Here is a 72,089-nt window from a genome sequence, read left to right as displayed (position 1 = left end):
AGGCCCAACCCAACAACCAAAGCTAACCACCAACTGTGCAACAAAGGTCACCTTAGACCATTCAGCCCATCCTGCTGGATGACTGCAGCTACACGTGTGATCCAGACAAAACCAGCAGAAAGAACTTCCACTGAGACTTGTGCAAAGTGATGTCCCATGGGTTTTTTTTTTTTTTTATTGAGACATAATTTGCAGGTAGCATTGTGCAAATTTAAGGTGATTTAATGCATTTATATTTTGCAATATGAGTACCACCGCAGCTTAAGTTAATATGTCTATAAATGTCACAAAATTACCACTTCTTTTTTTGTGGTGAGAACAACTTAAAAGTCTCTTTGAGCAATTTTGAAAGATATAACATCAGATTGTTGACTCTAGTCATTATTCTGTGCATCAGATCTCCAGAACTTACTCATTTTCTAACTGCAAGTTTGTGTCCTTTAACGACATCTCCCTAATTCCCCTATGCATGAGCCTCTGGTAACCACCATTCTACTCTGTTTCTATGAGTTTGGCTTTTTTAGATTCCACATATAGGAGATATTATACAATATTTGTCTTTGTCTGGCTTATTTTACTAAGCACAAAGTCCATCCATATTGTTGTAAGTGGCAGGATTTCCTTCTCCTCCATGGCTGAATAATATTCCATTGTATATGTATACGTCAACTTCTCTATCCATTACCTTTTGACAGACACTTAGATTGCTTCCATATTTTGGCTATTGTGAATAATGCTGCAATGAACATGGGAGTACAGATATCTTTTTAAAATGCTGTTTTCATTTCTCTTGGATATATATATCCAGAAGTGGGATTGCTGGATTATATGAAAGTGGTATTTTTAATTTTTTTAGGAAACTCCACACTGTTTTACATAGTGGTTACATCAGTTTACATTCCCACCAATGATCCATAGGGCTTCCTTTTCTCCATCCACATCACCACTTATTATCTCTTACCTTCTAGATGATAGCCATTCATTCTCACAGAAGTGTTGTGACACCTAATTGTGGTTTTATTTGCATTTCCCTGGTGACTAGTAATGTTGAGTATATTTTTATGTATGTGTTGGCCATTTGAATATCTTTTTTGGAAAAATGTCTATTTCTCTGACTATTTTTCATTGGTTTGTTTGGTTTTGTTGTTACATTATATGAGTTCTTTATATATTTTGGATATTAATCCCTTATGTATGTATCATTTGCAAATATTTTCTCCTGTTCCAAAGGTTAACTTTTCATCTTGTTGATTTTTTGTTTGTTTGTTTTTTCGCGGTGCAGAAAGTATTTTTAGTTTGATGTGGTCCTCCTTACTGATTTTTGCTTTAGTTGCTTGAGCTTTTGGTGTCATATCCGAAAAAATGTCAAGACCAATGTTAAGGAGCTTTTTCCCAATGTTTTCTTCTAGGAGTTTTAAAGCATATGGTCTTATGTTTAAGTCTTTAATCCTTTCAAGTTAATTGTTGTGAGTGATAGATAATAGGGATCCAATTTTATTTTTCTGCATGTTATTATCCAATTTTCTTAGCACCATTTGTTGAGGGGAATATCCTTTCCCCATTGAGTGTTCTTAGCTTCCATGTCAACACTTAGTTGACAGTATATGTTGGGGTTTATTTCTGGGCTCTCTATTTTTTTCCATTGGTCTATGTTTCTATTTTTATGCCAATATTATGCTGTTTTAATTACTAGAGCTTTGTAGTATAGTTTGAATTCAGGAAGTGTGATGACTTCAGCTTTGTTCTTCTTTCTCAAGATTCTTTGGCTATTTGAGTCTATTCTGGTTTAATACAAATTTTAGGATTGTTTTTCCTATTTCTGTGAAAAACGCCATTGCAATTTTGATAGGGATTGCACTGAATCTAAAGATGGCTTTGGGTAGTATAGACATTTTAACAATATTAATTCTTCTTATCCACAAACACAGATCATTCCATGTGTGTCTTCTTCAATTTCTTTCATCAAAGTTTTGTGTTTTCATTGTACAGATCTTTCACTTCCTTGGTTAAATTTATTTCTAAGTATTTTATTATTTTTGATGCTATTGTGAATGGGATAGTTTTCTTTATTTCTTTTTCAGACATTTTATTATTAGCATATAAAAACACAATTGATTTCTGTATGTTGATTTTATATCCTGAAACTTGATTGAATTCATTTATTAGTTCTGGCAGTTTTAGGTTGAGTTTTTAGGATTTCCTACACACAAGATTATATCATTTGCAAATCATGACAATTTTACTTCTTCCTTTCCTATTTGGATGTTTTTTGTCTCTATATCTTGCCTGATTACTCTAGGGAGGACTTCCAGTACGATTTTTAAATGGGAGTGGTGAGGGTGGGCATCCTGGTCTTATTCCTGATCTTAGAGAAAAAGCTTTCAATCTTCCACCATTGAGTATAATGTTGGCTGTGAGTTTGTCACATATGGCTTTTAAGATGTTAAAATGGATTTCATCTGTATCCGATTTGTTGAAAATTTTTGTCATGAAAAGATGTTGTATATTGTCAGAAGCTTTTCCTGCATCTATTGAATGATCACATAGCTTCTATCTTCTATCTTATTAATGCAGTGTGTCACATTTATTGATTTGTGTATGTTGAAACATCCTTGCATCCCAGGAATAAAACACTGAATGTATTGTTGAATTCAGTTTACTTGTATTTTGTTGAGTTTTTGCATTTAGATTCATTAGGGATATTGTTCTATAGGGTTTTGTTTTTGTTGTTGTTGTTTTTAGTATACTTATCTGGCTTTTGGTGTTAGAATAATGCTGGCCTCATAAAGTGAAGATGAATGAAAGAGTTCCCTCCTGTTCAATTTTTTGGAAGGGTTTGAAAAAGATTGTAGTTAATTATTCTTTTAAAATTTGGTAAAATTTACCAGTAAAGCTATCTGCTCTTGGGCTTTCCTGTGTTGGGAGGTTTTTGATTACTGATGCAATCTTCTTACTTATTGTTGGTCTATTAAGATTTTCTATTTCTCCCTGATTCAGTCTTGGTAGGTTGTATGTTTCTAGGAATTTATCCATTTCTTCTGATTTATCTAATTTTTTGGTCTATAATTACTCATAGTAGTCACTCATGATGCTATTTATTTCTGTAATACCAGTTATACTGTCGCCTGTTTCGTTTCTGATTTTATTTGAGTTTCCCTTTTTTTTTTTTACTTAGTTGGTCTAGCTAAAGGTTTCCCAATTTTGTTCATCTTTTTAAAAAACCAGATTAGTTTCATTGGTTTTTCTAGTGTTTTTCTGGTCTATATTTGTTTCTGCTCTAATCTTTGTTATCTTCCTTCTCTAACTTGGGCTTAGTTTGCTCTTTTTCTCGTTCCTGGAGGTATAAAGTTAGGTTGTTTGAGATCTTTCCATTTTCTTAGCATATGCATTTATTGCTATAAACTCTCGTCTCAGAACTGCTTGTGCAGTATCCCGTGTGTTTCCATTTTCATTTGTTTTGACATTTTTAGAATTTACTTTTTATTTCTTCTTTGACCCATGGATTGACCCATGGATTGTTGAGGAGTGTGGTCTTCAGTTTCCACATGCTTGGTAAATTTCCAACTTTCCTCTTGTTGTTGATTTCTAGTTATACTCTTGTGGTTGGAAAAGATACTTTCTTTGATTTCAATCTTCTTAATTTACTAAGACAGGATTTGCAGCCTACCATATGATCTATCCTGGAGAATGTTCTGTATGCACTTGAGAAGAATGTGTATTCTGCTGCTGATGGATAGAATGTATGTGTCTGTTAAGTCCATTTGGTCCAATACATGGTTCAAGTTCAAAATTTTCTTTTTGATATTCTCTCTGGATGGTCTATCCATACCTGAAAGTAGGGTATTGAAGTTCCCCTACTATTATTGTACTGTTGTCAACTTCTCCTTTCAGAATTGTTACTATTTATTTGCTTAATATATTTAGGTGGGCTGATGTTGTGTATATATTTATAACCATTCTATCTTCTTGATGAACTCACCCCTCAATAATATAGAATGTTTGATGAATTTGTATGTCATCCTTGTGCAACGGCCCTGCTAATCTTCTCTGTATTGTTCTGATTTTAGTTTATGTTTTGCTGAAGCAGACACAACCCATGGTATTATGAACATATAAAATTGTTGTTGTTTTAAAGCCACTAAATTTACAGTGGATCCTAAACAGCAATAAATAACTGATAAAGACTTAATCTGATTGATGAGTCTAGAAAGAGAGGTTGAGGATTCACAGTCCAACCTCTTTCTCTCATTCTTCTTTTGGGAGTAAGCAACCCACTGAGAATCCATGTTCTCTTTTTGTCATCCAGGCCATAAACCTTACAGGATTGAGATGCACTGATACATATTTTTTCCAAATGTTAACAAGCCAGGAGTTAAAGTCAGTATTTGGCTCAAATCAAGACCAAAACCAAATACTGCCATAAGAAAAAGAAGTAGAAATCAAGAAGACATCTAAAAATAATTTTAAAAATTAGCATAATATTTTAGCACTCACAAATTAGAAGATGATTAATGAAATAAAAATGTTTTAAGTATTTTTTCCTAACAATATTCCCCACTTTCCTTTCTTTTTACATTCTTTATTATGTCAAAATTAAAAGTAATTTATCAAGATTTTGAATTTTTTCATTCTCAGGAAATTTTAAGGTGACAAAAACTGTAATTTAATTCATTCTCACAAGATATGAAAAATTCCCAAATAAGACTTTTTATTGAAAACACATAATATCTTTGTATGGGTTTTGGCCTTGACACATTTCTGTTACTCATTTTTATGTGAATTTCATTTTCCTGATTATCAGAAGGATATTTGTTCTAACAACTCTGTGTTTCTGTGCAGTGTTAAATGTTTATTTTAATTTTTAAGACTTTATTTATTTATTTGACAGACAGAGAGAGAGCAAGAGAGGGAACACAAGTGGAGGAGTGGGAGAGGGAGAAACAGCCTTCCCGTTGAGCAGGGAGCTGGATGCAGGGCTCTATCCCAGGACCTTAGGATCATGACCTGAACTGAAGGCAGATGCTTAATGACTGAGCCACCCAGGTGCCCCCTTTTTAAAAAAAAAAAAATCTTTTTAAGGTGATTTTTCTGAGTAGTTTCTGGTTTTGGTTTTGTTATTTTTGTTTTTTATTTTGTTTTGTTTTGTTTGCTCTATTTATCTGCCCCACTTTCTTTAATCTATGTTGTTCCTTCCTAATATTGATTTAGCCTCCCCTATTTTGCCTGAGTGTGAGCTCCTTGGAGGTTGGAAAGGTGATGCTGCTAAGATGTCAGCTGGCTTACTGCAGGGCCCCTTGCCTCATCTGCTAATCTAGGGACAGATCACTCTCATTTCTGCTATTGCTCTCACTGGCCACCGTGCCTCCCCAGGAGTGGCCATTTTGGGGTCTCCTACTGTCAGGGTGTCAATCATTCCATGGCTTCTCTATGTTTTCTCCTAAACAGATACTGATTGTGTGTTGGTCTTGTGGCTCTTGCTGGTTTGCATTGTGGTGTTCCTGGAGTACCTTGTCACCTAGTTTTCTTGTAAATGCTGTCCATTTTTCTTTTTACTTTTTTTTTTCCATTTCATTGTATTTCTTATGTTGGAATTTAGGAAGATCTAAAAGCTACACCTCTTCCACCACTGCCATCTTCACAGAATTTGATAAAAAGAGTTTTATCACAAGTTCAATCTTGACTGCCCATAGTAGTAGGCATCTGTCCTTTGTATCTTCTGGCAAAATAACCAGGGTTAAGTTCAAACTTAGGTGCATCTCTGTATATCAGCGATGTATCTATGATCTGGCTACCCTGACCCCAGAAGGGTACGTTGAATCCTGGGCTGCACTATTAGGAAGCCCACATGCACATAGATAGAAACTGTGTTCTCTAGCCCTGCCCTTACCAGGTTTAAAAAAAAAAAAAAATTAAGGTTTACCTCCAAATGCTAACCAACTCCTTTATATCACTTCTTGATTACTTCAGAACTTGGACAGGAAGAGCTTGTCCCTTTATTATATGAAAAATAAACTAGGAGTAAAGTATTAGCACTTTAGCACATGTATCCTTAACATGGAGATTGAGACATCTGGCAGGGCTGCAGAGGGTAACTTTAAGTTTTGGTGGCTCTTACTAAGTGGTACAGGTTGAATTGTGTCCCCCCAAATAAGATAGGTTGAAGTTCTGACCCTCAGTACCTCAGAATGTGACCTTATTTGAAAATAGGATAGTTGTAGATGTAATTATTAACTCATTACATGAGGTTATACTTGAATTGAGTGGAGCCCTACTCCAGTGGGGGCTGATGTCCTTATGAGAACATGACTGAGAGAGAATGCCACGTGGCAACAAAAGTAGAGACTGGAGGTATGTAGTTCCAACACAAAAGATTGCCACCAGAAGCTAAAAAGAGGCAAAGGATTCCCTTACAGGTTTCAAAGGGAGTATAGGTGGGCTGACACTGATTTCAGACTTCTAGACTCCCCACTCTGAGGCAATAACTTTTGTTGTTTTAAACGATCCAGTTTATTGTGTTATGGTCTCCTAGGCAATGAATACTCGAAAGGCTAATGGGGGCTTCTTATCTTCAGACTCTTCAGCCTGTATCAAACAATGCTGGTTTTTAAACTAACATCTCTTCTTCTTTTTTTTTTTTAAGATTTTATTTATTTTTTGGCAGAGAGAGAGACAGTGAGGGAGGGAACACAAGCAGGGGAAGTGGGAGAAGGAGAAGCACCTTCTTGCCTAGGAGGGAGCCCAATGTGGGGCTCGATTCCAGGACCCTGGGATCATGACCTGAGCTGAGGGCAGATGTTTAATGATTGAGCCACCCAGGTGCCCCGTTGACTAACACCTCTTGAAGAAAATCTTTTTCCATTAATTGAATGTTTGCCTTAGTCACACCAACTAAGAAAAGGCTTGTGAAGCTCTAGTTCAGTGTCAAATTATAGTAGTTTATTACTTAGAGAATTACTTAGAGAATTTACTAAGTAATATGATGTAAATGAACTTGAGGACAATGTTGGGGAACTATAAATTTAAAAAATCTCCTACCAACCAAGAGCAATTCTCCACAAAAGTAGAAGGGAAAAACAGTTCTATTTTGAATAAGGGTTAAGCCAGAATGTCATGCGTATCTCAAGCAATCCACTGAAAGATTGCAAAAACAGAAAGAAATCTCACCTTTTTATATAGCCAGGCAGATACAATTCATTCCATAAAAGTTGCAGGATAAACAGTAACTAGTACTCAAATAAGAGGACTTGACAGTACTATTTGTCACACAGGGTTCACCGTAAGGTTAAATCTGGTAATTAGGGTGACCATCTATGTTAGTTAATTGGCTCTATCCAAAGAAAAACAAACTTGTCATATCTATGTGACAGGAGATCATTTTGTGATTTGGAACAAGGTGCCCACTCAATTTAAGCTCCTACTTTCCCAAAGAAACTGGGAAATAAGGTTTCTATCTTTTTTGACATTTACATCTCAAAGAGATGGCTTCCTAGTACTTAGGAAACATTAAACTTTCAAATAAATTATTGCAGTGGCTAGATTTAAATGAAATAGCATTAATTCTTCTTTGTATGCTTCTGGTTCCTGTAAGAATGACTTATTAAATCAGTTTGCCAGTCTGAGTTCTCAGACTCTGCCAATGAATTCCCTTGGACATTGATTCTTAGCAGTTGAGAAAATACTGTCAAAAGTAATAGGGGCACCTGGGTAGCTCAGCTAGTTAAGTGTCTGCCTTCAGCTCAGGTCATGATCCCAGGGTCCTGGGATTGAGCTCTATGGCTAGTCTCAGACTCCCTACTTAGGAGGCAGTCTGCTTCTCCCTTTCCCCCACCCTGCCCCCTCTAGTGCTCTCTCTTTTGCATTTTCTCTCAGTTAAATAAAATCTTTAGCAAAAGTAATTAATGTATATCAACACTTTCATAACTTTATCTTGTGAAATGCTCCATGAAATAAAAGAGTTTCATGGTTGTGGCAAAGATTCTTCATAGTCCTCTTCTCCTCTATCGCAAAAATAGAATTTTTAACCAGGCATGTGGCTACACAGAATGAATACTATATATTTTTAACCTTGTTTTTCAAGTAGGTGAGATCATAGAACTAAGTTCAGGCCAATAGGATATAATCAAAAGTCACGGGGCGCCTGGATGGCTCAGTGGGTTAAGCCTCTGCCTTCAGCTCAGGTCATGGTCTCAGGGTCCTGGGATTGAGCCCTACATTGGGCTCTCTGCTCAGCAGGAAGCCTGCTTCCTCCTCTCTCTGCCTACCTCTCTGCCTGCTTGTGATCTCTGTCTGTCAAATAAATAAATAAAATCTTAAAAAAAAAAGTCGCTTTGCCACTTTTAGGAAGTATCCTTAATAGGTTAGGGGATTCTCTTCTTTTCATTTCCTCCTTCCTGCTGGATGGATTGTGGATGCAGCTATGTGGAACCATGAAGTGATCTTAACAATTGAAGACTGAACCATGATACCCGAAAGAGCCAAAGTTGCTCCAGACTATGTATCTGTGGAATTTTACTTAAGAAAAAAAACAAAAAATAAAACAACTTTTATCTAGTTTAAGACATTGAGACACTTATATTTTAGATTTTTTTTTCTGTCACTCCTAGTTGAACTGAATCTTAATATAATAGTCAAATATATCTGGGAAATTCTGCATATCTTATCTCGCTCTATTAAGGGATATTGGCATATAAAGACTCCCAAAAGACCTGCAGCAAAATAATATTTTTAATTTTTTTTAAAGATTTTATTTATTTATTTGACAGACAGAGAACACAAGCAGACAGAGGCAGGCAGAGAGAGAGAGGAGGAAAGCAGACTTCCCGCTGAGCAGGGAGCCCGATGTGGGGCTTGATCCCAGGACCCTGAGATCATGACCTGAGCTGAAGGCAGCGGCTTTAACCCACTGAGCCACTCAGGCACCCCTAATATTTTTAATTTTGTTTAATACTCTATTCCCAGTGTTTTCTTTTTTTTACTAACACACTACAAGGAGAGTTAATTTCCATGTTATTAGTACATAATGGCCCTGCTACAAATACATTAGATTTTCTATAACAACACAACTTTGCTAGTTTTGTTGCCATATGAACAACTAGGATCTCCATACCCCTGAGATGTAGTCTAATGAATATTTAGCTCCATAGTTTGTTCAGAGTGATTTTTCAAATCTATATTTTATAACCTGAATCCTGTGAGCAAAGGTGGGTGGGCACTACTTCCAGAGTCTGAATTAAGTTGATGCTTATGTGGCTAAGTCGTCTATAGACATTTCAGGTCATGTACTTACTGAATTCTGTTAACACTGATGTCAAGAGTTTATAATGGAAAGTATTCATTCATTTCTTTAACAAGCAGTCTCACTGTCTAGGGTCTATTCTTCAGTCAGATTTGGTTCACTCAAGAGGAATCACTGGATGACTTGATCATGAGCTACAGCTATAAGTCAATTGTGTGACACGTCATCTAAGAGATACCTAAATTACAGTATTGAGACTTGACAGACTTGACCTCAGTTCTTCAACAAATACAGTTTTAAGTGTGGCTACTATCTGGTGTTACTGAGAAAAGTGTCTCTAATAGTTCTACAATTCATCAATATTACTATTAAACTAATATGAGGGTTCTTGGAGGGCCATGGATTATTTTTCTTTACAGCCCCTTTGGTGACAAGCACAGGGCATATGTCGGAACTGACGTTATTGCTGAGTGGGATGGAGTGGAATCACTAGGGTTAACTTGTTTTGCAGAAACTACATTTCAATACTTTGTTTTAACAGTGACACTTTTTCTTTGCTTCTCATGAAACAGTTAAGGGTTTGTTGATTGTTTTTTTAACAACTTAATAGAATCTATTTTGGTTTCCCAATATTTGAACTCGTCTTGATGCACATACTCAGACGTGAGAGGCAAGAAAGTTTTAAATTATGCTGAGGCCCAAGTCTTCTGTAATCTAATTAATTGGGTTATACTGATATTTTTAGAACCTTTTAGACATTCAGGGTGCTCCAGAGCTCAAATCTATCTGGCCCCAAAAGCCGTGGAGAGGCCCTGCGTCCCGCACACAGTTTGCCACCTTGCATTTTTCTGTAATGATAATGCTACTTTCTGTCACGAAAAATTTTGTTTGGCTTCTGCAGAATAGGTGAAACTTGAGCACCTTCCCTCTTAGAATTAGCATTTTAAGTTCTGAAACACCCAACCATCAAAATAATGTGTTCTTGTTGTTGTTGTTGTTAATTGCAAAAATGAACAGATACCCATTAGAGAAGGATTCAGACTTTAATTCTCCCCTCTGAAGAAGCGATTCTGCAGCTATCATTCAAAAATAGCATTGAGGGTAAATCTTTACCGTGCTTAGAGAACCACATGAAAACACTCTCTGGTAGATTCTTTAAATGAAATACAAGATAATTCTGCCAAAACTATACCCACATTTGAAGCCATTACACCAGAGATACAGGGTATAGTTTTCTACGAGCCATTACTGATTAAAATTTTAACTAGATCAGTGTTGTAGAGCTTTGCTTTCTTGTCTCATTTAATTCATGTTTTCCCTCCCTTTTTAAAAGTCTCAAAGTATTATTGTGAGTCTGGAACAATGATTTTCAAACCTGAGAGTATATGAGGCTCAAATTCACAGACTGATTCAGTACGACTGGGCTGAATTCAGTAAATCACATTAATAACAAGACCCAGGCATTTATTTCTTTTCTGTAACACACTGGGGCCTACATCAGGCCATTCCCTATCACTGCCTCTATCTCCTCTTTTTCCACAATCATCTGGGGACAAAAGCAAGCAAGCCCTCTATCTCTTGATTTCTGAACCTCATAAAGTAAAGTAAAACTCCATAAATTAAAACCATATTTGGCCAAGTCTTTTCCTTGATATGCTGAATGGGAAACTAAGCTGGTGGTTATGATTTTATTTCACACATTATAATTAATGAGGGAACCAGTAAGATAAAAACAAAACAAAACAAAACAAAAAATGGGTTCAAAAGCACACACACATGAACGTATACACGTCATTAAGAAAGCTGAAATAAATTTGCAAACAGAAAACTGGTCAATAATCCAAGGGCCATAATCAATTGTATTCCACATGAAAATATCCATTTGCATTTCTAGGAACAAGAATAATTTGCATTACTGTAAATTTTCTTAGACTTACCAGAATTATACAATAGCTCAAAGACTGGTCTCAGACCCCTGTAGAACTAGACAACCTAGAAGGGTGTGGAAGTGATTTTTTTCCCCATTTAAATGTCTTCCAATTTTTTTCTGACAGAGCCAGAGACCTAAACTTCTTTATCAGTAAAATGAGAGATTTGGACTAGTGAGTTTTTATTTTAGTACTTTAAAAAAAAAATTTTTTTTATGGACTAGTGACTTTTAAAAAAAAGATTTTATTTATTTATTTGAGAAAGTGAGTTAGAGTAGGATGGCAAGGAGATAGGACACAGAGGGAGAGGGAGAAACAGGTCCCCCACTGAGCACGGAGCCCAACATCGGGCTTGATCCCAGCACCTCAGAAACATGACCTGAGTCAAAGGCAGACACTTAACCAAATGAGCCACCCAGGCACCCCAGGACAAGTGACTTCTGAGATCCTTCAATTCCAACATCCTATTACTCTGATTTCTTAGCCATTATTTACGTGTGTGCATAAAACCCATGGAATATTTTTGTTGCTCTGTCAGAACTATTGCAGTCATTTTTATTAGTCAAATCAGCCATAGCTATGAGTGTATCCTCTTGCAGTCTCTGTCTAAAAATAAAATCAAATAAAATCAAACACAAATTCTGCCTTTCTCCCAATTACTGTTACGCCATGTGTTCATGTGTGTATGTATACTTACAAATGAAAGAAGAACCTGAGCCTAGGTATTCTACGCGTATTTGTTCATTGTCTTTACCAAATGCTACCTCTGGAAGAAACTGGTAACTTGGTTAATGTAACAAGTCAGGACTATATTGTGTAGATTTTGCAGATCTTTGAGAAGGAACAAATCAGGATTTTTTCAATTCTTGTAGACTTTCCTGTAGGGCAAATATAGCAAACCTTTTTAAGTTTGCTTTGTGATGGTGGAGGTGGTCATAGTAGTGTTAGAGGTGTCAAAAATAAGCAGTGTTGGTGGAGGCCAGTGTTATGCAGTAGAGAATTAGGAAGATACTAGGATGTGTGATTTTTGTATGTTTGTTCACTTCATTCCTCTTCTATTAGACAAAGTTTTAACTTTAAAGCAATGGCAAAGATGGACATCCTCTCCAGTTTTGTAATTTAACAAGTGTTTGTTGAAAGAATAATTGAACTACTTTCCTTTCTGGAAACAGAAAGCCCAGGTGTCATAAAATGCTCTCAGGCTATTGAGCTTATAATAATTCTACCATATTTGAAGGTAGAAAGCATACATTAATGATTACATGCAGCTGACATTTTTTGAGAATATTCTGCTTTGTAGATTTTATCAGGTAAAACCCCATTCAGTTTAGAAATCATCATCAAAACGTCTCTTTTATTTAAATTTGTTTATTCTCATTTGAATGGTCTCATTTTAACTAAAACAATATTCTTGATGGTAAAACATAAAAACAATCACATTTCTTTGTTTCAGTCTTTCTTTTCTTTCATCCTAGTCATTTCTGTAAAAACAGAGACCAAAATGACTGGGTAGCGTTATGGAGGATTTCTGGTAATAATACACCTACACAGTGTACTGCAGGAAGTAGGAAGTCCATACCTGATACCCTCAGTAACTTATGACTTGAATCATATAAAAACATAGGACAATAGCTACTGAATGTTGAAGATTTACATCCCAAATATATTTTTCTGCACCAATAACATAACATGGATTCAAGAGGCAAAAAATAGCAAAGCCTAAATCCTATACACACACATATACATTTATATCTGTCTACATAGATACACACATGCATGAAAGTGGTTGCAAGTAAGGTGCGGGAGATGGACACAGAGGACGGGATGATAAGAAAAACTAACTAAGAGTAATTAACACGTTTATATGGGAGCCAAATGACTCCCATATTCATTCATTAATTTTATCATCACAATAACCCTGAGAAACAGTTTTTAGTAACACCATTTTACAGATGAAGAAAATGAAACTCAATAGTAAGTAGCAGAGCCCAGATTTGAAACATTCTGCCTGATTCCAAAACTAATAGGACATATAGGAAGACTTTTCCTGTTGTCCTTGAATTGCATCTAGGGCTCCAAACTAAAGCCAAAAACCAGTGAGTATGTCTATATTTTAAAATTAGAGAGCTGCCAGCATCTAGAGCCAGCTGTATTCTCCCAGAGCGTCAACTGGCAGAACTGCTCCTGCCACCAATCCTAGCACCTTCCACCTCTTCTTCCCCCTCTGAAAGAACTTAGAGGGAAAGAGGTGTAGCTTTCCCTTCCCTACAGCTAATGGGAAGGAAAAGGGAGAAAAGAGAGAATTTTTTCTAAAGATTGGGGTACGTACAAGAAGTGGAGGACAACATTTTTATCCTCATGAGAGAATTTGGTTCAAGAGTGGACATGTTGCTTGGCTCCCATATGATGTGAATAGGGGCAGAGATTTGGAGAGAAGGGTCAAGGTGAGATCCAATGACCACTCTGCCTGTCCTTTCAGTTTCCATTAGAAGATGGATTCTATGTGCACCGGCTGAGCTCAGAGTGTGCTTAAACATGAGAACCAGGGTTATAGCTTTGGGCACTGGAAGAGGTACATGTGTTTGTGTGTTTGTGTGTGTGTATGAGTGTGTGTGTGTGTGTGTGTGTTTTGGGAAGCAGGATGATAGCAAACATGGTCCCCCTCCCCCACCATTAGTGAAGGATATTGGAGCCTCCTCATCAGTCTGTCTAGACCTTGCACACAAGTGCAGTCATGGTTAACCAAGAAGAGGTCTGCAACTCTGTCCCTGCCTGCCCACCCCACTTGAAATACAGTTGGAGGAGGGAGAAGGAGGTGGAGATGGATGCATCCATGATCCCTCTGGGCAGACATAGCCTGAGTTGAAGATAGGAGAAGATGAACTTTGAATCATGTTTGAAAATAAGACTGAATCTTAAATGCTAGAATTAGATTGTTCTAATAACAAAAATGGGCTGAAAATTTGTAAAGGCTGGCCAAGATGTTGTTGCAAAAACCAATACTAGAGGAAGAGTTTGGAGGGAGAGAGTTTTTAGCGTAACTGCCAGGGGAGTTATATTAAAATATAGAACATTTTTCTTTATATACCACCCCACCCCCTTAAAAAGTTAAGCATAGTCACCAAGCCAATTATTCTATCATTGTTTCCTCTATGTAATCCTGATATGGGTATTGAGCCAGAGGCATATCTCTAGCCCTTCAGGGCCCTTCTTAAGACTTCCCCAATTAACTGAGACTTCTCAAAGCTGGTAAAGGTCTTCCTATTTCCTATAGTTACTTTTCCCTCAGGTGTTCCTTCCTCTGTTGGGCATCCATCTCCCATCAATCTGATAGGAATGTTCTTGGCTGGTTCTATTCGTCCAGCTCTAAGATGGAGAAAGATGACTCCAACTTTCTGTGGAGGACCAGTGGATCAAATGCTTCAAAATATTCTCTAATTCAGAGTCTAAAATCTTTAAATGGAAGTTGTTTAAGCATTGGGACTTTAAAGGACATGCCACTCAAAACCTTGCCCTGCCCCCTTTCCCTGATCCCTAACTCCTTTGTACTCACAGGGATACAGAATATCTAACTTAAGTTTACTGAGCCAGTGATCACTGTGCTAGATTGCATCATTGGTTCCAATTCTCTGTCTTTGTCTGGTGTCCATGCCTTTGCAACTGACCTTGCAATCCTGCCCAGTAAAGGAGCCAAATATATTTCCCCAGCCCTTGACTTTGGCTTTAGCCATGTGACTTGCCTTGGGCAATAGAATGAAATAGAAATGACAATGTACCAGTTATGAGCTTAGGCCTTAAGGGGCCTTGCATTTTGCCTCTCATGGACATGTAAGTCCAAGCTTTTGTTTCATTCACTAAATTTTGGATGGACTTTATAATGCACTAAAAGCTAACTGATACAATTATTTTTCCACTACAGGGAATAAATATGATGGAATTTAAGCCAGAAAAAATGCTATTATTTTCAGAATAATTTCCCTTTTGATTGCATTTGCTAGCTTAATGAGTTATTACATTAATTCCTATTTGTATTATTTACTGAAATAAATGTATTTCCTGGCATAGTCTAAGAAGTAAACGTATCTATACCCTCATAGAACTCTATGAGGAATGTCCAGCATTGCTGACAAAGCATACTCCTAGATATATCATCATAGTATAGGATGCGTGTGCATTTCATTTGAAAAGCAGCTGAATCTGCTTGATGTGTTGCAGTCTAGAACTTCATTTATGAGTCACTTATTTATAATTCATAGAAACAATATTTCCCCATAGAAAAAATATTATAGTGTTCCAAAATGCCATTTAGCCCCTTAATAAAACTGAATGATATCAATAATGCCAAGGCACACAAAGGACACGTTTTCTCCCACTGCTCAGATTTCCTTCTCTCTTTGGCCCACCTTTCTCTTCATTTGCTCTTTCCAAAGGAAGAGGAGCAGCTGATTGGTTGAAGCCTACTGTTCATTGGGCCACATTTCCTAAGTGGGCAGGATCACTGTAGGGAAGGTGAGGAGGACCCTCACTATCTCAGGTCTGTCAACCTCCCACAGTTGTTTGGCTTCATGGTCTTGGAGTCTGCTCTACAGTCTCTCTCTCCCTCTCTCTCCCTCTCTCCCTCTCCCTGCCTTTCCCTCTCTCTTTCTTCTTCCCAGACATACCTGAGCCTACAGTTCCCACATTTCATATTTTCAAAGGCTGCAGGAAATTACAGTTTAGTCTCGGGCCTAAGATGGGTTTTCCATCACAGAATACTTCAAATTCTTTAATCAAGGAGTTTAAAAAATGTTTACTCAGATTAATACATCAGTGTTTAATTTCTTTTATTTGACTGGTGTTCCTTACTAAATACAGTAGTCAGAAAGCTGAAGGGCCAAGGATAGCTGGCATTTAGATGTCCCAATCCTTATGCTCCTTATTCTGGTGGAAAAATTCTTCCTATGTTCCAACTGAGGAAGCTGGGACATATCTCAAATGCAACCTCCTTTCATGTCCTGTGTGGGGGGACCACTCTACTTCACAATGACTCTTCTTTTGGAAGAATCTCCAGTTCTTTTGTGGAGAAGTAGTGGTCATGTTTTGTTAGAAGAGGGACATAAAAGTTGATTTTAGAGAAACTAAGAGAGGTAGTAGAAAGTATGTGTGTGTTCCATTTTTAAAAAATTGCATAAAAATGCATCAACTCATTCATATCTGTTCAGAATGCAGAGATTTAGCTGTTTCCTAACCTGGGCTTCAAGTGATACAAATTTATTCTAATATAAACTCCCAACATCATTTTTTCAGAGAACTCTGACATTCTTCAATAACATCACTATTTTAACTAACATTACTTTTTAATAAAGATTTTATTTACTTGAAAGAGAGAGAAAGTGAGAAAGAGAGAGAGAAGGAGCAGAAGGGAGGGGCAGAGGGAAAGGGAGAAGCAGACTTCCCACTGAACAGGGAGCCAGATATGGGGTTCAATCTCAGGACCCTGAGATCATGACCTGAGCTGAAGGCAGTCGCTTGGCTGACTGAACCACCCAGGCGTCCCATAGCATTACTTTTTCATTCAATTAAAACTTTATTATTAATTTTGTCTCATATTTTTTACGTATTTATTTATTTTTCTTCATCATAGCACATAACCTCCACATGTCCATCACCCAGCCACTCAATCCCTCCCACCCCCCTCCCCTCTAGAAACTCTCAGTTGTTCATATTTTTTTAAGAAAATCACACTATTTAGAATAGACATATATGACCTTTCTGTTTATAACCAGAATTTTCTCCTTAAATTCGTTCTGAAAGCCATTTCTCTCCATAATCTATAGTTCATAAGAGCCTCATGTACTGAAAAAGATAATTGAATTATTATTGAACTGTTTTCCTTATAAATTTTATAGCCAGTAAAACTTTACTGATAATCATATATTTTAGCTATAAAAATTTAATGACATTATTAAAACTTTGAGATCTTCCAGCCTTCATTTATTATAGCTGGTATTTAAAAATGAGCTTAAATCTATGTATCATGTCTTATATACAGTTCAAATACTTGTCAAGGCCATTGTAAGACTTCACCTCTAGATAAGAAGTGACTTGAGCCAAGGGCTTAAAGGTTATCTTGTGAATTAATTCTGAGTACCCAGCAAAAGCACTTTAAGAACTCTCTCTGGAGTGCCATATTCTTTCTGTTGAGTGGCCCACCCCAGCTGGACCAGTGGAATTTGCACCCCTAGCCAGATCAGTTGCACAGGTCCTGGCTTATCTCTGTGGCAGGTAGAGATGCAAGGCTTTGGTGCAATGGGTGGCTGACTTCTCCTGTGCAGAAGCAGCTCTTCTGTAGAAGAGCACGAACATTCTGAAAGAAGCAGGGAGAAGCAAGGGAAAGAGAGAGAGCTCTGGCAGGATTTGGTCCTGGCTCCATGTGCCCAAGCACCAGATACATCCCTGCGCCTTCCACAGTTACATGAGTGACTCAATACTCTTTCAAACAGATCAAAATACCCTTATCTTTGAGTAGCAGGATTAGAGACATGTCTAGAGCTTGGCACTACTTTTGGCCAGTCCACAAACCATGAGAAAGCTTATGAGGCCTCAGAGAGACCAAGGAGGAGGATGCAGGTTCCAGGCTTAGTTTTCCATTGGTAACATGGGTGTGAGCCACACCCTTTTGAGATGCCCTTCTTCCTAAGCTTTGGAGGAAGTAAGGGATAGCATCCCAGCCCTAGTACACAACAGCTTTCTCCTAAAATGTATAGAATGTTTCTTTCTTTTCTGCTTTTTAAGATTTTTTTAAATTTATTTATTTGACAGAGGGATAGACCACAAGTAGGCAGAGTGGCGGGCAGAGGGAGAGGGAGAAGCAGGCTCCCCCCCTGAGCAGGGAGTCTGATGTGGGGCTCCATCCCAGAACCCCGGGATCATGACCTGAGCCAAAGGCAGCTGCTTAACCGACTGAACCACCCACGCGTCCCAGAATGTTTCTTTCTTTTAGAAATCATAGCAAAACAACTACTAGTAGTAATTACAAGTCACTCCTACAAGAGATTTTTGTTTACAGAATCTCTCTTACTGATTATAGATTTGGGGGTACAGTATCGTATATATAAAGAAACCATCAACTAATCAGTATTTCAGTATAGAACTAGGACTTTATTGTTATTACTATCAACAATATTAATAAACAAAAGTAAAACATTTTACTCTTTGGGGATCCAAGGATAAAAAACATGCATCCAAGGAAGCAAAACAAAATCAAGAAACTGTAGATATGAATCACTTGTTTCATGTGTGTATATGCATAGATGTATATACATATAACATACATACACTAATCACAAATGTAAAATAAGGATTACATACATAGGATATACATAGGAATGTGTGTAACATAGGAATTATAAATATATAATTTCTTTTTAGTATTTAAGGACTTAAGAATGTTGTTTTTCCTGTTAACAACTTAATTGAGGGCAACTTGGGGAGAAATTTTACCTATTAACAGGTTTTATGCTTTTGGTCCATTTACACAGCTCTGTCTTTTCAGGACTTGTTTCATAACAAGTAATGGTAGAATTTACTCAGTGTTTCTTAAAAAAAACAAAAAACAAAACTATTATAAATTGTGAGAAATGAAATAAAAAAGTTGGTTAATGACCACTAAGAAGTAATAAATGGGAGCTAAAAACAGATGGAAGACACAGCTGTGTTGCAATAATTAAAAGGACTTTACTCTAACTGGATAACTGCCTTAATTCTCTCTCATTTTGACCATGATAAAGGAGTGGATGAATGGCATGAATTTTCAAGGATTACTCAGTGATTTCAAAAGAGGTGTCCCAATAATGATCATATTAATGACTCAAATGAATTTCTAGCTATAAAAATGGTGCTTACTTGCTCTAATTATGTATGTATATATTCAAGCTAGAAGATCCTTTTTATATAGAACAGCTCCAAAGGAGTAGAAATTAAGGTTGTGGCCATCAAGAGGCAAATGACCTGACATATAGAAATGTTCAGGTTTTCCTCTAAGGGTGCAACCACCTTTCCCTAAGTCTTTTCATGAGTATTATGTATATTGCTCAGCGGTGGGGCATAGACATATCCCTCCCTCCTTCCATAAAGAGAAGCATTATGGTGATTTCTTGATATTTCAGGTCTAAGTCAATGGTAGGTTATCCAAAAATGGTCTAATTTGAGTAGGAGAGAAATACTCTAAAAATTCAGAGTGTCTGAGATTAAATAATAATGATCTAAGGCAAGAGGAATTGTAAAGCTATTCACTATCCCATGTTGACAAACATTTTCCCCCACATAATGCAGGGAATGTGCATAGCACTAATTAGACAAGTATTTATTGGTTCATCACTCAGAGAGCTACATGTTTGTATAGGATTATTCATAAAGTGGTAGCATGTATTAATTTTTAAATGTTTTTTCTAGATTCTGCTGGGTTAGACAGGCATCATGTTATAGTGATAAGAATAAGGAATGGATAAACTGACAGACATGGAAAGAGGGACCAAGGGACGGTGAAGGGGAAATGGATTCATTATGACATGCAAATATAAAGTTCCCTAGCTAAGAACAATAAAGTACTGAAAAAAATACATATAAAGGTATTGTGGTACTTTTCCATTAATTTTTCAAAGGTCTTGACCTCCTAAAGAAAAATTTCTGACTAAAAGGGGTTTTCCTTGCCACCTAGTTACTTCTTCTGCTGGGTCCTACAGAGAAATAATGCTCCTATATTTGGCCCTTAATACAGTTGCCACGGAAATGAGAGCTGCAAACACTTTCAGCTTTCTGGCTTCACTGTGGGATCCAGTGTAACCGTGATTAAGCTGTCAGAGAACCTTCCTAAGTACAGTTTTACCTGATAAGTAAGAGTTTCCAGAAAAATGGTGACACATACAGGAAGGAAAATAGATTGTTTAACTCACTCTGAAAAATCCCTTTGATTCATAGACTGTCTACATGATTGAAACCATCTCTTTTTCTAAACAGACACTTCTCAGTTCACAGACAAGTACCTCAGGGGGCAAATAAAAGGCCCCTAGCTTTGCATGAGGAAGTATTACATTAACGAAAGGATTATAGGGTTTCCTGAGTGCTGAAGAAATAAGAAAGCAAAATGTTAAAATTGGGGGAGGCCAGAGTGAATGAGAGGGAGGGAATCAAATAACATTTAAACCATTTTGAACAACATTAAATACACTATTGGAAAAAAGAAAAATCACTGTGGATGTCAAAGGACACAGGCTTTTCACAACTGGAACCAGAGATGATTGGATATGGAGCAGCTCCACTGGAGTGGACTTGAAACTTTGATAGCTTTTGTTCCCAGCAAAGGAGACCTGGCTTCTCTGGGAAAGAACACTAGTTTTCACTTTGAATCCACTGAGTAGTTCTACTCCACATCATTGACCCCTAATGAAACTCTGTTGCTTCAGGTCAGTGTTTTTCATTAGTTTTGGGATTAGAGAACACACCACTGCATGTGGTGTCATGCCTAGGAATAAAAGAACTGTTTAGCAGAAGCCAATGTTTAGACAGCTACTTGGAACAAGACTTTCCAGATAATGGTGGAATAGGAAAATGAAGTTGCAAATTGAAAAGATTGTCCTATCTTACATTCAGAATTCATAAGTTCTTTTAGTTAAAAATACCCCCATCATCTATATGTTTGCTAGTGGGTGTCTAAATTATTGCAACCATTTTGGAGAGCAATTTGGAAATATCTAGAAAAGCTGAAGATGTAGATTCCATACAAACTACCAATTTTACTACAGGTGGATGCTATGGACTGCATTGTGTCCTCCCAAAATTCATAGGTAGAAACCCTGACCTCCCAGTGTGACCACACCTGGTGATTGGGTCTTTAGTAGGTAATTAAAGCTAATTAAGGTCTTATGGGTGCTGCCTTAACTAATAGCATAGCATAAGAAGAGGTAGCTCTCTCTCTCTCTCTCCATCTCTTATTCCCCCTCTTTCTGTCACGGGATGACACAGCTAGAAGATGATTATCTACAAGCCAAGGGAACGCTCTCACCAGAGCCCAACCATGCTGGTACCCTGATCCTGGACTGTGAGAAAATAAGTAACTGTTGTGTAAACCATCCAGTGTATGGCATTTGGTTATGGGAGCTAAGACAGTGGTTATCCTAGAAAATGTAAAGATGTTCATTACAGTATTGTTCCTAAAAGTACAAATATGGAAACAATCTAACTTCTTGTAGAAAAAATATATACCCCATCTGTGTATAAAAAAAAATAAATACACCATCTGTTCACGTAACAGAATTATACAGAGCAGTTGAAATGAATGAACAATAGTAACAAATATCTATGTAAATGAATCTCAAAAATATAAAGTCAATCAAAAAATCAAACTGTAAAGGATATTTACACATGCTATCATGTAAATTTTGAAATACCTAAAACAATAGTTTATGATTTTCAGGATATATACTTGTATAGTAAAAGTACCAACATCTGCCTAGAAGTCACACATACAAACTACTTTTGAGAAGAAAAGGAAAAATAACAGTGAAGGCAAGGGAGTGATTTTTGCTGTACATGTAATGTTTTATTTCTTTCTTTCTTTTCTTTTATTTGACAGACAGAAATCACAAGGAGGCAGAGAGGCAGGCAGAGAGAGAGGAGGAAGCAGACTCCCTGCTGAGCAGAGAGCCCAATGAGGGGCTCGATCCCAGGACCCTGGGATCATGACCCGAGCCGAAGGCAGAGGCTTTAACCCACTGAGCCACCCAGGCGCCCCTAATGTTTTATTTCTTAATAAGAAATTGGTCTTGGCCAGCCATAGGTAAGAAAATGGTCTCTACACTTGCTCAAATTAGATAGCTGGTTTTTTTTTTCCCATGATCTACATTCTGCTGATTTTTTTAGTGTGTCCCAAAGTGTTCTCCTCATTTGTTTCCATCATCAGAGGCCTTATCTCTATTTGCTTATCTGACTGTGCTTAAATCTTATCTTGATAAGTAGTATTCCTAAAATGTTCTCTTCTTTCCAACATGCTTGGCAAAACATTGTGTGCCCTTTGTTCTCTGGCTGAATATCTTAGTGATATTCCCATACTGTGTGGATGGAAAGGATATTTTAACTCTAGTCCTTTGGGCCAGAAGGGTGCCTTTTTGAGTGGATTAACAGTAAAAATATGAGAACCAAAAAAAAAAAAAAAAGAACCAAAAAAAAAAAAAAGGGAGAACCATGACACTTCTTGTGTCTAACGCCTAACTCTCCTAAGGACATGGCAATTCAAGGGTGTTTTGTAAGTGACAGCAGGAGCTTATTACTCACATGCTATTTTATACATTTTACTTCATTTTTTATATGGTTTGATAGGTGACTTATCCATTATATTTCCAAGAGAAGTAAAAGGTACTTCCATATTTCTAATAAAAAGACAGCAAGAAATAATGTAATACAGTATAAAATTCATTTATATTTTCATATAAATGAAAAAATATATTTTTTCATTCCCTTAAAATTAATTTAAAGGACCTTATTTGAGAACATAATTTATTTTGAATATGGGTTTTTCTTTGTTTATATATATAGTTAGTTCTTCTGCACATGCCATTTTTTCCCAAACTGAATCCTATAGAACTGTGTTATTAACTCTTTTGTTAAGTGTGAAGGAAAAAAAAAGTGTCAATTCCCAAGTAAACTGGTATTTTTAGGGTTAGAACAAATTAAATAAGTTTCATTTCAAGACCTCAGACCCTATATGTGACTATCCATTATACAGCACAAGAGATGCTAAAATGCACAGGGTAACATCCTTCCTTTTTGATTCTTATTGTAGAATGCTCATTTGTATCACTTACACAATGTATTTATTCATATTTAGGCAGGTTATATAAACTTGGACTTACATTTCTAAAGTGGCATCCTAGTTTTTAAATGCAACTGAATTTTTTACTTCTTTTTATTTAAAATATAAAATTTATGTTCATAAAAATTCAAACCATGTACCTTTAACTTCTCCTCCCCCAGAAGTAACCACTGTCATCAACTTAGTAATCATTTCTTTCTGGTCCTTTTTATATGAAACAATTGGGATTCTTACTTCATAGAGGAAGATATCTGTCAGACATCTTCAAAATTGGATTGGAGGGAAAATATTTTTTAAAAATCTTCAAATTATATATTTCCCCCATACTTCCATGGCTTACATTTTGAATAGTGTTAGATTCGGCTTTAAGTACAATTCTTGACTTTTAATTAACAAAAGTAATTAGTTACCATGGAAGTGAGATAAAGAATAATACAATTTCTATAACTGTTTCCCCAAATTGAGCTAGATAAGTTACATCTTTAAATTTGATCTTTCCTTAAATCCTTCTCTGATTTACATCAAACTATCAAAATAAGCAATTCAAACCACACCTTCATTCACCAAACTGAGACAAGACCTCAACGCCCTCTAGTGGGGTGACTTCTATCCTCCATCGTGTGTGTACAACCAACACCCTGATTCCAGTGGGTAAGATGAAGTAACATGAGCTCTTATTGTTAGAATTGTACTTCATTCACCCAACAAATATTTAAACCTGTACTTAAAATTGTCTGGTGAAAATGAGCCATCACCGATAAAGCAAGGGAAAATTATTTTGGGAGAAAATTTCCACAAATAAAATATCAAGTAATAACTTTTATCACTACAATCAGTCTCTGATCTTCCAAGTTATCTGCTTGCCTTGACTGCCTACTCTTGGCTATGACTCTCTACTCTCTACTATTGAACTTAGAAAGATTTAAATCAGTTCTTTCACTTAAGAAAGAAAAACAGGGGGCGCCTGGGTGGCTCTGTGGATTAAGCCTCTGCCTTCGGTTCAGGTCATGATCTCAGGGTCCTGGGATCGAGCCCCACATTGGTCTCTCTGCTCAGCAGGGAGCCTGCTTCCCCCTCTCTCTCTCTGCCTGACTCTCTGCCTACTTGTGATCTCTCTCTCTCTCTGTCAAATAAATAAATAAATAAAATCTTTAAAAAAAGAAAAACAGATTTATCTTTTTCATTGGTTTCACTTCTCTGGATTTATCACTTTCCTTAAGTTTATTCCACTCACTTTTCTAAACAATAACTAGAAGTGTTCACGAACCACTGAATCCATTTGTCTTCTTTTCTCCCTTCAGAATGTGGGTTATCAGCATGCCCCACTTAAAAGATAACACCTGTTGCCAGGATGAGAGCCCTGTGCTTAAGAGCACAGAAGGTGGAGCCAGCAGGCTTGACATAAAGTCCAAATGGACCATTTATTGTCCATGTGACTCTGAGCCAGTCGCTCAAACCATCTGTATCTTAGTTTTCTTGTCTGTAAAATCAAAGTGATAATAATAGGATCCCATAGGCATAGGATTTAAGAAAGTCCAAGTAAGGAGGCAGAACAGTGCCTAACTTAGTAACTTTTACTGAAAATTACTTTCATCAGAGTTCTGTGAATGAAAATAAGATAGCATGTATGAAAGATTTGAATCACATCTCTTTTTTTTTCCAAACCAAATGTAGCTACCCATTAGGTCCTCACCATTCCTTGTTTAAATGATTACAGTAGCCTCTTAACTGGCCTTTCAGCCTGCAGTGTCTCCAAATGCCAGTCCAGGGTCATCCATCAGGTTTATTTTCCTGAAAAGAATACTGATATTTCTAGTTCAGGATATGATGAACTCATCAACTATAAAAGACAAGTATAAAAGCAATTGAAGACAACTGCTGAAGACAACTATAAAAGCTGCTAAATGAAAAAACGGTGTGAAGGAGCAGGAAAGTGTCCAGTTCAGGCAAGATTGGAAAGGAAAAGCTGCAGTCCTTGAGAGAAGAGAAGCCCTAGAGAGGAGTACCATACTCATCATGACTTCTTCCCTGAGGACTTATTTCCAATTCAAAAAAATAAACTGGATTGTTTTTTGGGAGTTGAGTTTTATAAGTTCTTTAGATGTCATCTCACACCAGTCAGAATGACTACAATTAACAACACAAGAAACAACAGATGTTGGCAAGGATGCAGAGAAAAGGCAACCCTCTTACACTGTTGCTGGGAATGCAAACTAGTAAAGCCAGTCTGGAAAACAGTATGAAGATTCTGCAAAAAGTTACAAATAGAAATACCATATGATCTAGCAATTTCACTACTAGGTATTTACCCAAAGAATACAAAAATACTAATTCAAACGGATACATGCAGCCCAACGTGTATAGCATCATTATCAACAATAGCTACATTATGGGAAGAGCCCAAATGTCCATCAGCTGATGAACGGATGAAGAAGTGAATAATGGAATATTATTCAGCCATAAAAAGAGTGAAATCTTGCCATTTGCAACAATACCGATGGAGCTAGAGAGCACTGTGCTAAGCAAAATAAGCCTGTCAGAAAAAGACAAATACCATATGATTTCACTCATAGGTGGAATTTAAGAAACAAAACAAATGAGTAAAGGGGAAAAAGAGAGAGAGAGAGAGGCAAACCAAGAAACAACCCTTAACTATAGAGAATAAATGATGGTTACCAGAAGGGAGGGGCGTGAGGTGGAGTGAAATAGGCAATGGAGATTAAGGAGCTCCCTTGGGATGAGCACTGGGCGTTGCGTGGAAATGTTGAATCACTATATTGTACACCTGAAACTAATATTACACTGTATGTTAACCAACTAGAATGTAAATAAAATCTTAATAAATAAACGACTTAAACAAACAAATAAATAAATAGGAGAAATAAGCCCCAAGTAGAAAGGCAGGAATCTTACTGAGCTGAAGGAGAAACAACTTGGAATTTGGGGTTGCCAAAGTATCTAGCACTCAGGAAGAAAAATTACGCAGAGCAGGGATTCAAGGTAAAGTTAACTGAAAAACTGTCCAAATACATACCTCCTCCCATCACTGGATAACTTCTTAGTTATAAATATCCAGGGTGAGACTCCAAAAAATGCAGCAGAAAACAGCATCTGACAGAACAACGAGCTAAGCAAATGTTTCATTAAGTAGCTGTGTGATGATGCAAAGATTCAAATTTGAGTTCAAGCCCAGGCAAGGTGAAGGCGACAGGGTGGTGTCAATAAGTACCCTGGGCTTTCAGCCAATGCAAAAGTATTACGTCTGGGAGTGAGGGCAAACATGAAATAGAAAATTCCTAATAATGATGAAAACCATTTCTCAAAAGAACCAGAATTATCCTCCTGTATTTTATATACCTGCTGGAAGAAAACTTAACCTGTGAAAGATGACAGCATTTATAGTCTGTCCAATTTTTCAATCACAGTATCTAGCTAAGAAAAAAAAGAGCCAAATTACTAAAAGCCACAATTTAAAAGAACAACAAAAATCAACCTAGAGATCAGATAATTGAAGTAATCAGACAGGGACTTTAAAATAAAGATAATTCATGTGTTCAATAAAACTGAGGAGAATATGGAGAATTTCAACAGAAACCTGGAATCTGTTAAAGAACTTCCAGTAAACTGGAAAACAAGACAGTAAACCATATTTAGTTTGAAGCACAAAGAGAGGGGGATAAAAAACACCAAAAAGAGACAAATGAAGAATAGTGATAAAGTCTAGCATGCATTTGTACAATTGGAGTTCTAGAAAGAGGAGATGATGGCTCAGAAATAATATTTGAAGAAATACTGGCTATTGTTTCAAAGCTGATTAAAAGCCATCAAACCACAGAATCAAGACACTATGATTCTCATGTAGAATACAAGTGTAAGGAAACCATACTTGAGCACATCATAGTTATGTTGCTAATAACCAAGACAAACAGAAAAATCTTAAAAACACTCGGAGGGGAAAAAACCCCACACATTATCTTCAAAGGATCAACAGTAAAGCTATAAGCTTACTTTCAACACAAATTATGGAAATCAGCACATAATGGAATGACATTAAAAGGTTAAAAGTTTTTTTAATAAAGGCCTTCCTGCCATTTTACCTAGAATTCTATACACAGTAGAAATATTTTTTTTTAAAAAGAAAGCAAAAATTAAGGCCTTTTCAGACAAACAAAAGCTGAGAGAATTTATCACCAGTAGATCTTCACCACAACAAATGCTAAAGACTTATTCAGGCTGAAGAAAATGATCCCAGATGGAACCACAGGCTTGCATAAATGAATGAAAAACACCAGAAAGCATATGTAAGTAATCTAGATGAAATAGACTGGTTTATGAAAGAAAAATAATAATTATCTGCTTATAAACAGAAGTAAAATAGGTGAGCACAGTACATCAGAGAGGGAAATGGAGTTAAGCTGTTGTAAAATTCTGTTTGGGGGAATTGCAAAAGTCCTAATTAAAGGTAAACTATGATAAGTCTAGGCTGTATGTTGTATTCTATTGTTGCTCAGCAAAAGACCCCAAAATGTGCTGGTTTAAAATAATAATAGCATTTATTTTGCTTACAGATCTACAGTTTAGGCAAGGCTCGGTGGGGACATCATGTCTCTACTCAGAATCAGCCATGGTGGCTCAAAGCTGGAAGCCGGAACCATCCGAAGACTTACTAACTGACCTGTCTTACAGCTGGTGTTAACCCATGGCTGGAACCCTCAGCTATGCCCAGAATACCTCCATGTGGTTGTTCCATGTGGCTGTCTACCACAGCATGGTGGCTGGATTCATGCTGAGCAAGGTTGGGTGCTCAGAAAGAGAGCCAGGCAGAAGCCATATCACCTTTCCTAACCTATCATCACAAGTCCTACAGTGTCACTTTCACTACATTCTATTGGTTAAGAAGCAAGTCACTAGGGACAATTCATATTCAAAGGGAGGGAAAGGAGGAATCTTCCTGTTGATAGGAGGAACATCAAAAAATTTATGAACTTTTTTTTAGGATTTTATTTATTTATTTGGCAGACAGAGATCACAAGTAGGCAGAGAGGCAGGCAGAGAGGCAGGCAGAGAGGCAGGCAGAGAGAGAGGAGGAAGCAGGCTCCCTGCTGAGCAGGGAGCCCAATTCGGGGCTCGATCCCAGGACCCCGTGATCATGACGTGAGCCGAAGGCAGAGGCTTTAACTCACTGAGCCACCCAGGCGCCCCTTGTGAACATGTTTTAAAAGCACAAGAGTAAGTTTCAACAATTTTCAAATCATTGTTATTATACAGGTGACACTTCCTGACAATAATGCAATTCAGCTATAAATCATCATCAAAAAGCATTTAAAAATTTTAAAATTCCCTGTATATTTGGAAAATAAAGAGCATACTTGCATTAAAAACTTATTGGTCAAATAATAAATCAAGAAAAATTTCGAAACCTAGGATGAAATCACAGTAAACCTACTACATATTGAAGTAAGTATTTAGAGGAGATATTTGAGGAAAACTTTTACGCTTAGGAAAAAAAATGCTGAACATTAGTAACAGAAAGAAGTAACCTTAAAGGTAAAAAGCAAAAACCAATAAAAAGAAAGGAGGAATTAAAATAAAAATAAAATCAATACAATAGAAAAGAAGGACACAATAGAGAGGATAAACAAAGCCAATAGTTCAATCTTTAAAAGTTCTAACTGGTAAAACCTCTAGCAAGACCAATTAAGGGAGGGTGCCTGGGTGGCTCAGTTGGTTGAGCGGCTGCCATTGGTTCAGGTCATGGTACCAGGATCCTGGGATCAAGTCCCACATTCAGCTCCCTTCTCTGCAGAGAGCCTGCTTCTCCCTCTGGCTGCTGCTCTGCCTACTTGTGCTCTCTCTCTGTCAAATAAACAAATAAAATCTCTTTTTTTTTTTAAAGACTGATCAAGGGAAAAATAGAGCATAATTATACCACATTAGCATCAAAAAATGGATATAACCAAGATGTAATAGAAATGTATTTGGTTGAAAATGTTTGCATATTCATTACAGACATTGTTTCTTTCCAGTATTGGCTCTGATAATTAATAAGGAGTGGAGAACAAATGAAGATCCACTAGGTGCTGTTGGCAACTGAATGTTTGGCAGCCCTCTCTAATATGTCAGTGTGTTGGCTGATCAAATTTCCTTACCCTGGGACTATCTCTACATTGCTAGTGTACATGACACAAAATCACGATGCCCAGCAATGTGGACATGAGTAATTTTTAAAACTTTTTCTTATTGAAGTACAATACACAAATGGACAAGCCAAGTAAACAGCTCAAGGGGTTAAGACAATGTAAACACTTAGGTAGCCAAGATATACAAAGATGCAAAGACTTCAGAAATACCCTTCAAACCCCCTCCTCCTCCTCCTTTCTCCCTTTTATCACTATCATGACTTCTAACTCTACAGTTTAGGTATGCCTGGTTTTAAACTTTATACAAATGGCATCACTTCAGAACATATATTTTCTTCTTGGTTGCTTTCAGTCAACGCTATGTTTGCAGTTCATCCGTGTGGCTGTATGTAGGTGAATTTTTTTCATTCCTAGATGCATTATATTATGTAAATATAATAATTATACATTTTGTTGTTGATGAACATTTAGAGTGTTTTCAGGTTTTGACTCATGTATATTGTTGCCATGGAATATTTTTTGTACATCTCATGACACACATGTGCACATATTTCTGTTGGGTACATATGTAGAAATACATGCTGGTCATGAAATATGCATATGTTCATCTTTATTGAATCATGCCAACTTTTTTTTTTTTGCAGTTTACTTGTGAGATTTTTTTTTTTTATTTCTTTTCAGCATAACAGTATTCATTGTTTTTGCACCACACCCAATGCTCCATGCAATACGTGCCCTCCTTAATACCCACCACCTGGCTCTCCCAACCTCCCACCCACCCCCCGCCCCTTCAAAACCCTCAGGTTGTTTTTCAGAGTCCATAGTCTCTCATGGTTCACCTCCCCTTCCAATTTCCCTCAACTTCCTTCTCCTCTCCATCTCCCCATGTCCTCCATGTTATTTGTTATGCTCCACAAATAAGTGAAACCATAAGATAATTGACTCTCTCTGCTTGACTTATTTCACTCAGCATAATCTCTTCTAGTCCCGTCCATGTTGCTACAAAAGTTGGGTATTCATCTTTTCTGATGGAGGCATAATACTCCATAGTGTATATGGACCACATCTTCCTTATCCATTCATCCGTGAAGGGGCATCTTGGTTCTTTCCACAGTTTGGCAACAGTGGCCATTGCTGCTATAAACATTGGGGTACAGATGGCCCTTCTTTTCACTACATCTGTATCTTTGGGGTAAATACCCAGTAGTGCAATTGCAGGGTCATAGGGAAGCTCTATTTTTAGTTTCTTGAGGAATCTCCACACTGTTCTCCAAAATGGCTGCACCAACTTGCATTCCCACCAACAGTGTAAAAGGGTTCCCCTTTCTCCACATCCTCTCCAACACACGTTTTTTCCTGTCTTGCTAATTTTGTATGCCAACTGTTTTCAAAACTGTTGAAGCAATGTACGACAGTAGTTGAGAATTTCCATTGTTTCACATTCTTATCAACACTCTGAATTATTATTTTAGTTTTATCCATTCTGCTGGAATTATAGTGCTATCTCAGGATGATATTGACTTGTATTGCCCTTGTATTAATTTTTTGTGACTGCTATAATAAATGATCACAAACTTGGTGTCTTAAAACAACAGAAATTTATTCTCTCATAGTCTGGAGTCCAGAATTTCAAAATCAGTTTTACTGGGCCCAAATCAAGGTGTCAGTCAGGATACAGTCCTTCCTGAAGCTTATTTTTTTTTTAAAGATTTTATTTATCCATTGGACAGACAGTAGTAGTAGACACAAGTAGGCAGAGAGGCAGGCAGAGAGAGAGGAAGGGAAGCAGGCTGCCCGTTGAGCAGAGAGCCCGATGTGGGGCTGGACCCTGGGATCATGACCCGAGCCGAAGGCAGAGGCTTTAACCCACTGAGCCACCCAGGCGCCCCATCCTGAAGCTTATTCTTTAATTCTTCTGGCTCCTGACAGCTGCCAGCATTCCTTGGCTTATAAGCACATTGCTTCATCATATTTTTAGTAATTATATTTTTCTTCAGTCTAGAAGGAAATGCTACATAATTAGGAATTAAAACTACTGTGAAACACTGAAGTTCATGCCCATCCATGCCATTCTAGCAAAAATATTTTCTGCTTCCATGATTACCCTCTCCTTCATGTGTCAATTGTCCTTCTGCCTCTCTTTACTTGTGGTAATGTTTAGTGCTCATTAGATAATCCAGAAAATCTAACTCATAGTCTTTAATTTGATCATAATGCAAACTTGTTTTTTGGTTGTGTGTGTGTGTGTTGTTTTTTGTCATCCTACATTCATGGGTTTCAGGGATTAGAACATGGAACTTTTTGGAGGCCATTATTTAGCCTACTCCATTCTTTATTTTGATTAATTTTTCATATATTTTTTACCATTATCATATCCTTTTCTATCAAGTGGCTACTCTAGCCTTTTGCTCACTTTTAAAAAATGGGTTTTTTCTTACAGATTTTTAAAAGTTATATGTTCTACATACAAGTATTAAGTCAGGTAGATTTATTGAAAGTATCTTTTTCCACTTAGTACCTTATGTCTTCATTCTCTCCTTTTATGAAGAGAAGTTTTTATAGTACAATTTATCAACGTTTTCCTTTAATGTTAGTGGTTTTTGTTTCCTAATTAGGAATCTGATCTCAAGGTAATGATCATATATTCTTGCCTTTCATGTCTTAACAATAATTTAGAATTACTTTTTATGTATAGTATCAGTGTTTTCTTTTATTGTCATGTTTTATTTTATTCTTTTCGGATATCCTATTGATTTGGAACAATTTATTATAATGAAAATGTCTCCTCTACTATGCAGTTACTTGTATCCTAAATCAATGGCCATATATATATAGAGATATATATATCTCTATATATATATCTGTTTCAGGACTTTCTGTCCTATTCCATTGGCCCATTAATCTATCCCAGTTAAAACCACACTATTATAATTGCTATGACACTATAATAAATCTTGATAGTCAGGCAAGCTGGCCTCTAACTTTGTTCGAGTCTGTATTGGTCCCTCGGATTTCCATATAAATTTTAGAATAGGTTTGTCAAGTTTCACATAAGCTAGGATTTTTATTGCACTATAAGCTATAGATTAATAAAAGGAGAATTGACATCTCTATAATATTCAGTTTTCCAATCCATGAACATAATATTCCTCCATTTATTTAGGTCTTTTTTTTTTTTTAAAGATTTATTTATTTATTTCACAAACAGAGATCATGAGTAGGCAGAGAGGCAGGCAGAGAGAGAGGGAGAAGCAGGCTCCTCGCTGAGCAGAGAGCCCGATGCGGGGCTTGATCCCAGGACCCCGGGATCATGACCCGAGCTGAAGGCAGAGGCTTTAACCCACTGAGCCACCCAGGCGCCCCAGTCTTTTTTTCTTAGTACTCTTCTAGTTTTTGATGTTGAAGACCTGTATATCTTCATTAGATTCAGTTATAAGTTTTTTATATTTTTAATACTATTAGTAGTCTTTTAAATTTCATTTTCTAATTACTCATACCTGGTTTGTAAAAATAGAATTGTGCTTATATTAGTATGTGCAACAACTTTGCATCCAGGAATCTTTTAATTCTTTGGGCTATTCCATATATATATATATATATATATAATATGTATATAATATGTATATATGGTGTCATTTGCAAATAAAAAGAATTTTATTTCTTCCTTTCTGGTCTCTTTTTTCTGTTTCTTGCCTTAATGTACTGGCTAGCACTTCTGTATAATGTTAAATAGAGGTAGTGATAAAGGACATTCTGTCCTGGGGAGAACTGGGATTGAATGAGGGGATTTCTATTCAGAACTCTTTGACCTTGATCAGGTGTATTTTTAAGCATACAACCCACTTAAAAATATAAATCATTTAACAACTTAAAGGTCGTAATTTTCACATATGAAGCATGTTTAATAGTTATATCTTAGCCTAGAAGGAAATGCTGCATAATTAGGAATTAAAGATACTGTGAAACACTTGAGCATAAGCACATATGCCATTCTAGTTTCAACTGAAAAGCAAAGAAAAAAAACTTCCCCTGTTGACAAACCTTGAGTCTTCCTTTCAGTTGAGCTAAAAATGTACTAGGTGGGGCAAAAAGTTACATTTTCTATAATCCTTTCTTGCTCCAAGGACCATTACTTTGGAAGAGTTTGTATCCCAGCAAGTGGCATCTGTTGCCTATTATCAGGGGCAGAAACCTGAGGGCTTCTTCCACTGAATCTTGCTATCAGTTTAATTGCCAAGGAAGAAACAATACAGTCAACTACTGGTTGGAACAATGTTTTACTCATATAGGGAAGAGACAGAGCAGTATCAGTTTCGGTAGTGAATGTAGGTTTCCCATGGCCAGCAGGTCCCTCCCAGAAGCCAATATAGGGCAAGTGTCCTGTAAATAGCCATCAGGACCTCACCCTCTTTGAAGGGGACATCCCGTTTCCAAAGTGGGGTTTGCCAGGTGCCATATTACACACACACACACACACACACACACACACACACACACAGGAACCATATTATACACATCTTTAAGCAAAAAAAGTACACATGGAGTCTGAAATGGAAAGATATTCACAGAAAATTCCAGCATAAGCTGTAGAGACACTCTCGGTAAGGAAGTGTTCCAGGCCCAAGGCCCAGTCTTGTGTGAACCAGTGGGAGATCAAAAGACTGTATCTTGAGACTGCCTTTCCCAACAGTTTGGTTCTTTCATAAAAAAACAAAACAAAACAAAACAAAAACAAAGTTAAATTACAAGAGTCATAATATTAAATGAGTTAGAAAATATACATTTAAGTTATCCTGAGATTTTTGTTTTCTATAGGGAAGCTGCATAGTGAAGCACAACGATCCAAGATTTATCCATGTTTTATTTATTATCTATGAACAACTGGGCAATTTTTAAGTTCTCTGAACTTTAGTTTTCTCCTATGTAGTAAAATGGAGCTAATACTACCAGCTTCTAAGTTGTAACACTGAGATAACATGTGTAAAATCCCTAGCACCTCCCATGCAGAGGTATTAAATGCTCACGTGAGGGGTCAAACTTATAGGAAAATCTACATAGTACAGTGCTGCTTTGAATTTCTTTATAAGAGAAAAAGTAGCAAATAATATAGTGCTAGGCAATTTTATTTAATACTTAACATATCTGAATAACTGATTAAAAAGCAAATATTTATCAGATTTAAAGAGTTGCACAAAAGGAAAATAATAGGGAAATTAATTGGTTTGCAAAATTCATTTGGATGTGGGGTCAGTTTCATTAAACTTAAAAAAATTCTAAGTCTTTAGACCCTAGAGCTCTAAAAGTAGCAGTTGGAATTAATACTGGTTTGGGATCCATGGTTCACAGAAATCATTACATTTTGTTTCTTGATGCTATGGATTTAACAAAAGATTGGTAGAAACATGAAACTTCTCACATGGATTAGACATCAAGAGACCAATCTGTGCATATAAACTAAAAATTGAAAATACATCAGATATGATAGAACCATATAGCAAATACGAAGTTGTTAACAACTTTCCAGAAGGAATAAAAAAAAGTATTAATAAAGAGTGGTCCTTTTCATCATTCTCAAAAATTCTTCCTCATTTATCTCTCCATCCCTATCACGATCAGCTTCATCAAGCATTTCCTGTAAAATAAAATGTAAATATGGTATGTGAAATCATTAAAAATGAATAATGACATAAATGACTATTCAAATACACAAATTTTATTCTGAATGTATTTAATGAGTCCAACTTTATTAAGACTAACTATAAATTATATATAAATTATAATTATAAAAGTAAAAAATTACCTTAAGTTCATCATCTGTTAAATTTTCCCCCAATTCCTTAGCAACCCTCTTGATATTGTTTAGTGTTATGCTTCCAGTATCATCATCATCGAATAATTTGAAAGCCTTCAGTATTTCTTCTTTTTCATTTTTTTCACTCTTTAAAAACAGAAGCAATTAAATGTCACTGATCTTTCATTTATTCTATCAAACTGGACTTATGGGTGTTTGAGGTCTAGAGCAGCAATGTACCAAGTAACTGAGTTCTGACTGTACTGCTATAACTTTTAACAATTATTCCAATGCTCTCACATTTGCTCTCAAGGTATCTATATTCAAGGCTTGTTAAAGTGGAAGAGGCAAGGGTGATAAAGAGACTGTAATTCTTATTAACACCAGTAATTGATACCCATTATCAAAAATGTAAGCTCTGAGACAACACAGAGCTTGTCTTACCCAGTGCTCTCTCGATGTTTGCTGAGTTCAAGGCTTCAAAATGCTGACCCCATTCTCTCTATCCAGCCATCTATCCTTATTATTTCCTAACAACCTTCTCCACACGAGACAGTCTTCATTATTATCCTGAAAACATCTTTAATCTTGCTATTCCTGTCTATGTAAATCCTACCCATCTTGAAAAACCTAGTTCCAATTCTTCCTCTGTGAAACCTCTGATTGTTCAAAAAAATGTAGAAGGCTATTGCTTGTATTTCTTTGAAAAACAAAATCACTACTATACCATTTTTACACTCATTATGGCAAAAAAATCTTCAAAAGTAATGGTGCCAATTCCTTCTTTGTCGATTTCAGATATCATTTTTTTAATTTCTTCTTTCTTTGGATCAAATCCTAAGGCTTGCATGGCAATCTGAAATAGGAAGCAAATAAATTATACTACATTCTCATTCCTAGCTCTTAAATTACCTATTAATGACTAGATTTTCTCTTTTTTACTATGGACTAGGCATAAACCTAGAAAGTCAAGTCAGCAGGCCTAGGTTGCAATCCTATTGTGCCATAGGATATGTCTTTGTCACATCCTGAGTTTTGCTGTACTCATTCATAAAACAAGAATAAAATGCCTAACGAGATACTATATTATTAGTATGAGGCAGGTATGTATACTGAAGGTGTAGGTGTCCACACTGAAGAGATTTTGTCACAAGCTCTTAGCTGCTGTTAAAGATCGAAAGACTGCCACAAGTAAATGGTTTTTAAAATATTTTAGAATTAGAAGTAATTTCAAAACCTTCAGTTCTTTCACATCTATGGTTCCAGACCCATCAACATCAAATAAATCAAAGGCCTCTTTAATTTCTTGCTTTTGGGTTTCATTCAGTTCAAGTTTTGCTGCTCTTTTCTTCCATTGATCTGAACCTGTGCAGTAGTTGGATGCCTGTAATAAATACATATGTGCATGAACAACTATGTAACTGGAAAACTTAGCAGACCTGAATAATCTATGATAAATATAATAAATAAGCCTATTGAAGAACCCTATTCCCTACTACATAACGACCATCAGCAATTTCCCCCTTTTCCCTTTGCTAACATTTATGCTTTTGATATTAATATCTTGGTGGAAAGTCTGGTTCTTTGTACCACTTAAGTTCTTCCTTCAAACTAGAGCTTTTTGAGAGAGAGAAGAGGCAAAGGCACGCATGCTCCAATGGTAGATGTTATGTCCGAATACGACTGGCCCTACTTGGTATATCTGAAAAGTAATGTCTAAGGCACACCTTTCATCTAGGCCTATATGTCTCATAATAAAATTTATTTTGTGGGATATGTTTGATTGAAACAAAACCCTTTCCCACCTTTTAGCGCACTTTTCTATATTGCAGAAGCTGAGTAATGGGAAAAACAAAAACAAACAAACAAACAAATCTATATTGTTCAGGTGAAAAACTACTCCAGGGATCGGAGTAGGAATAAATATTGGGCCAATTATCAGCATCCAGGTAAACTGGAGGTCATCTTCCTGCTATGTGCCATCTTCCGCTGACAAGCAAGGTCACAGAGTTACTCTTCGGATTTTGCAGCCTTACTTCACTATCCCATCTCCAGCTTCGGGTTAAGAATCAGCGGCGGCCGAGAGGGCAACCGGACATCACGTTCCTAAGCGCCTCATCTCCTGGCTCACGTGAAGGCAGCGGCGGATTCTTGGCCCCCGGACTGCAGATGCACAGGAGCGCAGTTCCGACCCCTCAGAACCTTTACCTTCTCAACCCGGGCCGCTTTTTCGGAGCTCAGGACCTCTTTCCTAGAGGTCTAGACCCTCCCAACAGTTTCTCAGCCTCTTCTTCTCTGTATCCAGTTCTTTTCTGGCTAACCAGTGGTTTCTGTTTCCGTCACGGAACCGATCGCTGAGCGCTGGTATCAGCGGTTGGTGGGGACGATAAAGAACGAATGAACTGGAAGCCCGCTCCTGCGTCTCCAGAGCCGCGGCCATCATGCTTCTAAGTTTGCCACGAGAGGAACGGTTACTACATGACACTCGAGGATCAGGGGACGAATAAGACACTTCATAAACCAAACAAAATTCCTTCCTTGCTCCGGGCTGAAACTTCAGCTTTAGCCTCGGCCCGCAAGGGGTTACGGCGTGGCACTCACCATGTCACCAACCAGTGAGGTCAGCCGGGACCTCCCGGCCGCCAGCCGCGCAGCCCAACTGCAGTCTACACAGTTCAGAAACCGTTGCTAAGGCCGCTGTCACCCCCCCCCCCAGCAGCCCCGCCCACCCAGGCCTGCCTGCTGATTGACAGTTATTCTACCCAATGGTTAGAAAAGAAGGCCCTTTAAGCCCACCCTCTCTCTCTCCTCTTTACCAATAGAGTAACGCTCTGCCTTTCTTAGCCTGCCGTTAAGCAGAACTTTCCCTCTGGTATCTTAGCGACCAAACCCACCCAACCGGCAGGCTCGCTCCGCTTCGCACATGCGCAAAATGCGGGCGGAGAAGGCGGTTGCTTCGTCCGGGTGGTTAGATGTCCTAATGCCAGGTGAGAAGCTGGGATCTGAATCCTCGCGTGAAGATGGAGAAAAGAGCGAGGTTAGTAACGAGGTGCTTCCACCGACTCCCAAGTCTTTAGTGCAGACGATGAGAGCATTTATTTGCTTTTTTGACCTTTTCATACCCCGGGAAAGGATGAGAGTCCAGGGCCTGCCGGGCCGGGTAAATCGGTCCAGTTTAGGCTTACCGTCCGGCTGGAATTAACAGAGGTGGAGGGGACGGACCTTCCCCGGGGTCGCTAGATATTTCTCCGCCTCCACAGTGCGGGGGGCTTGGCCTTTAGCATTTCCCTCTTATCTGGTCCGGAGGGATTCTGGCGCTGTAGCCGAATGGCTGGAAGGAATTGGGCAAGGGGGCAGTGTGGGCGTCGGGATGCACCAAAATTCACTGCATACGAAAGTTTTTAACCATGTTGTAGTATTTATTTGCCGGGAAGAACTTTGGCTCCAATTATAATTACGATCAGACACCTATCCCCCCGACCCCTACCTTACTCTCACCCTCAGCCATTCCTGTGGTTAAATCCCAAGATTTGGCCGGCTTTCCAGCCATATCCTGCATAAATCCATAGTCATGAATCAGACAGAAGTAGCCTGATAGGGGTACCTGGGTGGCTCAGTGGTTTAAAGCCTCTGCCTTTGGCTGGGGTCATGATCCCGGGGTTCTGGAATGGAGCCCCGCATCGGGCTCTCTGCTCCGCGGGAAGCCTGCTTCCTCCTCTCTCTGCCTGCCTCTCTGCCTGCTTGTGATCTCTGTCTGTCAAATACATAAATAAACTCTTAAAAGAAAAAAAAAAAAGTAGCCTGATAATCCAGTTGATTCAGTTAACTGCTGAGATTTAGAAGCCTATAACTACTGTAAATCAAAGCAAATTCTTGCCCAGAGGGGCAGACTTGTTGACTCTCCCAGTCGTGAATCTGGTCAGGGACCAGGCCGAGGGTGGGAGAGAATGAGGTGGACCTCTCACTTCCTGGTAGAAATGAAGAGGTGATATTCTCTTAAAACTTCTAGCCCTAATTTTTACACATCAGGACTGTTTTTATGCCTCCTGCGGTACCTTCTGCAGAGTAAGTACTTTATTTTCCAAAAATCATACTGGACTCTCCAGCAGTGGATTTATGAGGAACATTAACTTTTGCCCAATTTTTTCCCCCACTTATCTCCTTGAAGGCAGGGCAAGAAAAATGTGCAAAGCGCATTGTTGAATCACGGTTCATACTATATGAAGTATGTAGAAGCATGGCACATTTTCCAAAACCATAATCCTGTCTGGTTCACATTCTATCCCAGTCAGACACCCAAGCTTTGTAATCATAAACAACATATTAGGATTCTGGAAAATAGGTAAGGTTATTCTAAAATTAGAAGTGATTTTTCCGTATAAAGTCCCAGTGGAAATTAAAATTATTCAAGTTCAAGATATTTTGTGAATTAAGTAGAATGTTCATTGATTTAATTATAATGCAGTAGACCCTTAAACAACAAGGATTTGAACTGTGTGGGCCTACTTATACATGGATTTTTTTTTTTTTTGGAGATTTGCCACAATTTGAAAAAACTCCCTGTTGAAACTTGTAGCCTAGAGATACTGAAAAAAAGTTTTTTTAAGGTATTATTGTAAGAATACAGCATATAACACATGTAACATATAAAATATGTGTTAATTCGCTGTTTTGGTTATCTGTAAGACTTCCAAACGACAGTAGGCTATTAGTAGTTAAGTGTAGTTAAGTTTTGAGGGAGTCAAGAGTTATATTTGGATTTTCAGTTGTGCAGTGGTCAGAGTCCTGTCCCTAACCCCTAGATTTTAAGGGTTATTTGTATTTTGATTTTTCAGGCCATTAACCTCACCAGGAAAGTTGCTCTTGATGAGTTTTAAGGACATTTACTTCATCTTTACTACTAATATTAAGAGGATTTCTGAGACCCAGAAATGAATAGTGACCAAATATATAGAACCAAATTCTAACCTTAATCAGTTTTGATCTTATGGCAATTAAAAGTCTGAGTAATATTAACCTGCTGTTAACCTGCTTTTACATCGCTTTGTGATTTAGGCTCTTATATTTGGGAAATTAACTTATAGTAAAATGGTTTTTTTATTATAGTCTCAGATTGCAATTCCTAGGTCTTGGGTCTAGAGAGTACTTAGTCTTGAAAAATAGCTGTTACTAATCCAATTGTATTGTAAAACAGTAGTAATAATAATAATTAGTCTAGGAAAATATTAAATTCATTGGCACTCTTTTTTTTTTTTTTAAGGATTTTATTTATTTATTTGACAGAGAGAGATCACAAGTAGATGGAGAGGCAGGCAGAGAGAGAGAGAGGGAAGCAGGATCCCTGCCGAGCAGAGAACCCGATGCGGGACTCGATCCTAGGACCCTGAGATCATGACCTGAGCCGAAGGCAGCGGCCCAACCCACTGAGCCACCCAGGCACCCTCATTGGCACTCTTAATTCTACTAAATTTACTTAATGCTTTCCACACGTCTTATATTGTGCCAGCTACTGGGTGAGTTTGAAAGGAACTGAGTGTAGAGGATAAAGATGAATAAAAGTAAGGAACCAACAGATTAGTAGGGGAGAAAGGCACAGACATATATAGAGAGTTTTAAATTCCGGGCGCTAAGTGCTTTAGAAGATGTGTGTGGGAAGTGCATGAGCACTGGAAGGAGGCACTACTTCCTGGGGCAATGGATAAGGTTGTATCAAAAATGTGGAGCCCTGGAGCACCTGGGTGGCTCAGTGGGTTAAGCCTCTGCCTTCTGCTCAGGTCATAATCTCAGCATCCTGGGATGGAGCCCCCTATCTGGCTCTCTGCTCAGCAGGGAGCCTGCTTCCTCCCCACCTGCCTGTCTGCCTACTTGTTATCTCTGCCAAATAAATAAATAAAATCTTTAAAAAAAAAAAAAATGTGGAGCCCTTCAGGAGGCTCCCTGCTCAGCAGGGAATCTGCTTCTCCTCCCTCTGCTCCTTCCCCCACTCATCCTCCCTCTCTCTCTTTCTCTCTCTCTCAAATAAATAAATAACATTTTTAAAAATGTGGCATTTGCCTTGGGTCATGAAAAATATATAGCATTTGCCAAGGTGAAGAAAGGGTAGGATATTCAAATGTGAATATAGCATGTGTAAATATGAAAATAAATGTATGTTCTAATGTGTCTCAAGATCTTAGGGTATATAAGGAAAGGTGGGAAATGAGTCATAAATTACGTTGAGGTTCGATTACGGGACACCTGTGTCAAACTAAGGAGTGAAGATTTTATTTTCTAAGATAAATAGATGTTTTTAGGCAATGGAGTACTTTGATTGGGTTTTTGTTTTGCAAAGATAATTCTGACAACCATGTGAAGGAGGAACCATTTTGGAAGCAATTAAAGGGTCTCAACTAAGGCAGTACCAAATAGGAATCATGTCAACTGTAAAGGTGATTGGAACTTAAATTTTGGTGGAGTAATACTGACAATGGCCTCTGTTTAATCTTGTCAGTTTTGTACTTAAAGTTAAGATAGCAACTATGGTGAAAACCATGTGCTCACCAAATATTTATTGTCAGCAGTGTGTCAGACAATATTCTTGGTACGTGGTATACCTAAGTGACTAAAATTGTCCTCCTGGGAATTACATTCTAAGAGAGGGAGATGGTCATACATAATAAATACATACCTACACTTTGTACTACTTTATAAAGGGTAAGTGTTATGGAAAAAAGGAAGTAGAGCAGTTAAAGGGAATCCAAGTGTAGAGGGAAAAGTGGAATTCGTGATATTAGATAGCGTGCTCCATGGTAGGCCTCACTGAAAAGAGTAAATTTGAGTAAATATTTAGAGGTGGTGAGGCAACAGATTTCTCAGGGATGAACATCCCAGAAAGAGGGAATAACTAGAACAGAAACTCTAAGTTAGGGAGCATGACTTGCAGACTGCTTGAGGATAGAGTAGTAGGAAACAAAAAGGGGTAAGAGGGAGGAGTGCAGATTATTAGGGCTTTATTAGGACCTTGATTTTCATTCCTAGTGAAATGGGAAGGCTTTGCAAGATTTTGAGCAGAGGAGTGAAATGACCTGAGCTGATTTTTTAAAAGGGGATCCTGTGTCAGACAAAGGAGTAAAAACTTTTATGTTCCAAGTTGAAGGTTTTTAAGTAATGGAATATGATTAGACTGCTATATTGGGAAAGACTGGTGATATACAAACTGTTCATTTTGATAATGAAGAAAGCTAATCATACCTGTCAGAAAATATTAATATTTTTAAAAATTCAACTCCTGAAAAGTATTGCATGTCTTGGTATTCTAGACCAAATGCCTTAAACAGGACTAGACATCATACTAGGAAAAGAAGGATGCTTTTGATGTCAAAACCCAGTGAAGTAGTGTGTCTGTGCTTCTGTTACACGTTTAGAAAGTTAAAGAAACATTAAGCTGGCAAGTAAAGTTGTTAGGAAACCCAATAATAAAACAGCTGTTTGTGGAAAACATTGGTGCTGATGTATGGCAGAACAAAAATCAGAGTGTCAATTCAATGCCAAGAAAAGTTTTTTTTTTTTTCCTTTGAAATTACCTATTTCACCATGCCTGTTACTCAACTTTTTAGAAGGTGAGGGATTTTTGTTTGCATTTTTATTTTATGGTAATTAATTAATCTTTACAAAATAATTATTTAGGAGCTTTTCCCAACTTAGGAATGCTAAGACTTTTTTTTTTTTTTTTTTTTTTTTTTTTTAGATTTTATTTATTTATTTGACAGACAGAGATCACAAGCAGGCAGAGAGGCAGGCAGAGAGACAGGAGGAAGCAGGCTCCCTGCTGAGCAGAGAGCCCAATGCGGGACTCGATCCCAGGACTCCGAGATCACGACCTGAGCCGAAGGCAGCGGCTTAACCCACTGAGCCACCCAGGCGCCCCTAAGACTTTTTTTTAATTGCTGCTGGAACTTGGAATAGAGTCTTCAAATGCTGAAATAGCATTTTTCTTGAATGTTTGTTCATATTTTATTAAATATAAAATATTCTATTCGTTTCAGGTGTACAGCACACTGATTCGACAACTCTATATGTTATGCTATGCTTATCACAAGTGTAGCTACCATATGCCATCGTACAATGTTATTACAATACCATTGACTATATTCTTCATGCTCTTCCTTTCATCCATGTGACTTATTCCTTCCATAATTAGAAGCCTATACCTCCTACTCCCTTTCACCCCTTTTTGCCCATCCCCTACACCTCTTCCCTCTAGCAATCACCAGTGTGTTCTGTGTATTTATGGGTCTGTTTCTGCCTGTTCTGTTTGGTTTGTTTTTTAGGTTCCACATATAAGTGATATAATTGAATATTTTGAGATCAGTTGCATGTAACTTTTTGCTTGTAGATTAATTTTGTTTAAATAATTTCATGTCTTTTCTGGGAAAACTGTTTTCACATAAATTAAATGCAGACTTTGAAAGTTTAAATAAGTTTGAAATAGCCCATGACTTTTTCCTTTTGCTCTACATTCCCTATAAGTTTTCTGCTAATACAGTAATATGTTGTGATTTAAACTTAGTATAAAGAGGAAACCATAAACAGAGATTCTGATGCTTGGGGGGGGGGGAAAGGGCATATCCATTTTAAGGATATAAACAGGCTTGGAAGAAGGCAAGAAGGTTTGGAAGTGGAAATGTAGCAGAAAATTCTGCAGGAGAGAAGGTGAATCTCTATCACATTGGGTAGAGGGACAGCCAGAAGGCACTATTATTTAGTAGTTAATAGCATGGGACTCTGGCATTAGACAAATCTATTATTTACTAGTTTGAGATTTGGTACGTTACTTATCTGTTTTTCATTTTAATAGGTTAAATATGTACATACCTCAGAATATTATGAGAACTCTATTACCTAGTGCATGTAAAGTGGCTCATACTTAATAAGCTCTCAGAACATGTTAGAAATTAAAAAACATGCAAAAAGCCAGTCCTTTCAAGCTTGTCTTTTCATCAAATTATTCTGGAGCAACTGGATATCCAGGAGGAAACAAAATGACCCCTGCCTCACACCATTTACAAAAATCAGTTTAAGATGAATTATAAATATAAATGTAAAAGCTAAAACAAAAAGAGCTAAATTGGAGTATTTACACTCCCTCAGTGTAAAACCCATCACAAAGCTGTAGTAATCAAGAAAGTGTGATCCTTGGACACCGGGTGGCTCAGTCGGTTAAACATATGACCCTTGGTTTCAGCTCAAGTCATGATGATCTCAGGGTCATGGGATCATGTGGTCCTGGCTTAAGGATGGACATATAGATCAATCAGATAGAATTGAGAGTCTAGAAATAAACCCAAAATCTATTGCCAAGTTGACTTTTGACAAAGATGCAAAACCATCAATTGGGAAAAATAGTCTTTCAACAAATGATGCTGGGACAATTTGACATCCGAATGCAAAGTTGGACTCCTACTTCATCCCATATACAAAAATAAAATGTGTTAATGAACTTAATATAAGATATAAAACTATAAAACTCAAAACGCTGGGTCAAATCTTTATGACTTCGGATTTAGCAATAAATTCTTAGATATGACACCAAGAGCATGAGCAACAAAAGGAAAAAAAAAGACAAATTCAGCTTCATTAAAATGGGAAACTTTAATGCATCAAAGTGATTATCAAAAAAGTAGATAATACAACCTACAGAGGGAGAAAATTTGTAAATTGTATTTTGATAAGGTCCTAATTTCCAGAATATGCAAAGAATTCTTACAGTTCAACAACAAAAAGACAACCCAATTTTAAAATGGGCAAAAGATTTGAATAGATATTTCTCCAAATGGCCAGCCAGTACATGAAAAGATGCTTATCATCGTTAGTTTTTAGAGAAGGCAAATCAAAACCACAGTGAAATATCACTTCACTTCTAATAGGATGTCTGTTGTTTAAAAAACAGAGACAAAACATAAAACAGAAGATATGTATTGGTGAGCATACTAGGTTGAGTAGTGTTCGCTCCAAAACTCATGTCCATCCAGAATCTCAGAATGATTTTATTTGGAAATAGAGTCTTTATATAAGTAGCTAGTTAAGATAGGTCATGCCAGATTACGGTTGACCCTAAATAAAATGAATGGTGTCCTTTTAAGAAAACCATATGAAAAAAAAGCAGATAGTGAGTTTTTTTACAAAAAGCCATGGACCTCCAGGAGCCAGCTAGAAACTGGAAGAGCCTTCCCTAGAGCCTTCAGAGGATTCAAGGCCCTGCAGATAGCTTGATTTCAGACTTCTGGACTCCAGAACCATGAGAGAATAAAAATGTATTGTTTTAAGCACCCAGCTTTTGGTAATTCAGTACAGCACCTCTAGGAAATCAATACAACAAGGATGTGGAAAAATTGAAACCCTCATGTATTGCTAGTGAGAAAGTAAACTGATTTAGCTGCTATAGAAGACAGTTTGGCAGTTCCTCAGGAAGTTAAACATAAAATGACCATGTGACCACTCCTAGGTGTATACCCAAAAGAATTGAAAACATACTCAGACACTTGTACACAAATGTTCATAGTAGCACAATTCACAGTAGTCAAAAGATAGAAATAACTGAAATGTCCATCAACAGATAAATAAGGTGATACATACATACAATGGAATATTACTCAGCCATAAAAAGGAATGAAGTACTGATACATAATATTATGTGGATAAACCTCAAAAACATTATGCTAAGTGAAAGAAGCCAGACAGAAAAGGTCACATATTGTGTGATTCTGTTTACATGAAATGTCCAAAAAAGGTAGATCCATAGACATAAGACATAGACATAAAAACCATAACGTTTTTAGAAGAAGTATAGAAGAATATCTTTTGTACTCGGGGTAGGCAAAACTTAAGAAATAGAACCCCAAAAGCAATAACCTTTTATAAAAAGGGGGGAAAAAGATAAATGAACTGGGGAAGTAGATTGCCAAGCAACAATAAGGTCAGTTGAGGTTTGAAATGATACAGCATGGTTGTGTCTATTTTTTTTGTTTATTTTCAGCTGCAGCAAGGTGAGTGTGGAGTAGACAGAAAGTTGGATTTCATCAAGATTGATGACTTTGCAAGGTGAGTAGGGTGAACTTGAAGTGGGATAAGGATTTTTGAGGATATACGTGCAAGGGAGTGATTGTAATAATTGACAGGAATTTAAACTGGATAAGTAGAGAATTGACAGTATGGGGGTGAGGAGTGAGGGACAACGAAAACATGGTAAGATCAGATAATTTGAAGATACAATGGGTCTCGAGATTAGAGTATGAGTCCTAGAGTATATATTGGTGCCATATCAAATGAGATATGCCTGGATGTATCAAGAGTTTGATTTTTATTTTATAGAATTGAAATTTTCACAAAAGAGCATTTGCATTTGAAACTGAGTACAAACAGTTCATCTTTATACCTTTTCCTTGGCTATATTAGCTTTTCCCCTTAGTTCTTGAAAGCTTATAGGAGGCTACTCTTGAGGAATAGTTGTGTTATGGCTTCCTCCTGATCTTAAGGTATCTCGAATAGTGGCACTCCTCAGTTTCAAGGATGAATCCAGGTATTATAGGAACAAATTTATCAGATGAAAAGCAAAACTCTGAATTGCTTGCTTTTTGATATTTTGGATTTAAAAGATTGTGACAAAAAATATCGTTCAAAGAATTATAAAGTCGTGGAGTTGGAAGAGTTTATATTATCTACAATTTTAGTTCTAGTCTTTGAGAGCTTATACCTTGCAAGATAGGTCATTTTATTATAGACAGCTTTTCAAGTAAGGGGTACTTTGTTAAAAAGTTCTTTTTATTGGACTGAAGTTTCTCTCTTTAAGTCTTACTGGTTTTAGTCGTGGATTTTTAAATAGTATGTGGAAAAAGCCCAATTGCTTTTGAACTTCCCTTTAAATAATACTTTTTTCCCCTTTGCATTCTAATTAGTAACCTAGTCCATCCTCTCACCTGCATCCCTCTTCCACATTCCCTATCTAGATAACTACAGATAATGCTTAGCTGGCTTTTCTGCCTCCAGTGAGGCACCTACCCTGTTCATTCTCCGTGCTGTCAGAACGGTAATCTATCCAAAACACTAGCAGCAGCAGCAGTAGTCACAGTAGTACTCAGAAGGGATTATGTGCCTGGAGTTGTTCTGAACACTGTAGTCCTTTACTCCTTATAACAACCCTACAAGGTAGTTTCTGTTATAGTCCTTATTTTTCAGATGTGGACAGAGTAGAGTAGTTAGATAACTTGCTGAAGTCTACATAGCTAGTAAGTGTTAGAGCCAAGTTCAAATCCAGACTTCTAGATCTAGAGCACATGCTTTCAAACTCTATATCAAGCTGTTTCTTAATCTTCCCTACTTAAAACACTTAAGTGGTTCCCATTAGAGGATCAGGTTTGACGTGGCACATAATGGCCCTCATGTTCCAACCCTTTTTCTTTTCTAGAGCTTCATCTTCCATTTCCTACTACTTTCTTCATATTTCTATAAAATTAAACTACTTATATTACCCCAGTACACTGTGTTTTTTCACATATATGTGCATTTACTACCCCCTCCTTCAACTTGCTGACTCTTTCAAATTATTCTTCAAGACTCATTTCAAGCATTGTCCTCTTCTGGGAACACTACCAGAATCATTGCCTACATGATCCACTTCCCCTATTGGATGAGTATTCCTTCCCCACATGCCCATACCTTTATCGAAATATCATTATAGTACTGTTATCATTGCACTGACTCTATTGAATGGAAACTGTACATACCAGAAACCCCTCAAAGGCAGGGACGATATCTGATTTTTCTTTTATAAGCAATTGTAACCACGAATTACACTGAATAAATTTCCAAGTTTTTATTTTATTTGCAGATGATGACTCATGGTGATGGCTTGCAGGGTCATAAATAAAAGAAGGCACATGGGACTTCAACAACTTTCATCATTTGCGGGAACAGGAAGAACTTTCCTAGGTCCATTAAAATTATCTAAATTTATTATAGATGCAGAGTGTCATGAAAGTGTGTTAATCAGTTCAACAGTAAGGCTTCTTGAAAGTTTGGATTTAACCAGTGCAGTGGGACAACTTCTCAACGAAGCAGTTCAAGCACAAAATAACACATATAAAACTGGAACCAGTACTCTTTTGTTTCTCATCGGTGCCTGGAGCAGTGCTGCTGAAGAATGTCTCCATTTAGGTGTCCCCATTTCATTAATAGTGTCTGCAATGTCAGAGGGCTTGAACTCTTGCATTGAAGAGGTAGTTTCCCTTCAAGTACCTGTCCACAGTGTATTTGACCATATAGACAGCACTAAGACATTTTCTGGACTTGAAACATCTAGTGTCAGTTTGTGTCCTTTTCTACAAATCCCTTCAGATACTGGTTTACAGAAAGAGCATGATCTCAAAGATGTTGCCTCTCCATCACTGACCTTTTACAGTCTTGCTGGGATACCTGTTAGATCAACTAAACTCTTTAGATCTCAGGCTGAAGTTGAAGCAGATAAAAATACACTACAAAATCCTCAAAGTCTGCAAAACAGTCTGCTCACAGGCAGCCATTATGGAAAGTCAATACTAATCCACAGTAGGCATTTTAATAGGACAGATAATAATCAGTGGATAAACAAACCAGATGGATTTCTAGAACAACATGGTGGAGCTACTCCCAGTACTTACAGATGCAGTGATTTGGTAGAGTTGGAGATGGGTTTGAGTCACGGAGATCACCATAGCATGAAATTAGTAGATGAAGCAGTACGGCTGCAGTATCAGAATGCAAGTATGCAGCAAGGCAGCCGTATGATGCCATTTTGGTTTGACATTTCCAGAATCTTCATTTGTTGTTTACCAGGTGTACCTGAAAGTTTTTCTTGTGTCTGTCCAGGATTTATCACTGTTCTATCAATATCTAATACTACTCTGATCAAGGAATTACAGAATCAGCCTATCCGGATTCTTCTCATTGAGGGTGACCTCACAGAGAATTATCGGCACCTGGGGTTTAATAAGGCTACAAATATTAACACAGTATTGGAAAGCATGAGGGTTCAACAAGACACCACAGAAGAACTGTGGACAAATTATGTCTTACAGGTATTAATTAAGTTCAACGTGAACCTCGTCCTGGTACAAGGAAATGTGTCTGAACACTTAACTGAAAAGTGCATACACAGTAAGCGGTTGGTACTTGGGTCCGTGAATAGCAGTGTGATGCAGGCTTTTGCAGAAGCTTCGGGAGCAGTACAGGTGACCTACATCACACAAGTGAATGAAAACTGTGTGGGCAGTGGGGTCTCTGTGACCTTCTGGAGAAGTATTCCTTCAGATGTCATAGATAGGATCAACGTAATCACAATCGTGATAAAAACGGAAGGAATTAATCTGGTTACAGTGGTGCTCACTAGCTCAGTCACTGCACAGATGCAAACCAAAGAAGATAGATTCTGGACTTGTGCCTATCGTCTGTATTATGCTCTAAAAGAGCAAAAGGTCTTCCTTGGAGGTGGTGCAGTTGAATTTTTGTGCCTTAGCCACCTTCAGATTCTTGCAAAGCAATCACTGAGTAAAAGAAACCACGTTTGTTCAGGATGGCTTCCTAATACTTCCTCTTGGCTGGCCTCCTCTCTGGCACTATACAGATCAACTGTGCTTAAATGCCTTGCAAATGGGTGGCACAAATACCTTTCAACTCTCATATATAACACAGCCAGTTGCTCATCAGAATTTGAAGCCAGCACATTCATTCAACAGCGTCTACAAAATGCCACAGACTCTGGTTCTCCTTCATCTTACATCTTGAATGAATATAGTAAACTAAATAGTGGAATTTTTAATTCAGCCATTTCAAATAAACTGGAACAGATTCCAAGCATTTATGACGTAGTTATACCAAAGACCGAGGCATGGCGCCGAGCTTTGGATTTAGTACTATTAGTACTTCAAACAGACAGTGAAATTATTACTGGACTTGGACACAGACAGTTAAATTCACAGGAAACAGAGGGCTTTTTATTTTTGTAGTGTTATTGGCTAGGTCTTTGGAAAGTAAGATTTTGTAATGTATCATGCTAATAATAAATTTCCTAATAATAAATCAAGCCAAGTCATAGTGCCAGCCTTTACCAAGAAGAAAATTGTTGATGTCTGTCAATAACTGCAGGGTCTGAGATTTCACCCAACTTACCTGTTAGCCTGTTACCATTTCATGGTATGCAACAGATACACGAGACACTTGGATCAGAGACAGTGCACTTTGATATTCATTATCAAAGCAGTAGCTAGTGCTTCTTGTTGGTTTGTATCAGTTCCCATTTCTCTGAGCTCCATAAGAGCAACATAAAAGGCCAGTGATGGAAGCGGGCACACAAAGTGGGTTGTGTTACAGAAAAGGAACACTGAGCTTGGGGCATTGATTGCTTTTATAGTAACCGGAAACAATCCTGTTTTTTGCCCAAGGGGAGTTGTTACCTCATGCCCCAAGATTGCTCAATGTAAACACAAGCCTGAGACACGGACTGGGTAAAGATAGGTCAGGACCTTGCATTGGTGGCATACCCAGAAAATATGCCGTGTCATTCAGAGCCCGTATGGATGGCCTCTTCCAACTACTCACTTCTTAACTTGAAATGCTCTTGGCCAGACTTGAATTTTCATGTAAGAATGCCACTCTGTTTACTAGTCTGATTAATCTGATAAACAGGTTATTTAGTCAATATCAGATCTATTCAGTTGGTTTCATAGAGCAGTTAATTAAGGCTGCTATCAACAGACTGAGCAACAGGATGAAACCAATCTGTGCTACTGACCTCAGTCATGTCCCCTAAGGTCTTGAATTCAGGAAAATCACAGCTTTTATAGAAGCGGAAGTAAGCCTGTTCTTGGTCTGGAGTGAGATATTTTGTCATCATTCAAGGTTACTCACTGGAAACACATCCCTGAGAAATGGCCCAGAAAAAGAGAGCTCAAACCCAGCAAGAACATGCAAGGATGCTGAGAGTCCATAGCATTCTGTGTATCCCAACAAAGTCTTACTCTTTTGCCACTAAGCCATTAAATGAACATCTTAAGAACTGAACTATGTGTGGAGTTGAAAATTAGAAAAGCTCTGGGGAAATAATAACAGTAGTAATGAAGTTATTGATTACCTATGGTGTTCCAGGCACTATTCTAAAGTCTTTACATGTTGTATTAACTTTTTAGGGTTGCCATAACAAAATGCCACATATTAGGGGGCTTAAACAACAGAAATTTATTTTCTCACAATTCTGAGACCTAGACTCTGAGATCAAGGTATTGTCAGAGTCGGTTTCTTCTGAGGCCTCTTTCCAGTTCACTTGTAAATGGATGTCTTTTCCCTTTGTCTCACAATGTCTTCCCTATCTATCTATCTATCTGTGTCCTAATTTTCTCATAAAGACACTGTCATAATGGATAAGTCCTTCCCTAATGACCTCATTTTAACTTAATTACCTCTTTAAAGAACCTGTTTCCAGTATAGTCACATTCTGAGTACTGGGGATTAGGACTTCACCATATGAATTGGGGGGGAGGGAGGGACACAATTCATCCTATTAACACAAATTATCTCAATCTTTGAAACATTTATTTTCTCCATTGTATGATAAGGAAATGAGCTTCGTAAGGTTAAGAAGCTTACCCAAAGTCTTAAAGCTAATAGGTAGAAGAGCTGGAGTTTACACTAAGATTTTCTCTGGCTCCAAAGTGTATTTCTAAGTATTAACTGTGAAAGGAAGCTTTTTCTGTAAAGTAACAGCAACAAGACGAGAAAAGAATGTGTAGTTTATTTATAGGATAATTTAAATGTATTAGAAAACATAACTTGGTTATCCTCCACTCTGGTAAAATAATATAACTTTTGGTTTAGTGGTTGTCTTAAATGTGGTCACATGAAAACCTTGCACAGATAATCATTCCAGTTATATATACCAGCTTTGTTCCAAGCTAGAATCTAACAACATTAAGAGTTGAACTGCTTTTTAAAATAAAGTATTATTTTACTTGTGTAGGTATTGATACTTTTACTCATGCTTTTTAAAATAAAGTATTATTTTACTTGTGTAGGTATTGATACTTTTACTCATCAGGCAGAGAGGCAGGCAGAGAGACAGGAGGAAGCAGGCTCCCTGCTGAGCAGAGAGCCCAATGCGGGACTCGATCCCAGGACTCCGAGATCACGACCTGAGCCGAAGGCAGCGGCTTAACCCACTGAGCCACCCAGGCGCCCCTAAGACTTTTTTTTAATTGCTGCTGGAACTTGGAATAGAGTCTTCAAATGCTGAAATAGCATTTTTCTTGAATGTTTGTTCATATTTTATTAAATATAAAATATTCTATTCGTTTCAGGTGTACAGCACACTGATTCGACAACTCTATATGTTATGCTATGCTTATCACAAGTGTAGCTACCATATGCCATCGTACAATGTTATTACAATACCATTGACTATATTCTTCATGCTCTTCCTTTCATCCATGTGACTTATTCCTTCCATAATTAGAAGCCTATACCTCCTACTCCCTTTCACCCCTTTTTGCCCATCCCCTACACCTCTTCCCTCTAGCAATCACCAGTGTGTTCTGTGTATTTATGGGTCTGTTTCTGCCTGTTCTGTTTGGTTTGTTTTTTAGGTTCCACATATAAGTGATATAATTGAATATTTTGAGATCAGTTGCATGTAACTTTTTGCTTGTAGATTAATTTTGTTTAAATAATTTCATGTCTTTTCTGGGAAAACTGTTTTCACATAAATTAAATGCAGACTTTGAAAGTTTAAATAAGTTTGAAATAGCCCATGACTTTTTCCTTTTGCTCTACATTCCCTATAAGTTTTCTGCTAATACAGTAATATGTTGTGATTTAAACTTAGTATAAAGAGGAAACCATAAACAGAGATTCTGATGCTTGGGGGGGGGGGAAAGGGCATATCCATTTTAAGGATATAAACAGGCTTGGAAGAAGGCAAGAAGGTTTGGAAGTGGAAATGTAGCAGAAAATTCTGCAGGAGAGAAGGTGAATCTCTATCACATTGGGTAGAGGGACAGCCAGAAGGCACTATTATTTAGTAGTTAATAGCATGGGACTCTGGCATTAGACAAATCTATTATTTACTAGTTTGAGATTTGGTACGTTACTTATCTGTTTTTCATTTTAATAGGTTAAATATGTACATACCTCAGAATATTATGAGAACTCTATTACCTAGTGCATGTAAAGTGGCTCATACTTAATAAGCTCTCAGAACATGTTAGAAATTAAAAAACATGCAAAAAGCCAGTCCTTTCAAGCTTGTCTTTTCATCAAATTATTCTGGAGCAACTGGATATCCAGGAGGAAACAAAATGACCCCTGCCTCACACCATTTACAAAAATCAGTTTAAGATGAATTATAAATATAAATGTAAAAGCTAAAACAAAAAGAGCTAAATTGGAGTATTTACACTCCCTCAGTGTAAAACCCATCACAAAGCTGTAGTAATCAAGAAAGTGTGATCCTTGGACACCGGGTGGCTCAGTCGGTTAAACATATGACCCTTGGTTTCAGCTCAAGTCATGATGATCTCAGGGTCATGGGATCATGTGGTCCTGGCTTAAGGATGGACATATAGATCAATCAGATAGAATTGAGAGTCTAGAAATAAACCCAAAATCTATTGCCAAGTTGACTTTTGACAAAGATGCAAAACCATCAATTGGGAAAAATAGTCTTTCAACAAATGATGCTGGGACAATTTGACATCCGAATGCAAAGTTGGACTCCTACTTCATCCCATATACAAAAATAAAATGTGTTAATGAACTTAATATAAGATATAAAACTATAAAACTCAAAACGCTGGGTCAAATCTTTATGACTTCGGATTTAGCAATAAATTCTTAGATATGACACCAAGAGCATGAGCAACAAAAGGAAAAAAAAAGACAAATTCAGCTTCATTAAAATGGGAAACTTTAATGCATCAAAGTGATTATCAAAAAAGTAGATAATACAACCTACAGAGGGAGAAAATTTGTAAATTGTATTTTGATAAGGTCCTAATTTCCAGAATATGCAAAGAATTCTTACAGTTCAACAACAAAAAGACAACCCAATTTTAAAATGGGCAAAAGATTTGAATAGATATTTCTCCAAATGGCCAGCCAGTACATGAAAAGATGCTTATCATCGTTAGTTTTTAGAGAAGGCAAATCAAAACCACAGTGAAATATCACTTCACTTCTAATAGGATGTCTGTTGTTTAAAAAACAGAGACAAAACATAAAACAGAAGATATGTATTGGTGAGCATACTAGGTTGAGTAGTGTTCGCTCCAAAACTCATGTCCATCCAGAATCTCAGAATGATTTTATTTGGAAATAGAGTCTTTATATAAGTAGCTAGTTAAGATAGGTCATGCCAGATTACGGTTGACCCTAAATAAAATGAATGGTGTCCTTTTAAGAAAACCATATGAAAAAAAAGCAGATAGTGAGTTTTTTTACAAAAAGCCATGGACCTCCAGGAGCCAGCTAGAAACTGGAAGAGCCTTCCCTAGAGCCTTCAGAGGATTCAAGGCCCTGCAGATAGCTTGATTTCAGACTTCTGGACTCCAGAACCATGAGAGAATAAAAATGTATTGTTTTAAGCACCCAGCTTTTGGTAATTCAGTACAGCACCTCTAGGAAATCAATACAACAAGGATGTGGAAAAATTGAAACCCTCATGTATTGCTAGTGAGAAAGTAAACTGATTTAGCTGCTATAGAAGACAGTTTGGCAGTTCCTCAGGAAGTTAAACATAAAATGACCATGTGACCACTCCTAGGTGTATACCCAAAAGAATTGAAAACATACTCAGACACTTGTACACAAATGTTCATAGTAGCACAATTCACAGTAGTCAAAAGATAGAAATAACTGAAATGTCCATCAACAGATAAATAAGGTGATACATACATACAATGGAATATTACTCAGCCATAAAAAGGAATGAAGTACTGATACATAATATTATGTGGATAAACCTCAAAAACATTATGCTAAGTGAAAGAAGCCAGACAGAAAAGGTCACATATTGTGTGATTCTGTTTACATGAAATGTCCAAAAAAGGTAGATCCATAGACATAAGACATAGACATAAAAACCATAACGTTTTTAGAAGAAGTATAGAAGAATATCTTTTGTACTCGGGGTAGGCAAAACTTAAGAAATAGAACCCCAAAAGCAATAACCTTTTATAAAAAGGGGGGAAAAAGATAAATGAACTGGGGAAGTAGATTGCCAAGCAACAATAAGGTCAGTTGAGGTTTGAAATGATACAGCATGGTTGTGTCTATTTTTTTTGTTTATTTTCAGCTGCAGCAAGGTGAGTGTGGAGTAGACAGAAAGTTGGATTTCATCAAGATTGATGACTTTGCAAGGTGAGTAGGGTGAACTTGAAGTGGGATAAGGATTTTTGAGGATATACGTGCAAGGGAGTGATTGTAATAATTGACAGATAGGAATTTAAACTGGATAAGTAGAGAATTGACAGTATGGGGGTGAGGAGTGAGGGACAACGAAAACATGGTAAGATCAGATAATTTGAAGATACAATGGGTCTCGAGATTAGAGTATGAGTCCTAGAGTATATATTGGTGCCATATCAAATGAGATATGCCTGGATGTATCAAGAGTTTGATTTTTATTTTATAGAATTGAAATTTTCACAAAAGAGCATTTGCATTTGAAACTGAGTACAAACAGTTCATCTTTATACCTTTTCCTTGGCTATATTAGCTTTTCCCCTTAGTTCTTGAAAGCTTATAGGAGGCTACTCTTGAGGAATAGTTGTGTTATGGCTTCCTCCTGATCTTAAGGTATCTCGAATAGTGGCACTCCTCAGTTTCAAGGATGAATCCAGGTATTATAGGAACAAATTTATCAGATGAAAAGCAAAACTCTGAATTGCTTGCTTTTTGATATTTTGGATTTAAAAGATTGTGACAAAAAATATCGTTCAAAGAATTATAAAGTCGTGGAGTTGGAAGAGTTTATATTATCTACAATTTTAGTTCTAGTCTTTGAGAGCTTATACCTTGCAAGATAGGTCATTTTATTATAGACAGCTTTTCAAGTAAGGGGTACTTTGTTAAAAAGTTCTTTTTATTGGACTGAAGTTTCTCTCTTTAAGTCTTACTGGTTTTAGTCGTGGATTTTTAAATAGTATGTGGAAAAAGCCCAATTGCTTTTGAACTTCCCTTTAAATAATACTTTTTTCCCCTTTGCATTCTAATTAGTAACCTAGTCCATCCTCTCACCTGCATCCCTCTTCCACATTCCCTATCTAGATAACTACAGATAATGCTTAGCTGGCTTTTCTGCCTCCAGTGAGGCACCTACCCTGTTCATTCTCCGTGCTGTCAGAACGGTAATCTATCCAAAACACTAGCAGCAGCAGCAGTAGTCACAGTAGTACTCAGAAGGGATTATGTGCCTGGAGTTGTTCTGAACACTGTAGTCCTTTACTCCTTATAACAACCCTACAAGGTAGTTTCTGTTATAGTCCTTATTTTTCAGATGTGGACAGAGTAGAGTAGTTAGATAACTTGCTGAAGTCTACATAGCTAGTAAGTGTTAGAGCCAAGTTCAAATCCAGACTTCTAGATCTAGAGCACATGCTTTCAAACTCTATATCAAGCTGTTTCTTAATCTTCCCTACTTAAAACACTTAAGTGGTTCCCATTAGAGGATCAGGTTTGACGTGGCACATAATGGCCCTCATGTTCCAACCCTTTTTCTTTTCTAGAGCTTCATCTTCCATTTCCTACTACTTTCTTCATATTTCTATAAAATTAAACTACTTATATTACCCCAGTACACTGTGTTTTTTCACATATATGTGCATTTACTACCCCCTCCTTCAACTTGCTGACTCTTTCAAATTATTCTTCAAGACTCATTTCAAGCATTGTCCTCTTCTGGGAACACTACCAGAATCATTGCCTACATGATCCACTTCCCCTATTGGATGAGTATTCCTTCCCCACATGCCCATACCTTTATCGAAATATCATTATAGTACTGTTATCATTGCACTGACTCTATTGAATGGAAACTGTACATACCAGAAACCCCTCAAAGGCAGGGACGATATCTGATTTTTCTTTTATAAGCAATTGTAACCACGAATTACACTGAATAAATTTCCAAGTTTTTATTTTATTTGCAGATGATGACTCATGGTGATGGCTTGCAGGGTCATAAATAAAAGAAGGCACATGGGACTTCAACAACTTTCATCATTTGCGGGAACAGGAAGAACTTTCCTAGGTCCATTAAAATTATCTAAATTTATTATAGATGCAGAGTGTCATGAAAGTGTGTTAATCAGTTCAACAGTAAGGCTTCTTGAAAGTTTGGATTTAACCAGTGCAGTGGGACAACTTCTCAACGAAGCAGTTCAAGCACAAAATAACACATATAAAACTGGAACCAGTACTCTTTTGTTTCTCATCGGTGCCTGGAGCAGTGCTGCTGAAGAATGTCTCCATTTAGGTGTCCCCATTTCATTAATAGTGTCTGCAATGTCAGAGGGCTTGAACTCTTGCATTGAAGAGGTAGTTTCCCTTCAAGTACCTGTCCACAGTGTATTTGACCATATAGACAGCACTAAGACATTTTCTGGACTTGAAACATCTAGTGTCAGTTTGTGTCCTTTTCTACAAATCCCTTCAGATACTGGTTTACAGAAAGAGCATGATCTCAAAGATGTTGCCTCTCCATCACTGACCTTTTACAGTCTTGCTGGGATACCTGTTAGATCAACTAAACTCTTTAGATCTCAGGCTGAAGTTGAAGCAGATAAAAATACACTACAAAATCCTCAAAGTCTGCAAAACAGTCTGCTCACAGGCAGCCATTATGGAAAGTCAATACTAATCCACAGTAGGCATTTTAATAGGACAGATAATAATCAGTGGATAAACAAACCAGATGGATTTCTAGAACAACATGGTGGAGCTACTCCCAGTACTTACAGATGCAGTGATTTGGTAGAGTTGGAGATGGGTTTGAGTCACGGAGATCACCATAGCATGAAATTAGTAGATGAAGCAGTACGGCTGCAGTATCAGAATGCAAGTATGCAGCAAGGCAGCCGTATGATGCCATTTTGGTTTGACATTTCCAGAATCTTCATTTGTTGTTTACCAGGTGTACCTGAAAGTTTTTCTTGTGTCTGTCCAGGATTTATCACTGTTCTATCAATATCTAATACTACTCTGATCAAGGAATTACAGAATCAGCCTATCCGGATTCTTCTCATTGAGGGTGACCTCACAGAGAATTATCGGCACCTGGGGTTTAATAAGGCTACAAATATTAACACAGTATTGGAAAGCATGAGGGTTCAACAAGACACCACAGAAGAACTGTGGACAAATTATGTCTTACAGGTATTAATTAAGTTCAACGTGAACCTCGTCCTGGTACAAGGAAATGTGTCTGAACACTTAACTGAAAAGTGCATACACAGTAAGCGGTTGGTACTTGGGTCCGTGAATAGCAGTGTGATGCAGGCTTTTGCAGAAGCTTCGGGAGCAGTACAGGTGACCTACATCACACAAGTGAATGAAAACTGTGTGGGCAGTGGGGTCTCTGTGACCTTCTGGAGAAGTATTCCTTCAGATGTCATAGATAGGATCAACGTAATCACAATCGTGATAAAAACGGAAGGAATTAATCTGGTTACAGTGGTGCTCACTAGCTCAGTCACTGCACAGATGCAAACCAAAGAAGATAGATTCTGGACTTGTGCCTATCGTCTGTATTATGCTCTAAAAGAGCAAAAGGTCTTCCTTGGAGGTGGTGCAGTTGAATTTTTGTGCCTTAGCCACCTTCAGATTCTTGCAAAGCAATCACTGAGTAAAAGAAACCACGTTTGTTCAGGATGGCTTCCTAATACTTCCTCTTGGCTGGCCTCCTCTCTGGCACTATACAGATCAACTGTGCTTAAATGCCTTGCAAATGGGTGGCACAAATACCTTTCAACTCTCATATATAACACAGCCAGTTGCTCATCAGAATTTGAAGCCAGCACATTCATTCAACAGCGTCTACAAAATGCCACAGACTCTGGTTCTCCTTCATCTTACATCTTGAATGAATATAGTAAACTAAATAGTGGAATTTTTAATTCAGCCATTTCAAATAAACTGGAACAGATTCCAAGCATTTATGACGTAGTTATACCAAAGACCGAGGCATGGCGCCGAGCTTTGGATTTAGTACTATTAGTACTTCAAACAGACAGTGAAATTATTACTGGACTTGGACACAGACAGTTAAATTCACAGGAAACAGAGGGCTTTTTATTTTTGTAGTGTTATTGGCTAGGTCTTTGGAAAGTAAGATTTTGTAATGTATCATGCTAATAATAAATTTCCTAATAATAAATCAAGCCAAGTCATAGTGCCAGCCTTTACCAAGAAGAAAATTGTTGATGTCTGTCAATAACTGCAGGGTCTGAGATTTCACCCAACTTACCTGTTAGCCTGTTACCATTTCATGGTATGCAACAGATACACGAGACACTTGGATCAGAGACAGTGCACTTTGATATTCATTATCAAAGCAGTAGCTAGTGCTTCTTGTTGGTTTGTATCAGTTCCCATTTCTCTGAGCTCCATAAGAGCAACATAAAAGGCCAGTGATGGAAGCGGGCACACAAAGTGGGTTGTGTTACAGAAAAGGAACACTGAGCTTGGGGCATTGATTGCTTTTATAGTAACCGGAAACAATCCTGTTTTTTGCCCAAGGGGAGTTGTTACCTCATGCCCCAAGATTGCTCAATGTAAACACAAGCCTGAGACACGGACTGGGTAAAGATAGGTCAGGACCTTGCATTGGTGGCATACCCAGAAAATATGCCGTGTCATTCAGAGCCCGTATGGATGGCCTCTTCCAACTACTCACTTCTTAACTTGAAATGCTCTTGGCCAGACTTGAATTTTCATGTAAGAATGCCACTCTGTTTACTAGTCTGATTAATCTGATAAACAGGTTATTTAGTCAATATCAGATCTATTCAGTTGGTTTCATAGAGCAGTTAATTAAGGCTGCTATCAACAGACTGAGCAACAGGATGAAACCAATCTGTGCTACTGACCTCAGTCATGTCCCCTAAGGTCTTGAATTCAGGAAAATCACAGCTTTTATAGAAGCGGAAGTAAGCCTGTTCTTGGTCTGGAGTGAGATATTTTGTCATCATTCAAGGTTACTCACTGGAAACACATCCCTGAGAAATGGCCCAGAAAAAGAGAGCTCAAACCCAGCAAGAACATGCAAGGATGCTGAGAGTCCATAGCATTCTGTGTATCCCAACAAAGTCTTACTCTTTTGCCACTAAGCCATTAAATGAACATCTTAAGAACTGAACTATGTGTGGAGTTGAAAATTAGAAAAGCTCTGGGGAAATAATAACAGTAGTAATGAAGTTATTGATTACCTATGGTGTTCCAGGCACTATTCTAAAGTCTTTACATGTTGTATTAACTTTTTAGGGTTGCCATAACAAAATGCCACATATTAGGGGGCTTAAACAACAGAAATTTATTTTCTCACAATTCTGAGACCTAGACTCTGAGATCAAGGTATTGTCAGAGTCGGTTTCTTCTGAGGCCTCTTTCCAGTTCACTTGTAAATGGATGTCTTTTCCCTTTGTCTCACAATGTCTTCCCTATCTATCTATCTATCTGTGTCCTAATTTTCTCATAAAGACACTGTCATAATGGATAAGTCCTTCCCTAATGACCTCATTTTAACTTAATTACCTCTTTAAAGAACCTGTTTCCAGTATAGTCACATTCTGAGTACTGGGGATTAGGACTTCACCATATGAATTGGGGGGGAGGGAGGGACACAATTCATCCTATTAACACAAATTATCTCAATCTTTGAAACATTTATTTTCTCCATTGTATGATAAGGAAATGAGCTTCGTAAGGTTAAGAAGCTTACCCAAAGTCTTAAAGCTAATAGGTAGAAGAGCTGGAGTTTACACTAAGATTTTCTCTGGCTCCAAAGTGTATTTCTAAGTATTAACTGTGAAAGGAAGCTTTTTCTGTAAAGTAACAGCAACAAGACGAGAAAAGAATGTGTAGTTTATTTATAGGATAATTTAAATGTATTAGAAAACATAACTTGGTTATCCTCCACTCTGGTAAAATAATATAACTTTTGGTTTAGTGGTTGTCTTAAATGTGGTCACATGAAAACCTTGCACAGATAATCATTCCAGTTATATATACCAGCTTTGTTCCAAGCTAGAATCTAACAACATTAAGAGTTGAACTGCTTTTTAAAATAAAGTATTATTTTACTTGTGTAGGTATTGATACTTTTACTCATGCTTTTTAAAATAAAGTATTATTTTACTTGTGTAGGTATTGATACTTTTACTCATCTGTGTACTATTAACACTTAGTTTTTGTTAAAATATTATGAAGATTATGAGTGCCACTAATATTAATGTAGATGCTCATCTCATTTTATATAGTAGATTTTTTTTGTGAAGTTGTATTTGCATGCATTAGTACTATTAAATGTTTAGTAAAATCTTATAAATACTTTCCTTTGACACTAGAAGTCTCATTTTAATACAAACTTTATAAGTTCATTTTGTTTTCAGATTGTAAAAAATTTTGTACTATTATGTGTTTTATGAGCTATTTTTCTAATTCTTACAAGGAATACCTTTAAGTTTTAATTACTCAAGGAACTATTCTGTTCTTACAGAGGGCAGTCCCTCACATAAACTTGATTCATTTAACTAAGTGGGTTTTAACAAGAAACCCTGTGCATAAGCAAGTAGACATTTCTCAAAGACCAAAGAAGTGTTGACATCTTTGTGACCAATCTGCTTCTTTAATATAAACTACAGAGAAGTTTGCAGTTATCTTATATCCACATTATAGCCAGTCTTCCCAAAGATAAATAACCCTTCCTGGACCAGGGGTTAACTGGCTTTTCAAAAAATAACCTGTAAGAAATTCCAGCAATGGAATCCCTACATATTCAGGAAATGTGCAGGTATATCTGCCTGCCTAAGACACTGGACAGATGCAGGAGCAAAAAAGAAGTGGGAAGCAGCAAGAGTGAAGGGGTTACTGACAGGTCATTGTGAGCTGTAGTCCCCAAAAGGGTTGAAAGGACTCCACATGAATGGAAATATGGGTAAACAGATTAGAGAAGTAGCTTATGGGCATCACATTCTGGGTGAGTGCAAAGCAAGAGCAAAAATGCAAAAACAACCCACTTTTATGTGTATGTGTAGATAGAATTGACTAGTGCTGTAGTGATCTAAGCTCTGAAGAATATCAGAAATATCCAGCACACGCTTTCTTCCAGGAACCTGAGTTACACTATGAGGAAAAAATGTTGGAAAGAAATAAAATAGAGCAGGACAGGAACATTTGGAATAAAGGAGAGGGAAAATTTACATTGGGAATGGTAAAACAAGTCATTTTATATTAGGCTGGGTGGCCAGCAGCCTCAATGAAATGATCTCTGAAACGAAATGTAATTTTGAAGGCAAGGTTTATAGATTTCTAGGACACACAGAGCTAAATAAAGGCAGAAAATCTTTCCAACCAAGTCTTTTCAAGTCTTAGCTTTGATAAATAGAGAAGGGTTACATTCTATTTCTATTTCTGGTTCTTCATTTATAATAGGAGAGAGACCTCTATTTCTCTATTTCTGGTTCTTCATTTATAATAGGAGAGAGACCATGAGCCATGAAACAGAAATTGACCGTGGCCCACCCACATCTCCATAGGAAATCCCTCATATGATAGTATCCACAAAAATCCATGTAATTTGGACATGAGAAAAAAAATGCTATTTAACCTTAAATGACTTTAGTACAAGAAAAGAGATTAAAATTGAAGAATTTTTAACAGACCGTTAGAACTCACAAGAAAAAACTCTAGCTAGAACATAGATCAAAATATTTTTAAATGAGTTAAATCATCTAGATTGAAGTTTTTGAAAAAACACATTAAAAATGAAGATCTCAGGAATTAGATGACAAACAACAGGTTATGGAATGACAACACAACTTGGAAAAGAATTGGATGAAATTACAAGGAACACAGGAGCACATGGAGTCCACAGAAAGCATGGTGAAGGCAGTAAGTGTCTTTCCCAGGAACTTGAAAACAGAATCTCTTTCACGAACCTTTCTAAATTTCCATAACCGAGATCTGTACTGTATCAAAAGTTTTTTTTAAAGATACTGACATAAATGGCCAAACTTTACAAAGGTTGACTTTCCTATATAAAGCACAGACCAGTATAACATTAGAGTCACCCTCTGGAACTTTACAAAGCCATTAAGGACTCATTTAATTTCAGGCACAGTGTTTGGCTTGCTAGTTGATGCCACTGACTCTACAAGGCTCTGTTTCGTTGGGGGAAAGCAATGGTGGATCAGAGAAGTCCAGGGTCTCTCAAGGTGCCAGTGCTTTGCAGTCACCAAAAGATAGGGTTTCCATGAGCATAGCTTTCCAGGCCCATAAGCTTTTGTCAAGTTAACAGGAGGTAATCATCACCAGAGGAATTAACTCTTGACTTGTACTAACCAAATTCATAGAAAGTTGTTATATAAACCAAGATGCTAACTTCATATTCGTATCTGTAACATAACTACTAGAAAAAGTAGAATACTCCTATGAACTGAATCAAGAATTGTCTTCTGTGTCTAAAAGTCTCTGGGAAGCTAGGAACATTGCTTGTTGAGGCTGGAGTTGAAGCCAGGGAACCATCACCTCTGACGCAGCACTATTCAGAACAATGCTGGACACCTGCCACTACCCAGGAAGTTCAGCTTTTTGCTCTCTTCGGTCGTCGTACTCTCTGTTCAGATGTTAAGTTAATGAGACACTGCTTTCTTTTTACTCAGTTGTATTTCAGACTTGCTCTCTGGTGGCAGCATCCTGTGGCCCCTCCAAATGTTGACTTACTGATTTGGGAGACATCTCCTTTGTAGTGCTATCTAATAACCACAATCACCCACTTCGTGATGTTAGTTAAAACCCCCAGAACTGGGGACGCCTGGGTGGCTCAGTTGGTTGGACGACTGCCTTCGGCTCAGGTCATGATCCTGGGAGTCCTGGGATCGAGTCCCGCATCGGGCTCCCAGCTCCATGGGGAGTCTGCTTCTCTCTCTGACCTTCTCCTCGCTCATGCTCTCTCTCACTGTCTCTCTCTCAAATAAATAAATAAAATCTTTAAAAAAAAAACAAAAAACCCAGAACTAAACCTTATCTCCAGGTTCTGGAAGCAACAGATCAGTTTCTTGTGGACCAGCTAAAGGTTCTCCCTTCCATAATAAAAGAATGATAAAAAGGAGGGATCTATCAACTTCCAGGATGTACTTGTAGTACAGTCAGATAAACATTAGACTTTAAACTAGAAGAACTTTTTCATAATCTGACTTTGCCCACTGTGTGACCTTGGGCAAGTCATCTCAGCTCTCTGAAATTTATCTGTTATTCTTAAAGTGACTTTGAGATTTATATTAAATATGCATTAAGATAACTCAATATAAACTACATGCAAATATCTAGGGAAATAAGCATTTTAAACTTTGTTATAAAGCAGTTTCCTGAGATTTCTATTCCTTTCTAGCTTTACAGTTTTAGTGGTTCTCCTTTGTGCCCCTTCCTCCCTTGCCCTCTTTATAATGACTAGATATAATGCCATGAACAAAAAGGGTCAGCGTGCCTACTTTGGAGATAAGAGCAATAGGAGAGGAGAGTACTAGGCAAGATGTATTTCATGTTTCAAGATGGCTGGAGGAGAGAGGATAATAATGACAAAAATTAATAATATTAGATTTGGTGTAGTGCTTTACCCTTTTAAATAGTTACTGACCCTGGTGGCCACTTCTGAGAGTAGCAGGACTGCTGTCTCCCGAATGGATCTGGTGGCCTAAGGAGCAAAGCCAAGCCCAAGCTAGGGAGACTCAAGAGGAAGCAACAGATGATTATAGACCACAACACTTTTCAATCAGCCTGCCTTGAAGTGTGTGTGTGTTCTCTGTTCTGAATCATGTTGTCACATAATAAGAATCAACTGGGGAGCTTTTATGACTGCTAATGTCCTGACTACATCCACAGATACTTAATAGTCTGAGATCAGGGCACCAGCCATTGGTATTTTTAAGAGCTCCCCAGGTGATTGGAATATGTAGCCAAGACTGAGTGTTGCTGATATGAAGTGATCATTTTCCCCTCGCTCAATGGTCCTTAGTCCCTGGCTGCACTTTAGTATCACTTGGGGGAGCCTTTACACAAATTAAATCAGAAGGTCTGGAATTGGGGTCTGGGTGTGTGGGTTTTTAAAGCTTCCTGTATGATTATTATGTACAGCCAGAAATTGATGATCATGGCTATAACTTAAATAGAATATGAAGAAATGGTCTTTTCAATAAAAGTAATTGCTATCCTTCTTTGGGGAAACTGAATCCACACGTTCAGGGAAATATATTTTGCAACTTGGCAAAAATATGAAATACCATGCGCTTCGCTCCAGGCCAAGGAGATAATGTAGAAAAAGAGTACAGAGATAAGGAAGAATAAGGGAAGAACAAATCTCCATATATTTTGTCCCAAAATACCAGATATAATCAACTTTAAGTTAGCAATCATCTAAAGAAGGATTGTTCCTTGCAAAGTGTCGGTCACAGATCTTATCTACCACTACAGAGTACTTCCCATGCCAAACATGATAGGGAGCACTTTCCAGGCACTGGCTTGTGTAATCTTCACAACAGTTCTATGAGGCAGGCTCTTTTATTATCTTCATTTTACAAATAAACTGAGACACAGAGGCTAAGGGTCTTGCCCAGATACACAGTATAGTTTGGCAGTGGGTCTTGAGAGATCCTAATGGCAGCCAGTGGTCTCCGAAGAAGGGCAGATGCACAGACAGGAAGGTACAAGGCGGTGCAAGAGGAATGTATTAGAATTTCTACTGCCTTCTTTTTAAATTTTAACTTTTTTCTTTAGGTTATATAGTTTACATATATTAGCTCGGTAGGACATATATATATGATCAAAAAAGTTTGAATATCACTCCTCTAGAAACTAATGGGTACACAAATAACAAACATAACTATACAAATATTGTATACTATACAAATATGCAGAATATCAGTCTATTTTGATAGAGTAGAAAGTAATCTAGGAGCATATTATTCATTAAAAGGTGAAAATCAGGGACTCCTGGCTAGCTCATCAATGGTCATGGGACTCAGGGGTGCCTGGCTGACTCCGTTGGTTAGGCAGCTGCCTTCAACTCAGGTCATGATCCCAGGGTCCCTGGATGGAGCCCCAGATCAGGCTCCCTGCTCAGCACAGAGTCAGCTTCTCCTTCTGCCTCTACTCCTCCCCCACTCATACACTTTTTCTCTTTCTCTCTCTCACTCACTCACTCTCTCTCTCTCTCTAATAAATAAGTAAAATCTTAAAAAAAATAGTCATGGAACTCTTGATCTTATGGTTGTGAGTTTGAGCCCTGTGTTGGGTGTGGAGATGACTTAAATAAATAAATACATGTTTAAAAAAATAATAAAGGGTGAAAATCAAATGAATTTTGGTTAGCTCTATCTTCTGTATGTAAAAATATTGAGACTTAAAAAACACATATTTTACTGACATACCCTCAAACATTTTAAAATACTTTTCAATGAGCCGTTCTAAAAACTCTAGTTTCTTTGTTATTTTTAAATGAGTTTTCACCTGTGACCTTTTAGCAATATGTTTTTATGGAGCTTTTTAGACAGCTGAGGTCTCTCTTTAAACTAGAATACTTTCAAACTGTTTTAGATTGACTCTCAGGATAACAAAGTCCATGGTGAACGAGTAGCAAGCATGCTGATTTACCTGGCCTGCGTTGTGGCCCTACTTCCAGGCTTCTAGATCATGATGTACCAGCTCTTACTTCACTGCGTCCTTGATCAATTTTATTACATGTTCTGGTACCCCATTCTTCCTCCGTACTTTTGTTTCTTTCCTCATAGCCAGACCTCATTCTTTTTATCTTTATGTACCACATTTTCTCCTCCCTATTCACACTTCCATCCTGGGAGTTTGTTTAAAGTACATTCATCTTTAAATTATTTCCATCATTCTTCAAGAACATTTTTAGAGTAAACTAGAGTAAACTTAATCTCTTTTCCCACTACACACCAAAGTAACCATTATTAATATTTGGTATACAGCTATCTAAGGCCCTGTCTGTATATATGGATATATATATGTTTTTTTCTAATAAGTGGGCTCATACCAAACACACTACCATATAACCTACTTCTGTCAAGTAATATATTAAGAGATTTCCGCCAATGTTATTAAATAGTATTCAGTAAAATAATTGTAATGGCATCATACTATGCCAGTGTAATAACCTACTATAATTTATTTAACCCACATCTTATCATTTAGTTCAGTTCAGCTTGGCTAGTAATATAAACAAGACTATAAAAATGTACTTCTACTGAATCTTATCTCTTAGTCATGATTATATCCTTTGGATAAATTCTTTGAGACAGATATCGGGTCAACAGTTAGGTGGACATTTTAGCATTTTTCGTATATTTTTGCCAAATTGTGCTTTAAAAAAGGTCTGCAAATTAAAGTGTCCTTTCCACAACCACTGTCAACACTGGATATTGTTATTAAAGTTTTGTTTGACTAATTTGTGAGAAAATTCAATATCATCTTAAATAATCTTTAAGAAAGAATAGTGATTTTATTTGTATTTTTAATGTTTGTAAAATATATTTTCCTTTGATTTTCTTCCTTTGGTGTTACATCTAGAAAGAGCTTCCCTACTCCAAGATTATATTAAAGTCGCCTATACTGAGTTCTAGTAATTTTACGGTCTTGTTCATCCTTCAAATTTAAATATTAATCCCTCTGAGATTTATTTTAGTAGGAGATATAAGACTCTAAAAGAACTTTTTCCAAATGGTTATCCAGTTGCCCCAGCATCACTGTAGGATTTTTGTTGCCTGCTCAGATAACCAAAAAAGGGAAAGGGTCTCAGTTGCTAAGAAACATTTTCATGGCCTTCTAATCATGGATTCATACTGTTCAGTGTCCTATCATTCTTTTCTATAGAAATAACACCAAATACTGTTGGCAAAGAAACACTGTAGAAACTTGTCGACTAACGGTGATGAGAATGAAGGCAGCATCCCCTTGAGAAAGGTCTTCCCGTGCTACATTGAGAACTACTCTCCCAAAAAGATGTTTTCAAGATGCCCTTCAACGGACGAATGAATAAGGAAGATGTGGTTCATGTACACTATGGAGTATTATGCCTCCATCAGAAAGGATGAATACCCAACTTTTGTAGCAACATGGACGGGACTAGAAGAGATTATGCTGAGTGAAATAAGTCAAGCAGAGAGAGTCAATTATCATATGGTTTCACTGATTTGTGGAGCATAACAAGTAGCATGGAGGATGAGGGGAGTTAGAGAGGAGAAGGGAGTTGAGGGAAATTGGAAGGGGAGGTGAACCATGAGAGACTATGGACTCTGAAAAACAATCTGAGGGTTTTGAAGGGGCAGGGGGTGGGAGGTTGGAGGAACCAGGTGGTGGGTATTGGAGAGGGCACGGATTGCATGGAGCACTGGGTGTGGTGCAAAAACAATGAATACTGTTACGCTGAAAATAAATTTAAAAAATTAAAAAAAAAAAAAGATGTTTTCAAACACACTTGTGCTTTGTAATGTCATCAAAGCTTTACCCTAGAAAAACCTAAGATTTCTTCTTTCTTTTGACCTGTAGGTGGCAAACTTCCACTCTCATCCTCTTAAAATTTTGACCTGCTGGTTTAAAGTCCACAAAAATAAAAGGTAAGATTATTTTAGTGTGGGTTCGCATAAAAATAAAGATGAGGAGATTTAAAGTAAAAGGATAGTGAAAGTAAAAAGCAGTTCCTTTTTTATTATTTTATGTCTTGCAATGATCAGAGACATGGGTCATTGTCCTAGCTCTGCTGTTCACTAGCTGTGACGTTAGGAAGGTAATTCGAGTTCTCCGGTCATCTATTTTCTCACCTTTAAATCACAAAGTTGAATGAGGTCATCCCTATTATACTTTTCAGCTCTGAATTTTATGATTCTTTGTACCAGTTTAAATCCCTGACAGATTTTGAGTGATAGTGAAACTCATTTGAAAGGGGGCAAAAATGTCAAATTGTTCTTTCAAAAGTCCCTGAAGAAGTTCTTTTATTCGCAATAAAAATTGATTACAAAAGCTTTAGTACATGATGTTTATAATATTGGGGTTTCAAAAAATGGCCAATTATAGATTCAAACTGTAATGATTACCTATTTTATTACAAACCAGAAATAATACAATAGATAGTGAAATAACTTTTTTTTTTTAATAGGCTCCATGCTTAGCACAGAGCCCAGTGTGGGGCTTAAACACATGACCCTGAAATCAAGACCTGGGCTGAAATCAAGAGTTGGGCACTTAACCAACTGAGCCACTCAGGTGCCCTGGAACTTTTTTAATGATATGAAAAAGAATTAACTTAGATCTATTGTTACCACAGCCATATCCATGAATTACAATGGGTTCAAAAGAAGCAAATAGGCTATAAATCTACAAGAAACCAGAATGTAACATATAAAACCCAAAGAAACCAGAATAACATATGCATTCCTTTTGTGGGTGGGAGATAAGTTAGTGGATATTAAAAAAGAGAAGATGCCATTGAACATAGATACATTTTTCCATACTATAAGAATTAAAATTTTTTAAATGATAGGAAGAACTAAATGTGACACACTATTAAAAGTTTGCTATTTTAAATATATAAATATGTATAATCCAGGCAGCAGTCAGGGTACCCTAAACGCAGGTTAAACCTCACCCAAATCTTAAACCCAGATATCAAAAACACTGGCTCAGTGGGTGGAGCATGAGACTATTGATTTTGGGGTTGTGGGTTCAAGCCCCACACTGGGAGTAGACAATGCTTAAAAAATTAAAAAGGCAGAGAATTTTATTGTGCCCCACCCAACACACAAACACACACACACACACATTTTTGTTTCTCTGCCTTCGATATTTTATTGGCAAACTATTTTTTTTCTTCCCTCCTCCCACCCTTTACTTTTCCAATTGTAGTGTCTACAGCTATTCTACCCGTTCATATTATACACTTCATAAGTTTGTAAAAGTACTTTAAGATCTGAGTAAGTTATAGAAGACAGATGTCAAAATGTGCAGTGCTGACCTTTCACTATTTCTTCAATACACCCTTCTTTCTTGCTTTTCCTCTCTCATCCCCCATCCTTCTTAATCAATAAACTTATCACTAGTCTCAAAAGACTTCTTCTTATATTTGCCTTTGACTAAAAACTCCCATTTTCCAAAAAGGGCAGTTCTTCCTAAGAGGATATTAGTAAATAAAATTTTTTCCATCTAATTTCAAGCTTTACACTCAAGTACCCATTTAAAAAAGAAGAAACAGGGGTATCTAGGTGGCTCAGTCAGTTAAGCATCTGTCTTCAGCTCAGGTCATGATCCCAGGGTCCTGGGATTGAGCCCCACATCCTGCTCCTTGCTCAGCAGGAAGCCTGCTTCTCTCTCTGCCTGCCTCTCCCCCTGCTGCTGCTTCTCTCTCTCTCTCTCTCTGAAAAACAAATAATAAGTAAAATCTTAAAAAAAAAAAGAAGAAGAAGAAGAAGAAGAAACAGCTTTCACAAGGAGACATAGAAAAATGAACAACTTTGTTCCAATAATAACAGTGTATAACAAAGCAAATTTAAAGTAGCATTAAATACTAGAGTAGAGAATATATGAAAAACTCAGGGTTGATGACTGTGTAGAAAAGCTTGTATTATATACATTGCTGGAAAAAATACAAATTGGTTCAGCTTTAAGTTGTTCTTGTGCAAGGATGTTAATAGTAGTATTACAAAAAATGGAAACACACCAAGTATTCAACAATGGGGGTAGTTAGACAAATATGATATTTTAATATAGTAGAATGAGCTCTATTAGACTGCTTTTAAAAATGTCAAGAATACATTTTACTTCAACATGTGAACAAGTTTATAAACAGTAAAAACTTAAAAAACAGACCTCAAGATAAAATGAACTTTATGGCTGTGTAAGTAAGAACAGTAACAGAGATTGAAACCCAGAGGAATGTAAATAATTTTATTTCTTATTAATTTGTAAAGTTAAGTTCCAATTTTTAGAAATGACAATAATTCTATTAATCATAAGTAGGCTGTCTTGTGTTATACCTTTATATACATTTATATATAATTGTTTAGGTCTATTTGAATTGATTCTAATAGTCTGAACCATCTCCAAAAGAATTTTTTCCTTTTAGGATTACTTTAATTCAATTTTTTTCTAATTTATTAATTGAATCTAATAATTAAATTATCTTTAAAAATTTATCAGTATGTGACACTCTAAAACTTATCTGACTAGCCCTGCTCAAAACTGTCAATATTATTTAAAAAAAAAAACAGCAAACAAACAAACAAAACAATAAGTCTGAAAAACAGTCACAGCCCATTGGAGTGAAAGGAGACATGACAAAAGTAATGTGGTATCTTGGATGGGATCCTGAAATAGGTAAAGGACATTTGGTAGACACTAAGGAAATCAGAACAAAGTATGGATTTATGTATAAATACTGGTTCATTAGTTGTAATAAATGTACCATACTAATAAATGGTGTTATAATAAGGGAGACTAGATATGGGGTATATAGAAATTCTCTAGGCTATTTTCACAATTTTTCTGTGCATCTAAACTATCCTAAAATTCAAATTTTATTTTAGAATTGTTAGTATGTTTAGACAACTAAATACCATCTAACATGTTGAATTACTGTACTAATTAACAGAATCCATTTTATTGTTAGTGATCAATTGATAAGGTGAAAAATGACCAGGTCATTCATACTGATCATGGACTAGATCAATAGAACTTCAAAAAGGGAAGATATCTTTCAATAATGACAATGATAAATTTTTAAGAGCTGAGAATGTAAAGAGTACTGTATATAAAACACTGTCTTTGCCCTGGGTATGTATCTATCCCCAGCGGAACCAGATGATAGAAA

The 72,089-nt window shown here is 37.2% G+C and overlaps 3 protein-coding genes across 3 annotated transcripts; 2 read left to right on the top strand and 1 right to left on the bottom strand.

Moving 5' to 3' along the window:
- Positions 1–34,008: 34,008 nt before the first annotated feature.
- LOC111156020 (centrin-4-like) lies at positions 34,009–37,867 on the bottom strand. Its single transcript, XM_022516570.1, is given in 7 exon segments — positions 34,009–34,783; positions 34,952–35,089; positions 35,670–35,798; positions 36,180–36,326; positions 37,151–37,210; positions 37,212–37,509; positions 37,842–37,867. Coding segments are annotated over 7 exon segments (888 nt in total). The 3' UTR covers positions 34,009–34,693.
- A 44-nt stretch (positions 37,868–37,911) lies between these two features.
- LOC111155389 (Bardet-Biedl syndrome 12 protein-like) lies at positions 37,912–51,356 on the top strand. The gene is made up of 3 exons (XM_022515543.1): positions 37,912–37,979; positions 45,957–46,021; positions 47,808–51,356. Exon 3 carries the CDS (start codon positions 47,818–47,820, stop codon positions 49,957–49,959), a length of 2,142 nt encoding a protein of 713 aa, XP_022371251.1. The 5' UTR covers positions 37,912–37,979; positions 45,957–46,021; positions 47,808–47,817; the 3' UTR covers positions 49,960–51,356.
- Positions 51,357–55,301: 3,945 nt separating this feature from the next.
- LOC111155020 (Bardet-Biedl syndrome 12 protein-like) lies at positions 55,302–60,696 on the top strand. Its single transcript, XM_022515034.1, has 2 exons — positions 55,302–55,357; positions 57,148–60,696. Exon 2 carries the CDS (start codon positions 57,158–57,160, stop codon positions 59,297–59,299), a length of 2,142 nt encoding a protein of 713 aa, XP_022370742.1. The 5' UTR covers positions 55,302–55,357; positions 57,148–57,157; the 3' UTR covers positions 59,300–60,696.
- Positions 60,697–72,089: the final 11,393 nt, after the last annotated feature.

This window comes from Enhydra lutris, unplaced genomic scaffold, assembly GCF_002288905.1.
Source record: "Enhydra lutris kenyoni isolate GAN:26980312 unplaced genomic scaffold, ASM228890v2 scaffoldscaffold3, whole genome shotgun sequence".
In the NCBI taxonomy this organism is placed as follows: Eukaryota; Metazoa; Chordata; class Mammalia; order Carnivora; family Mustelidae; genus Enhydra; species Enhydra lutris.
The sequence above is the reverse complement of the archived record's forward strand: the minus strand, read 5'-3'. Positions and strand labels throughout refer to the sequence as shown.

Bases quoted from the DNA above. Each gene is read 5' to 3' on its own strand.
- LOC111155389 (XM_022515543.1), top strand. From the start codon at position 47,818: ATGGTGATGGCTTGCAGGGTCATAAATAAAAGAAGGCACATGGGACTT.
- LOC111155020 (XM_022515034.1), top strand. From the start codon at position 57,158: ATGGTGATGGCTTGCAGGGTCATAAATAAAAGAAGGCACATGGGACTT.